We start from the raw sequence: 72,089 nt of genomic DNA on the forward strand, positions 1-72,089 counted from the left end.
ATTCTTGTTTAAGTAGGAGTCTAAAAGTCTATTTATTCCTCATGCATAAATGCATAAATCACATCACTTTTTAGTGCAATGCTTGTTATAGTAATATAATTCCACATTGTCTAATCATGAAATCATAACAACAGATAATGGCAATGAAGAACTGAAGACAGCAGGTTTTAAGTGCTTGAACATCATGATACCCAAAGACAGGAGCATGGCAGTAGCTCTGTGGAATGTCACAGTTTTACAAGAACAATACTGTATATTTAAAGGTTAACAGCACGTTTAGCATTCCAACAGTGTTGTCATTCAGCAAACATCATTTAAAAAAATATATGAGGAGAGGGGGGAAAAAGGAAAGGAATCTGAAACAGAAACAAGGAAAGGAAAAATCCCAGAAAACATCATAGTGAGCTATAGCCATCAAATCAGCACTATGTACAACCTTTGGAAAGAAAGATATCTAGAAAAAAATAATTACAAGTATCATTTTTGGAAAGCTGACAAACTACACAGGACAACATTTACAATGGGGCTGATATGTGCATGTGTGCAAACCTAGTAGATAAATACCATGATAAAAGCATGAATGTGCTGCCTTGTTGGACAGCATTAAAAGGAAATGCACTTCACTGCATTTAACCACTGCCCAGCATCTTTGTTGCACGCTGGTTGGCTTCATCAATCCTGGTTTTGTTGGAATCAGCCTAGGGAAACACAAAGGAAAGAAATAGATGAATACAGGGCAGAAAAAAAGAGCATTTACAGTGCTTTGTAGACACTACTCCAGTTTTGGCTAAGTCAGGAAAAAAAGAGGCTTGAAAATACTAGAGAGCTGTTTTTTATAGTGGTATTAAGGACCCAAAAGGAAATTACATATTTAATGGGTTTGTGACACTTCAGGTAGCCTTTGAGTAGAGCTTTGATGTTTGTATTCAGCTTCACTGAGCTCTTGTAAATGCTGTCCCAGATCCGTAGCTGGTGCTATTGATAGAGTGCTAGCAGGATTGGTGGTAATGGATGACAGGATGAGAACTGATCATGTGAATTTTACTGGTGAAAAGCTTCAGTGCTTTCTAAGATTCAGTGCACCTGGGTTCTGTTCTAATTTAGATCACCAGGCATGCAGTCAAAACTGAAGTTTTGGTCAGTGTAGACAGCCGCTGGAGCAGGGAAGCTAGATCATCTGATATAGGGAGTGCTCTACATGTGAAAGTGTCGTGGTTTAAGCCCAGGCCGTAAATTAGAACCACGCAGTCTACTTCCCCCCTCCATCCTTTCTTCCCGCCACTCCTGGAGGGATGGGAAGGAGAATCGAAAGAATGCAACTCCCACGGGTTGAGATAAGAACAGTTTAATAACTAAGGTATAATACAAATCACTACTGCTACCACCAATAATAATAATGATAAGGGAAATAACAAGGGAAGAGAATACAACACCTTGCCACCCGCCGACTGATAACTTGCCCCCACCCAGCAGTGATCCAGCCCTTTTGAGTAACTCCCAGTTACATCTCTGGGCATGACGTGCTGTGGTATGGAATACCTCTTTGGCTAGTTTGGATCGGGTGTCCTATCTCTGCTTCCTCCATGAGACTCACAAAGTCCTTGGTCAGAGTAAACATTCTGACCAGCAACTGAAAACATCGGTTTTATCAGTATTATCTCCAGGCCGAAAGTCAAAACCACAGCGCTGCACCAGCTACTAAGAAGGGGAAAAAGTGACTGCTGCTGCTGAACCCAGGACAGAAAGGCAAGGATGAGGTAGGAATTATGCCATAATTCCTTTCACTCAACAAAGTTCAGCAGTGTAGCTGTGAGACAGAGCAGCCTCTCTCATTGAGCAGCAGCATAAACAGGAATTAAAGAAATCATGCCAAGTGCAAGGTCCTACACCTGGGTCGGAGCAATCCCAGGCACAGCTACAGGCTGCGCAGAGAAGACATTCAGAGCAGCCCTGCAGAGAAGGACTTGGGGGTGTTGGGCAATGAGAAAATGAACATGAGCTGGCTTCAATGTGCGATCACAGCCCAGAAAGCAACCGTATCCTGGGCTGCATCAAGAGGAGTGTGACCAGCAGGTCGAAGGAGGTGATCCTGCCCCTCTACTCTGCTCTCGGGAGACCTCACTTGCAGCATTGTGTGCAGTTCTGGTGTCCTCAACATAAAAAGGACATGGAACTGTTGGAACAAGTCCAGAGGAGGCCACGAGGATGATCAGGGGACTGGAGCACCTCCCGTATGGAGACAGGCTGAGAAAGTTGGGGCTGTTCAGCCTGGAGAAGAGAAGGCTGCGTGGAGACCTCAGAGCAGCTTCCAGTATCTGAAGGGGGCCTACAAGGATGCTGGGGAGGGACTCTTCATCAGGGACTGTAGTGACAGGACAAGGGGTAACGGGTTCAAACTTAAACAGGGGAAGTTTAGATTGGATATAAGGAAGAAATTCTTTACTGTGAGGGTGGTGAGGCACTGGAATGGGTTGCCCAGGGAAGTTGTGAATGCTCCATCCCTGGTAGTGTTCAAGGCCAGGTTGGACAAAGCCTTGGGTGACATGGTTTAGTGTGAAGTGTCCCTGCCCATGGCAGGGGGTTGGAACTGGATGATCTTAAGGTCCTTTCCAACCCGAACTATTCTATGATTCTACGAAAGGCAGGGATCCTACCATTTTTTGAAGCAATCGAACTGGAATTTAGTCCAGCGTAGGTTGACCTGGTAACTTCATTGTTTTCCATGGAGTAAGACTTGCTGTGATTAAAAAAACTGTAGAATCACAGATAGGTTTGGAAAGGACCTTAAGATTATCTAGTTCTAACCCCTCTGTCATGGACAGGAAAAATGCTGTTGATAAAACAGCACCATTTGGGAGCTTCAGGAGTTCTCTTTGAGTGGGAAGACACTTTGGCCATGGTTTTCTGTAGCTCTGCAGGAGTTAGTTTTGAAAACTAAAGACTTTGTTTTAGCTGACAAAAACTGGCAAAGCTCCATTCAGGCCCATGTTGCCATATCAACTCAAGCTAGCAGAAGGACTACATAGAAAATGTTTTCAATGTTTTTAAATCAGACCTCTGGGAAAGGTGAGAGTTCTGTTACTGCTTTAAAAGCATGAACTCAAACAGCAAACTCTGTTTGTTTGATTATTCTCACATCTCTGCAGTGTATACAGATTGTACAGATTTATTTTGAATCTCCAATCTGCAAAGGCTGAATGGTGAAGCAACTGTCTCACATACATTTAAAAGTCCATTTCAAATGGCTATACAGATGTGCAATAAATCATTCTTAAATATCATGGGCTTTTCTCCATAATTGTTTTGGCAAATGCTATGTAAATGTGTATTTTTAGTACAGTAGCACGTGCCAGATCCTCAACAAGCATAAATCAGCATAACTACTCATTATAAATCACGTTATTTTAGCCGTGAGCTTGACCTTGTCTACCACAGTAGAGTTTTTGTGTGCTTTTTCCAGAAGACTACCTAAAATGTAACTTAATGGTTTTGGAAGCAGTTATGTTTGTCACGAATATTCATTGAATATTTATAAAACATAATGTTCCTAAGTAGGAATACTGAAGTCTAACTCTGGTGTGTGATGATGCATCAAATTCAGTAGGAGTCTTTGTGCAGGCCTTCCCATCTAGGTCAAGATAGAACACTTTAAGCCCTTCCTACTTCCCTCCCAACCTCCTATTTATGGCTTATTTTAGGGCCAGGGTCTTCTGGTGGTGATGTCTGGGACATTTGTTCATCATTTGAGGTTTTCTCTCTTTCTCTCTGATATGAGGGAAAGATAAAGTCTTTTATTCGTTGCTACCCTGATTCCTGTGGATAGATCAGATTACATCTCTGCATTATGAGATTACCCTGCTCTGGATGCATGCATCCAGTCTAACATAAACACTTTAGGAGCATCCAGGTTAGCTTTGTGATGTACCCTGGCTTCTGCAAAGTGTGCCAGGGTCTTTCGAATGGTCATAATTGATCAAAACCCCAGTGCTTCAGCTGGCCAGGAAAAGAAAATGACTCCAGCAATACTGCATGCCCACTACCAGTAGGGATGATGTTCTACTGGCATATTTCATTGCAAAATGGATGTGTACGCATTTGTGGTTTCAGTATTATCCAGCTAACTGCTATTTCTGTCTTTTATAGAGGCTTTTCCTGATATCTTGCTTTTCTTTTCTAGTATCTCATTACAGTCCTTACTCCGAGAAACCTGGCACATTTTATCTAAGACTGCCTTGGTTTTGTGTTGCTTTCATGACAACTCCTCTGCGTACCCTGCAAGTCCATCTTTCAGAAATGTGTCACTGTTCCTTAGCCAAGGGCTCTGCCTGACAAAGGCTGGATTTAATGAATCGCGTTAGCTTGCAGTGTAGTTTTCTACGCTGTATGAAATGCCTAACTCTGTAAGAAGACTGCATAGATGTGCAAGGCCAGCCCCTCAGTTAGCCAACTGCCCTCAGCATGCACTGCCTAGAGGTTGGGCCGATGTGCTTCAGGTGCATAAGGAGCCTGGTTAGTGTTTCCAAATCTAGCTATCTGCAGGCTTGAATTGATGGGAGAATTGTTAGGCTTGCAGTAGTTTGTGATAGCATCCTGCAGGCATGGATAGGATGCAGCTGATTTCCAATCCAAACCATTCTATGACGTCCATCCACAGGGCCACTATGTTATATCATGAGTAATGTAGTTTGTAACATGTAACAGTGCATGTCCTCATAATTGCTCTGAGAATACAACATTATGTCCTAAACTTCTCATTTAAAGGTAGTTATGAGGTAGCTGTATAATCTTCCAGTCCCTTCTCACAACGTAGATAGATGTGCTGCTTTCTAGTGCTTTTCATATGAATAACAACAATAAATCCTTCCCCTTCATGCTCCTATTTTTCCCAGGAATATGAAATGCTGCAGAATGGCATTACAGTAATACTGTGCTTTTCCAATGCAGTCAAACTAACAGATGCAACTTTATAAAACAAAACTTTTGACCAGTGCAAAGTCATAACTGTGTTATGTGACTGTCTCTATGTTGGAGACGAACTTCCCACCTTTAAGACAATGTATACTTCACCCGGTACTCTCTGGAATCAAATTCCAATAAGGAAAGCTATTGAGTGAATTCCTCATTGCAGTATTTACTGTAACTTTTTCACTAGGCTTGATGTAGTTAATGAACATGAAAATTAGGCATGGGTATCCTGCTTGTGTGAGAAGGCTTGCACGTGTAAGAAGGCTCAAGACTACAAGCTCTACCACTTAAGGTCAGAATTAACTCTAAGCAGCACATCTAAGTCCTTGGGTTAGATCCTCAGGTTGTGTAAATCTCAGTGGTGTATTGATTTTACACCAGATGAAGATCTAGCCTCTTATGTCACTTCAGCCTGGCTGTGCCTGTGCCTGGAGCTCTGCCAGTATGAATGCAGATGGCTTGCAGATCCTTGGGATCTGAGGATGGCAATGAGTTCCCAGATGGGTTTGGAGGGTGCTGGTATTTGCTTCAGCAACCTGCATTGCAGGTCTGGCACTGGAATGGTGCTCTCTGCTTTTTTAGATGGTGATTTTGAGATAGATATATATATAGATAGATAGGTATACACATACCAAGAGAGCTGGTAGATCTCTGTACCAATGTGGTTATAAGCAGGCAGCATGACAAGACTGGCTGTGCTGTCTCCATATGGCAAAGCCTTGCTTAATAATTCCGCATCCTCTTTTTTGGGACTAGACCTCCAAACAGGTCATCCAGTTCTTCTATGCTCATGGAGTTTCCGAGGGAAAGGAAAGTCCAGGAAGGTTTAAAACTTGCCAGGAGGCGCCAGGGCATTCAGACCCAAGCTCCATGTTTCTGGATAGCTCAGGGCACTTTTCCTTTCTCAAAGCTGTTGCAGAAAGAGCCTTGATTTATGCTGAGGGATCCCCTTGACAGCTGTTGTCTGGCAAACCCAACAGCATGGATTCCACCCAGCCTGCACTGTATGTTACTGAAGGTCCACAGCAGCGACCTCTGCTTTGGCCGAAGGAATCGGAAGGGGAAGAGAGAGCAGCTCTAACAGCTATTTCTATCCCTTTTCCTGAGCTGAAGAGAAACTGCAGCATGCACAGCCTGTGCTTGCAGAAGGGAAAACACAGCCCGTTTTGGTGCCCAGTTAGAAATGTCAGCTCCTACCTTCTCCATGATCCTGTCAATCTGGCGGTTCTGTGTGTCGATCTCATTGCCCATGTCCAGGGCCATGTGACGTAAGTTGCCAATGATGCCGCTGACCTGCTCAAGGTTCTCATCCATTTCATTTTCCCGGGCATCATTTGTTACCCTGGGAGCAAAGAAGCAATTATTTGAGGCAGAGATAGAGGAGGTTCCCCCTGAAGCTCTGATTCACCCAAAACCTCCCCTGCGTCCTCCTTCACTTATCACCTGAGGAGCATCCTGCTGTGCTCAGCTTTGAAGAAAAGGGATTAGTAAGTAGTTAGCCTGAAAATCATCACATCCTTATTTTTTGGATGCTGGGATTAATTGTCTGGGTTCATCACTGCTCCATTTATGCCGCTTGTGGCTGCTGCTCCTAGAAGTGCTGCTGTCGGAGCTTGCCTGTACCACATACTACACCTCTCTGCGCACAGGTATTTGGATGGTTCTTCTCAAGCAAAGAATGAAAGGGTGCTCTATTTGGACCTGTGTGTAGTCAGAGTACTTGGGAAATGCTGGAGGGTGGTGGAATTGAAGCTATACCAGCTCGCCTCCTTGAACTACACATAGCTAATGGATACTGCCCAGTCCTTGTACACTTGGGGTCATCTAAATATTGGAGAAGGGCTGCTTCAGCTTTGAAAATCCTAACCTAACATCCTATTTAATTCAACGTATTTCTGATAAAGAATAGAAGCAGCTTCTCTCAGATTTACTGGCTTAAGTAAAGGTCCTTTTTCTCTCATTCTTAGCACTGTCTTTCTCAGTTGCTTGCTTTTTAAGAGAAAAAAATCTGTGCTTGAGCCAAGGCCCAGTTCAACTCTCCAGTGACTGGACAGGCATGAAGTGACTGACACTAGGACAACCAAGGTCCATGGATGCCACTCAAAATCACTACTTTAAGCCTCTTGCTCAATTTCTGTTTATGTAAGTGCCAAAAGCGCACTGCAGGCTATTTGCGGAGCGACTATGGTGAAGCATACCTTCCTTCACTGCTATTCTGTTATCACGCCCCAGCCTTCGTTTTGGTGGGGCTGCCATCCAGAAACAATAGAAAAAAGTGAATGGCAGACCCAGCAAACTTAAATGGCAACTCCATCCCATGCTCCAGATTGTGTGACACCATTGTTTGCATCACGCCGATTTCCCTTTATCACAGCAGCCAAAAAAAATAAGTGGATAATAGTTTTTGGAAAGATAATTGCTTATTAATCCAGTGTCCTTAATCTTCAGAGATCAAAGCTTTGCCTACTGGTATGCCTTTATCCATTCAGCTGATAGCATTGTCATCTAAATACATCTCTATAAGCACTGTAATCAGTATGTACTTATTGCTGTGTCCCTATGGACTGCTGGAAGTTTGAAGCTGGGTTGCCATTAGTTAAGCTGTGTGTTTCAAACTGGCTTCATTTGAGTGCGCAGAGGTTGCCACTAAAACATCCATGTTTCTCCATGATTATGGCTTTACAGCAGCTGAAGAATGGGGCATCATTCCCCGTTCAGTGAGGTTTTCTGGATAGTTACAAGCAGGGAAGTGGTGAACCTCTAGTTAAAAGTGTGCTTCGAGTTCTGCACTTGGCTTGCTGCTCTGGCAGGGAGCCTGAGGCTTTTGTCTTTTAGAAAAGGAAGGAATGGGTGCTGGATGCTTTGGTACATCTTCTGGCAGGCACAGATAACGAGCAGTACATATCTTGAGACGTAATAACAATAAGGTGGTATTTATCTGACACTTCATTTCTGAGGTATTTGACAAGTGTCATAAATGAGACCCATAATAAGCCTCATAGGAAAACTGCATTGTTTGTGCCAGGGAGCTGGAGCTCAAAGGATGGTGCTGACTGGCTGTGACAGTCTGCAACCTCACATTGCTGCTGTGAAGTCAATAAATAGATATTATTTCTATTCCATTATTGCCCAAATCTAGGCAATCTCAAGGTTTAGGGCATGTTTTCAAGCATCCTCTGGTTCTCAGGGCTAAGATCCTTACTTCCAGGGTTTCCACCAACGTAACCATCCTTTTCACTAGCTCAGACAAGCACTCACAGGGCCAGGGGAAGTCACTGGACACAATAAGCCTTTAGTACCTGTCTTAATCGCTGTCAAGCTTAATCTGAGCACTTACCACTCCATGGCAAATGCTGGCTCCATCGCAATACCCAGCACTGCTGAAGGAGTTAATGAGCACCGCAGAATTCATGACCATATGGAAGAAATCTAAATATATCAGTGACCAGGAGAAGAGAGAGAAAACAGTGGATAAAAAGGCTCACCTGCGGATAAAGCCACCACTGATGGCCATCTGCTCCCGTTCATCTACAACACGTGCAGGCTGGCTGGCTACAACGCCATCCTGATTATTGCCCCAGGCTTTTTTGTAAGCATCACTTGATTTAAGCCTAGGCGAGAAAGATGATGAGTAACAAAGCATCAAGTGGACAAGGACAAACGCAAAACTCTTTACTTCTCCAAGCTAAAAGCTGAATCAAGCAAATGAGTTTTCAGATAGAGGGTCGTTGATTGTATACCGATATATCATGATCCTGAATAAAAGGAGGGGTTTGGATTTTGTTTCTTTTTACTTTACTGCCACAACAACTGTGTTGGTCAGAGGTTTTTGTTTCCAATAGGGTGAATTGCAATTATCAAGTCTACGACACTGCACACAGGTTTTTGGATGTTGACTTAGTTTCCAGAAAGAAGGAAGAAAAAAAGAAGGGAAAAAAGAAAAAAGGGAAAAAGAAAAGAAATACAGATAAGTAGAAAACATTGTTTCATTTCAGTGACACATACATTTTGACATCAAACACAGAGAACGTATTGGCAGACACACATAAAAACAGAACTGCCAAGTATAGTGTGTACATCACATCACAGCAACACACCCTCTTAGATAGAAACGGATTTGGCTAGAATTTAACATTTTACCATGCAGAAGATTGGGCTTCTGGTGTTATTTTTTAACATATATGTGGCATAATAGGCATTTAAAGCCACTGACCTTTCCCAAGGCAATTTAGGGTGATTTTATCATAAAATTCATAGGGATAGTTAGATTTTTCAAATAATATATCGGTACTTGAAAATAGTAATCATACATCGACCGTTGATGTACAAACCTTTGTCCACAGAGACAAAAAGTAAAATAGGCAGAAGTGAAATGAGTGCAGGAGAAAATAAAAGATAACGAGCAATCTAGCATCAGAAAGGGAAATCTTTCTACATTTTTCTTCATGCACCAGCTACAGGCATGAATAAGAAAGTGAAGCATTCTCACTAAGCACAGTTTCCCCACTAGTTCATCATACTCTTAATGCATCAGCAGTAACAGCCTTCACAATAAGCAAGACACAGGCAAAAATGGATCATCACTTCCTTCAGGAGCTTTAAACCAAAGGACTTCAAAATAGCCTAGCAACTTGTTATATTTGTGTTTATGACAATTACTTTATCTTTCAGAGCCATTTTTGACTGAGCTGCCGTGGATAGAAAATTAAAATCCAGGCATACCTTTAGTGGCAGAGTAGCATGTGCAGCATATATGGGATTGCTGTCATTGGGGTCATCAGATGAGATTGAACACTTTGACAGAAGAGTGTGAGGTTTTGGGGTCTGTAGGTTTAAGTTCTTGATTTTAGCATGGAAATAAAGCAGTTTCCAGCAAAGCTGTTGGGAACTGCAAATCTCCGTGGTGTCCCTGTTCTTCGGCCAGCTCCCATCAGTCACATAAACAGCCCCATGGCTTGGATTTCAGGGTAGAAACTGAACGTGCTTCTGGAGAATTTGGGAAAGGACACAACAAACCCATCTCTGGTGTTGTGTTCTCTCCATGCCCCCTGAAGCAGCTCAGCTTTTATTGAGCATCAACATAAGCATTGCATGCTCCAATGTAGCATTAAAATGTAGATGAAAAGAGGACCTTTCCTATTCGGCTGTTTTGTTGCTTATTTCCTCTTAAAGTTTATAAAGACTTAAAAAGATGATGGTTGGATTGTTTGTTCTTAGTTCTCTGAAAGTATACATCAGATTTGGTGTTCCTAAAAATGAGTGAAAGTTATTCTCTTGCTGCACATACATTTACAGGGTTTTGCCTGTTCTTTAGACCTGTGTGACTTAGAGAGTGAGACAGTGTGTGAGTTTGAGGTGAATGATTTTATACACCCAGGACTTAAATCTCTATTTTCTTGTGGACTTCCCGTTAAACAGGTGGAGTCTGGGTCTGCTCATGGTCAATAACAGTCATCCTCTTCAGTGCAGTCTGGTCAAAGTTTCAGTTCATGGGCATTTTGGGTCTCCTAAGAATGTAGGATGAAGCCTTACGTTTTGGTAAGGCTCACAGCGTGGTGGATCTAAGTATAGCTATGTGTGAAATGCTTAGTATTTTTAAAATACGTGCCATTAATCTACCACCAGCTAGAAGAGCATTAGGGGATCATGGTGATGCTGATACCCAGAACTGTAAGATTTCTCTCCCTCCTACACTCCACTTCCCAGAATACCATCTTGTTTGTACCAGTTTAGTCCTGGCATAGAGATTCAAAGAGCAGTCTTTAAAAGAATTGTTCATCTATACTCTTGTTCCTGAACGCATTAACTAACAACGCTAGTTTATGAAATCTGGCTGCAGACTGCAAAGGTCAGAAAACTGCCTTAAAGCAGGGAGGAGACAGCTTTAGAAATGAACATCCTCCACGTGCAGTATCCTCCTGTTCTTTCATCTATTGATTTCATGATACTGCAGTCATAGTGAAGTGATAAATGTTTTAAGGCCACGTCTCAGGTTCTAGCCCCATCCATGCTACAGCTCTGGCTGTCAGTTCTGAGCGGCCTTTCCTACAGTACAGAACGTTAAAGCTGCTCTAAAAAAATAATGATTCCTGCAAAATACATTGGAATTGTTTTGTACTTCAAGTGTGAACTTTTGATGTAGGCGTTATGCCAGGTTTCTCCAGGAGGAGCAATCTGGGACAGTGTTCCTCTTTAAGTTGCAACAGCTTTTACAGGGTGAGAGATGTAAAGTTTCTGCTGCATACCTGCATCTCTTCTGCACCGAGTCTTCTGGTGCAGAACAGCAGGGCTAAAGCCTACATCAGAGCTTGTAGTCCCACTGACAAAGGCTGTGTGTGTATAGCTCTTTCCATTCCTCCTTGCCTGTTTCCTATTATGCACACCAAGTCAATAGCACATGTATTCTGGGTAAAATGTTTACCCCAGCAAAATATTTGTGGCTTGGTACACAGGAGCAAAATTGATTTGTTTTAAAGCTGAGGCAGTATCTGCATTGTGTCCCAAGGGAATTAACTTCAAGATAAATGATGACTGATAAGGCAGAAACCCAGTCCTACCCTTCTGATGGCTGGCAAAATACCCACCAAACTCCATAAGAGCTGTTTTTCCTTTGGTCTTGGTAATCATGTTAAGATGAGGCCCTGGCTGTGAACAAAACACCTGTGCCACGTAGAATGGGAGTACAATACTACACAACCACTTCACTGTGCTTTGTTTCCTGTACGGTCTCTGGACAGCCCTTTATGAATGTTTTCACTGTAACCTGGTTGCATGCCTACTCACTACATGCTGAATTGGCCATTCCTCAAGGACTTCTTTGTCCTCAGTTTCCTACACCCACATAACCGCACATCACATTTTCATTTGGCATTGATAACAAGCTTTGCATTACTTGGAGGACGGTTTCGTTCAAGTGTAATGGCATGCAAGCAAATTCGATGCATTTCAACATTTCTGCTCAGTGTACGTGCTACCCAAACAGGAGAAATTTGGCATGTTCAGGTTTCCTCAAATTTGTTTCCTATGGCAGGATGAAAACCATTTCAAATTGGGTTCCAATTGGGAAACATGTTTATTTCAAGAACTTATTGGGGGCTGTGTCTGTTGAACAATGGAAGAAGGTGTGATTTTCATCCATGACTTGAAGCGATGCTTATTATGGCCTCTTCTGCATTTTTTTCAGCTGTTTTATTTCATTTGTTAAACTTGTTTGTCAAAATATGTTTCAAAATATAGGGTCTCCAGGAATAAGGTAGCCCCAGTGGTTTTGGTCACTGGAAAATGGAACCAGCCAGTACACTCTGTGTAAAATGTTGAAACGTTTACCATTAAAACGTGTTGACAGTGAAGCTTTCACTGCAGTATGCCTGATTTTAATGCATCTACAGTAATTCCCAGTCAGTTGTCTATGCTATGAGATGAATGCATTTGAACCAGAATCGTTCTTTCTGCATGCCACATGCTCATCCTGTCCATGTGCCTAGCAAGGATGAGCTTCACAAGGCCTTTGGAATCAGCCTTAAGTGCTCAAAGAGATGAGGCAGGCAGCACCTACTTGTTACATGGACAGACACAAAGACCACAGAATTTTCCTAGGTCCGTCAAATTCTTTTCTGCTTCTTTCATGTCCTTATTGATTTGGTCCATTCCCTCTTCGATGCGTTCCAGTTGTTCTGATTAAACACAAGTATTTTATCCCCACAGAATGAAGCAGATGGAAAAGGACAAAGAAAAAAAAGACAAAAAACTTCAGACATTCACTGTGACAAAAAAACTGGACACCACATAGCAGAGCCGGTACCCAGTACCTACTTGTTACAAGGACATATGAAAAGGCCACAGCATTTCCCTAAATCTTTTAAATTTTTCTCGGCCTCCTTCATGTCTTGGTTGATATGGTTCATGCCTTCTTCAACACGATCGAGTTGTTCTGGTCAGGACAAAGGGATGACAGTGTGGAATGAATAGTATTTTTGTTTGCTTGCTTTTGTCTTCAACAGAACATGAAAAATGACCATGTAGAACTGAATTAATCATGACATTACAATGCATTAATCTGAGCTGATGCATTGTTGATAGGATGTATGCCGCACTGGATGCTGAAGATGGGTTTTACTAATATGGGAAGAGTAAAACAAAGGAGGAATTTGAAATATATTCATTTAAACAAGATGTAATGATGTAGAAAGGAAGGGTTATAAAGTTCAAGGTCCAGAAACACAATACAATACATCCACTTACTAAGACACCAATGACATCCAAGAGAAAGAAAGATAGTGTTATTACTTTGCATTAATGTATGTTAATACAAGAGAAAAGGTGTCCTTCCATGGAAAATACTTCGGTTACTTACGCTTACAAATACCTTGGAATTAGGTGATTTTGAGTAGCATAATTGCTTTGGTTAGTGAGTGAGAAAGCTGGAAATAATGGTACCAGAGATGGAGCGAAACTGTTAAGAGCTGTATCCAAGTACTCCTTTTTCCAGAGTCTGAGGAAACTGAGACCTGCCACTTTGATTGACATTGGATCTTAATCTCTAATCCAAGTATGGCCTCAGGGCTGGTTTTCTTTCTGGTATGGATATAGCAAATCAGGAGTAAGCTCAGTGAACACAGAGCAGTTGCAACAACGCCAGGAGCCTGATGCTCACTGAAAGACAGCCACTGGCCATGACGTTGGTTGTCTTTGTGCCCAAGGGATCTTATGAAAACAAGCATTGGATGAAGACTTATATTTTCAGTGGGGTCACTTCTGCTTTGCTCTAGGGCAAGTTACAAAGCACCAATCCCAGTAACCAGCCATATATAGACACTGTCTCTCCGCTGGCATCAAACAGAATCTGGCTTGTTTCCACCTAAGGCTAATGAAGATGTAGAGTTTTCTTAGTGACTTGGTAGCTCAGAATAATTTCATGTCTTAATTTCTTCAGTATTAAAGCTTGGAAAAATGCCCTTGAGGAACAGAATGCCACAATGTAAAATTGTAGGAATGGATCCTCTGCTGATGTAAACAGATGTGGATCCGATGGGATCAGGGGTCTTATTCAGTAGTGACAGCATTTTATATGGGTGAAAAGCCTCACCATTTGTTTCATGAAAGATAAACCCAAGTAAGTATTGCCCGGGATGAGAAAATTACTGAGAGTGGCATTTCAATCCATTAAAAATTGTAATTGTACCTGAAGAGACAAAGTGAAACAATCCCAGTAAAACACAAATACTTCCCTATTCTCTCTATTGAATGAAAAAAAATGCAAACACAGAATTAGACTTGAGAGAAAAGGAACTGGGAGTGCACTGGTTGTAGGAAAAATGTAATGTCACCCCTGATGTTTACTGGGTCCTATCCAGAAGAAAAAAACCAGGCATTTTAGAAGAAAATCATGTGCATATTGACGTCATTACAAAGCTCCTCTTAACTTCTCTGGGAACATGACTAGGCCTAATTTCTTACTTGGATTTCTAATAACAACTGAGGTTTAGATTTTCAAAGCTTTCTGGGGGATCTGGATAGCCAATTCCCATTAAAATTAATTAAATAAGATAATAATTTTAATGGGAAACAGGCACCTCACCCCCAGAGGGCCTTGAAAATCCTGGCCTAAATTATTCAAGCTGAAATAATTCAAATATTGAACTTGTGCTGTTTGTTTCATTCTTGCATGATGCTGGGTTTTGAGAAGGAGAGGGGCCATATCACTATTGCAAACTCCATCTACTTTTCAGCTCTAAGCTGTCATTCTCCTCAGCTGGATGTGCCCATCTCCTGATACCATAGGAATTATCAATCCCAAATCCAGGGATACATTTAAGGGATCAGAGTTACCTGTCACTGTCCTCTAAAATGGGCACATATAATTTGAGCAAAGGATTGGGAAACTAATAAGGAAACCTGAGAGACAGAGTGCACAAAAATTCTGCCAGATAAAGTGCTGAGCCAAGAACCAGAAAGACAAGGTTGGATTATTTTCATGCACACTGTTATTTTACATTTCGGTTGGGAGACTTGAGCAGAAGCTTTGGCTCGTGGTTGTCGCCACAGATTGTCAATCTCATCAGAAATGTGAGTAGGTGGTAGAAGGTGATACTCCTCTAAGCGCTCCTGCTCCTCACTAACGCAGAGTCCCACATAGTTGGGCATCACTTGCTCTTGCTCTGGAGAGCAGCTGTGGGAGGGTCAGCTGGTTTTTATGCTGGTTCATGCAGCGTGATGGGAATTGCTAAATTTCTATGGCAGATTTCCCACCTCCTGCTTGTGAGAGATGTGTTTGCAAAGCCTGGCTGGTTCCAGCGCTCTCAGTTAAAAGGCGGCTATTTCCAAGTGTATATTTTGACACTGGGAGGATCAAGAGGTGCTGACTTTTCCTCCACTGATTTTGCTGCTAGTATTTCCCTAACCTTGGCTGGCCAGTAGAAAATGCCAGGTAAGACTGCAACGGATCAGCCCTAGATCTGGCAGCACTGGTGGCTTTCAGTCTAAGCATATTCTCTTGCTCAGATGCATGTTCTCTGAAGCCAGGTATCTAGTAGGGGCCTTTCAAACTTACTTTCCATTTCCTGTTCTGCTTGAATAGATAAGTGCTAATTGAAGAGTGTATTTGACAGGACTCAAAGACTTCCATTTAAATTATAGCTCTCTCCAGGAGCCTGACTTAATTCATTCTGCTTCAGGATTTGTGTGTGATGCTTATGCTATTTCTGAACAGAAAAGAGATCCACAACTAATTTATCTTCCACTAAAGGAAACCTCATCAGTGTAAAAAGTCCATGTCGTATCTGTAGCCCAGAAGTCTAGACAGCTGGCTGCTGGTTCTAAAACCAGTTGCTAGTTGTTAGTGTCGTGGGCTGGATTGTTAACTGGTTTAAGTCAGTGTAGTTATGCTGGCTTCATGGAGCAACACCAATTTGTACCTGACAAAGATCTGGTCCCACAGGCAAGGAAATAGATGCATGACTCTAGCCATGATTATTGAGGCATAAATATTATAGAGGAATTAACTTAATGGGGTCACTCTGGATTTGTTTTTGTAGAAGTGATATTAAAATCTGCCTAGAATGAATCACTGCTGGTAGGAAATCAGATGCCAACCAAGAGGTTAATTTAATATCTGTTTTTGGATATCTTCCCCTTCCAACTTTGCATATTGTATTAAAGGTTTTAGGGAAGGCATTCTGCTGGCATATACTGCCCTGATCTTATACAAATTCATGCCTACAAAAAATCATGTCCTTTACCTCTCTTTTAGAGAAGCACTTCAAGGTCAGAGTTTAAACATCTTTTGATAGTTCGTTTCAGTATTCTTTGAATATACTATATCTAAATATATGTTTATATATCACATATGATATGTATGAGATTGGTGTTGTCTTGAAGAATACACATCAGAAGTATGTTTCATTGGGATTTCCTTCCTTTTTTCTAGAAGCTCTGCTATTTGTTAGCCGGTTTTGCATACTGATACCCTTTTACATCTGACAATGTTACTTTAGTTCAAACAAAGTGGCCATATGGGTCAGTGGTGGTCTTGGCAGTGATGAGGAATGGTTGGACTTGATGATCTTAAAGGTCCTTTCCAACCTGGTTGATTCTGTGATTCTGTATCTTCTTCCAGACCTTACAGCAAACTAACAGCGTATCTCAGTATACAAACAAGAACATGTTTTACCTGTATCGTTATACTGATGAATTACTTCTGTATTAAAACCATAAGCAACTGAGGGACCGTAAGCTAGTCCTGTTAGTTTTACTGTAGCATTGTGGCCCTTTGCCAGCGGGTCTTTGCCAGGATCTTCTGTAACAGCCTGGCAAATCCTCACTCTGTGACTGATCAGGGAAGCGGCTGGGAGAGGGAAGCTGTAGCAAGGGCATCCCTCAGCTGCCTCTGTGGCCTCTTGAGCAAACATAGCTGCAAAAGCATCTTGCACAGCACTGGATGCAGGGCCAGGACAGGGCAAGTGTGATGTTGCTCCACCTTTGCATCCCCATCTGTAATTTATAACAAATGGTCCTTGAATAGTGTCCAGGATCTGGGGCCTGTGTTTAAATGTCAGTTAAATGCCTGTGGAAAAGGGAACTTGCTCCTTTGCCTGGAGTATTGTGCAATGAAGCAGTTTCCACCAATGACAATTTTCATTGGAGAAGAAAAAGTAATTAAAGGACATCTAAGAACACGCTGTAATCATAATTGCATACAAGAGGGCTGAATGTGAAAGAGATTAAGCAGATTTACTCTTTCCAATGGTATTCGGTGATCCCATTTTCCATAAAGGAGAATCATATCAAACAGCAGTGCATTTCTACGACAGCCTTTACAGAAATCCTGAGTCTTAACCTAGCTCCACTCTGAAAGGCACTGCTGAGCCCAGGTAGAATGGAAGAAAGCTGGCGGGGAATGCTACACTGCGAGCCCACGTGTAGCTGCACTAAAAAAAACAGTAGATGAGGCACAACCTGCTTTTGTGGAGGGTTTGTTTGTCTTTTGTTCTGCAGTACAATTGCAACAGAATTAACACCATTTTCCCTGTAGAATCTGGAAGAGTTGATAGTTACCTTTTTTTGTCACTAATTAGCAAACCATTTCTGTCTGAGATCAGCTCAGCTTATAGGTGCTGTTGGAGCGCCTCTGGCAAATCTGCTTTAGGTATCTTACTTTTCATGGTGGCTTTTCAACAGGAGGTGAAGTGGGGAAGGGGCCTGTGCAAGGGGCCATAATTTTGCTCTCTGGTGGAAAGCAATTGTAATTATCTTTGTATTTACTGCAGTTGTTTCTCCAGTGCTGTAGAAACAGGCCAGCCAAGCTCTCAACAAAACTATAAAACTCGTAACTCCAGCAAGAACAGTAGAGGTCAGCCAGCATGGGCACCGTCAGTGGTGCCAACACTTTTGCTCGTGGGATTACTCAGTTATTCCAAAGTTTTACCTCTATACTTCCACTTTATCTGGAGCAGAGCTCTGCTGGGTAGATTAAGCTGCTCCCCATGTTCATTGCCATTGCTGGTTGTGCATTTGCTGTTGCTGTGGTGCAGGGAGAAAGTTTCAATTGCATTGACATTTTCTATTTGGCTTATCAAAGTTGTGGTATTCTTCTGTCTTGTCTTGCATGAAAAGCGGCTATGCTGCTACTGTTGTTATTGGAAAAGCTTCTCCCCTCCATCCTGTTTGGTATACAAGGACAAAATTCTTTTGTAATAAACTGAATGAGGACACTGTGGCCTTGAAGGTCCAAATCTCTCTGCCTGCTGATGCTCTCATGTGATGGGATTTTCCTCTGGAGGAAGAGAGCTACCACTCTGGGACCTCCCCTCTGTCAGCAATTCAGGTTTATCTTTATATCCCCATTTTGCACTAACAGTTTCATTTCTATAGTCTGCTTTTACCAACACGCATCCAAATACTAACGTTTTTCTAAGTTAGCATGTTTCAGAAACATATTTAATGAAGCAGAGCAACTGCCACTGCTCATTAACCCTTCGCAGCACGACATTTTTAGTGTAAAATATAAATATTTTAGTTTAAGGCGTCATGGACATATTTATATTTAAATAATTAATTAAGGGAGCTTGAATCAAGGCCAGGTTTACAAAAATATCAGCGTTATGGATGCACATGGGGCTTGGAAAGACTTCCTCACTGATAGAGAAAATCTCAACAGGGAGACTCTAACCTCTTGGCTTCTTACTGTGGGCTGCCCAGGGGAAGAACTGCGTCCAACTGGTTTGGGTGACAATATGTGGCTCAAAAAATGGTTCTTCTTGGTATTGCAGAGGGACTATTCCAAGAGCCTACTCAGATTCCCAATGACATCAAAGGGCATTGGAGGTGGTTTCTAGTTTTCATGGCAGTCTCATTCTCTGTGAAACAGGAGTAATGAAAGCTCTTGTGAAGCTCCACATCTCTGTTGGGTCACAACAGACCAGTCACAACTGCTAGCTGTGCACAACAGGAGCAAGCCAGACCGCTCCTGTCAATACCTACTATTTTACAATAATTTTTCAATTAATTTTACAATAATTTTACAATTAATTTTACAATACCTACTATTGTAAAATTTTTACGATCCCAAAGACTTCTGCTTATTGGTGACAGAAAATCGGTTCTGCTTTGTGTCATTTCGATTGAGATCGGCTCGAAGTAGTTTTCCTTTTAAAGTCTATTTAACTTCAAAGCAAGCAATTCTGTAAGGAAACCTAGAAATAGAGCTTCGAGCAACTGCAGAGATTAGATATTCTGCTTGCCGCCCACTGGAAAGATCAATGTCATGTTTTTTTGTGTATTTAACACCTAATAATCTTAAGTGACTTGTGCAGTCATCTGAAAAGAGATCACATGGCAGTGTTAGCAAATTATTCCCTTAATCTGATAATCTGCTGAGACATCCGTGGGTTGCACACGCTGCACTAATTACAGAGGGCTCAAAGTCATCATTAGCGTGTTTTGCCCAAGAATGTAAGTCTTTCATCACTAAAATTAATAACCAGGAATTTTTACAGCTACATACGGCTAAAATGGACAAAACTTATCAAACATTTAGCATAGGACAGCGGATACAATATACCCAGGGTTTGTAGCATTGTTAGCCTGTTTTCCACGAGAAACCCATAGTGTAGAGTCACAAGCTAAATTTACTGAACCACTTAAGGCATGACCATAACTGATTTAAAGAGGCTTTTAAATTGTCTGATTCTTTCCTGTAAATATTGATTAACTGCATCTCTGGCCATACAATATACATTTCAGGTTTCACTGTCAATAAGAGTTTAATACTGAGTTCCCTGGACCCCAGAAAGGTCTATGGGTCCAGTCTCAGCTCCTTGGCTCACACAGACCATCCTCTCTAGTATGACTAGAGAGCTGGTTGGACAACTTCTGCATAGAGAGGTTTAGTAATAGTAGAGCGCCAAAGTAGAAGACAAAATTCAGGGTTAAAATCAAAATACCCCCCCTAGCAATCTGTGGAAAAAGCAGCAGTTAAAGAACAGAAACAATCTTCCCCAAAACTAAATGCAAAGGGAGTTATAGGAACCACAAAAGTTTCTGCTGATCTGCCTGTGAATTACATTGCAACACGTTCCTGGGTATTTACAGGCTTTCTTTGACAATATTCATGATTTATTTCAACTGTATAATTCACTCCTGAAACAAAACACATTATTTAGACAGGTGCCATATCTGTTTCAACACAAGCGATTTCTGGTTTCTTGCTTTCAGCGATAGTTCTTTTACTGCCGTTATTCAGGAATTCTTTTGAAGACAACCAAATAGTCTCTGTAATATTTCTCTTGTCAAGACAAATTGATGTGACAAAATTTGGTTGGGTTAAATTCCTTTTCCTAAAGGGGGGGGGGAAAGGCAATGAGATGTACATAAAAAAGGAAATAGGAGAAAATACTTCCTGGTTAGGTCCTGTTATTATTTCACATTAATTTTGGTGCCAGGGAGGCAGGGACATTACAGATGCAAAGGGCCTATCAGGTTTTGCAGGCAATTTCCTAACAGTGCTTATAGTCATTGCTTATGATCATTCTTTGGGCTTGATGGGTGATACAGCATTACTTCTGTAGGAAGCATTTTCTAATACAGTTTTGTACCATGCCACATAGAAAATAATAATAAGGACTTGGGGGGGGGTGCTGGTTTGATGCAGAGTAGCAGAAATCTATACTGTGGTGATTTAACTTCTCTTTGAGATGCTGTTTTGCTGGTGCTGTGGATCTGCAGCAAATGAAGACTTAGTTTGGTTGGGGGAGGGAGCTACCTACTTGTTTGCAGTATTATGAAGGGCAAAAATGTAATTTCCTGGAATGTATTGAATGTATCTGGCTCTGGCTTTGTCACTGTCATCCACAGACAGGGACTCATCTAAGCTTGAAAGCTCCTTTATGGTCAATTGTAATGAGCTGATCGTGTTATAGCTTTTAATGTGAAATTCCTGTTATCCTCACTGACATTTCTATACAACAAGCAACTGAAATTCACACAAACTAAGCTGTTTTACCTTCTCTTGGGATACATTTAATGCACACCTTTCACTTGCGGCTAAAAAAGTGAGAAAATTACGAAGCACCTGTGTAAATAATGTTGGATTTTACACTTATGGAGGCAAATCTTCTCATCGTGTAGCTGGATCTTGACCCAAAGCTTGCTGAAAATAAATGATGATTTGGATGAGTTCAGCCTGCAGCTCTCTTTGACATTAATGGGAAGCAGATCAAAAGAAGTACAGACTCTGATGCAGTTATTGTACGTTCCTCAGTCAGACAGCAAAGCTAAAGGCAAAGAGGTTTTGGGGTTTTCATGCACAACCACACGTATTTTATGGCCCTCGTTTTCAGGATTGCACACAGTTAGTACAGTACTTGGAGAACGGTTATACTTCCTTACTGAAGCAATCTGAACTTACCTCCTTGCTCATCCAACATAACCAAAGTCCTGATACCAGCATCTTTACTCTACATCCCAATAGTGGTAGCAAGGTAAGGAGAGAGAAGGGGAGAAGAAAGAGAGAGAGAGAAAGAGAGATCAGTGAGGGAACTCAGCCCTAGGTATGGGACATAGGAAGACAAAAGAAAAACAGTAAAAGGAATGACAAGATCATAAGGGGCTGGTGGCACAGTCCTAAGACCTTATGTGCCTGGATACTGTAAGTAACCAGGTACTTTCATTTGTATCATCAATCCTTCAGGATTCATTGGGATAATGAACTACTGCAGAAAACGCAAAGTCCTGGAGCTTGAGATTAAAACAATTGCATTACACAAGAGTAATTTCTGAAAAGAGAGGGTCCCTCTCCAGGTTCCCTGAAGCAGGAGAAGGGAAGAAGTGTTCATTGACATTGCGGGTGTCTGTTCATCCCAAGGGAGAAACTCCTAAGGAAAACAGATATGATACAAACATGCTTAAGAAGTAAGCATTGTGCTTTGTGCATGGTCTTGCAACACAGAAGTCAGAAAGCTAGCTTACTTAGGAAATCCCTTTTAAAGTAGGCTAATATTTAATAGGATTAAGCCATAATTTTTGGCTTGGAGATCTAATAGATATGAGTTTAAGCCAAGTTTTAATTCAGCAGACACCTTTAGCGTCAACAGACTTTGGATAGAGCTTGAGGGTAGGGTTCTTAAAACACCTGCATGCTGAATCTACCCTTGCTCCCACAGGTAGCGGGAGCCTTACCATCACCTTTGATGGATCCAGGGTTTGAGCAGAGCCAAACAGTTCAGAGCTCCCACCTGCTGAAGCCAGCAGCAGGGCACCTTTCACAAGTACAATTTCTGCCTGTGTTATCATCGCTCCGGGATGTGATCAGGAGTCTCGTGTTTCTGGGTGCTGTGATACAAAGCTATATCACAGATAAGATTAGCTCCTTTTTAATTACAAAGGGAAAACTAGCTCCATTCTGCTTGGAGCAGTGATAACATCTGTGAATAATTAATGGCCTGGATGATCTGACTGTTGCATGTCAATAGCAGATGAAGTAAGTCCTCTGCAGCCTGACAGCTTGCCAGCGGAGTCACCTGGGCCTGTGCAGCAGTAATTTAGCTGCTTCCATGAACATAAAGCCATGCATAGCCCTGTGAAGCACATAAAGTTGGTGGTGCTGATTTTGCAGAGGGCAGGGGAGATACCTGCAGTTGCACAGGAACATGAGGAACAGAAACCTGGAGTCCTGACTGTCCCTTTTGCTTTCTAGACCATCCTCCCCTTCTTTGAGGCAAATTAAGGACTTCATACCATCCTTCTTCCCAACAGCCCTGCTCATTGCCATGGCTCATCTCTTTCTGGGAGCAGTGAGGCCTCTTGCCCTCACCACACTGCCCACACTGGCTCAGATACAATCTGGACTCTGCCATACTCAAGGGCTGGTGCATCTGGTGCTTCTCTGCTTTGTTCCAAAAGGATCCTGCTTGGTTCAAGAGATGCCTCTTGTTGCACTGCCTCTCTCTGCACTCCCATTCTTGTCTTTTATGTCTACATCACTGTAGAAACTGGGAAAAACATCAGATGCAGCTTGGTTTGCTGCTGCTTTTTAAACCCTCCCTGTGTGAGTTTCCAGGTGGAGAGAAAAAAGCCTCCTGCCTCTCATCGTGCTCTGCTGTGCCCGCTGCCCTTGGGTCAGCTGTCTACCAGATACCCACTGCTGCTTTTTCTTCCTTCAAGCACATACAGCTTGAATCCCATCCAGCTTTTATTTTTAATTCAGAAACTTAGGGCCCAAGGTTTGTCTTAAATTTATCTATTTAAAGTAAGGAAACTGCCTTTAATTATCTCACATTTTCCGTGTTGTGATCTCTTAAGCCCTGGATGTGCAATAGCTGTTTATTGTGCTCTTTTCCTGCTTTTGGTACCCAGGGATGTCTAACCCCAAAAGATTTATATGCATTTTAAAAACAGTATAAGGCTGCTTGAGTTCTGAGTCATCTTGTGTTTGAGTAAATACAGTGCAGTCTGACATGAGATCCTTCTAAATATTGGACTCGGAAACCTGCAATTGGTGGTGTGATAGTTGCTGGCTTTCAGTGAGCCAAATATAGTCAGGCCGAGAAACATTTACTGCTCCTTAACCCTCTGCCCTTATTTTCCTGCTGGCTTCAACATCTTTATGCAGCTAAGATGTACAGTGACCTGAATAAAACCTATGCTGAGAGACAAACTCAGCAACTGGACCTCATGGTTTGTATTTCATATTAAGTCCTTGCGCAGAGTGGACGAGGTACGATTTTCTTTTACTTACCTGACCATCAGTGCCATTTAATTTTATCAGGCAATAGTGTATCTCTGAAGAGTAGCCTGCCACAGCATTAACACTAATGTGAAAATATTAAAGGGTGTGCATTGAGTGTACTTCTCTGCATCTGAGGTCTAATCCAAAGCATATTGAAGCTAATAAGAAAATGCCAGCTGACAAAGATGAGAGGTGATTCAGACATCAAGTGACAATCTCCTCCTGTTCCAAGCTTCTACTAAGCATTAATTTTCAGCTTTTTCACAAAAAAATAACTGTGTAAAACCAATTAAAAAAAAAAAGAAATCACATTTGTGCACTGAAACAGATTCAGACTTTCCTAAAAGTTCAGCATTTCCATTGTGACTGATCTTCTAGATAGCTAGAAACCAAACATGTCTGTATGATGGAATGATTCTAAAAATGTGCTCATCATCCAGATGTCTGAGCAGGAGAGAAACACCCAGTAACTGACCCTCAACAGTGACAACAGACTGAGGCATCTCTGGAAACTACAAAACCTCTTCCTTTAAAGGATTATAGAGGATGAAATGTGCTAAAGAAGTGTTTTCGGGGCCCAAACACAGGCAATGTTGGTGTTTTCTGCACTGAAAGATCGCAGAAACTGCCCTTGGTCTCAGCGGGAGCAGCTGTCAGCAAACACACTCACAATGAGGAGGTGAAGAAAGATGTGTTTGCAAAGTTCCAACCCAGAAAACATGTTTTACAGTGACTCATCATAAAATAACAAGCTCCCAGAAGAGCCACTGCAGGGCAATGGCCTGGTGACCATGCTTCGATTTGTCTGGTCCTGAGGGCTCAGGAAGGGTTCCCACCCACATCCAATGCTCACCAACATCAGTGAGATCCTATATGGGAAGCCATGAGTGGGTAGAACTAGAGAGGTCCATCTTGTCATGAAAATGTCTGCTAAATGTACACTTCCCTCAGGATTAAAGTCTTTCTTTCTTCCTGTGCAATAGAGGAATTTCTTAAGACCTTGCACAGGCAATCCTCTGTTTAGTTTGTGGCAAAATAAGGATCCTCAAAAAATGGGGTGTTTAAAAAATGGGTGGTTTAGGCCAGAGAGAAGAAAAATACATCTTTTGTATGATCCTACAAAGTCCATAGAGCACACGCCATTTTAATCCAACTCAAATCTGTAACAGCCTTCTCTCTCCAGAGTTACTTCCGACTCTCCTTGTCCTCTTGTTGCACTTGAGAAGAGAATTGGGAAAGCTGGATTTTGCCATGGTGCAGCAAACACCTCACATCCTTGTCCTTCAGAAGAAAATGGCACAGCATGAGTTGCTTTTGTTGAGGCATTAAAATGGCACCTCTGGAGTTCCTCTGTTTATCCATAGAGCAGGTATACTCCAGATGGTAAAATGTATAATCTTTCCCAGCTCCCGAACATTACTCAGCCCTGACTCTAGGATGAGCAGGCCGACTAGTGTGTCCTCCCAGATTGATTTCCATGGAGACTGCTGCAAGTTGCCAACCATTTGTCTGCAAAGATGTGCCCAATTTTGCACACAAGATGACCCCTCAGAACAGGACTTAAAAATTAATCACATTGGGTCAAACATCATCATGAATACAGATCCCATGAAGTTTGTGGAAGTCGATGTCCTTCAACCTTCCAGTAGTACTGAGTCCTAGTGTTTAGTTAAAAGCAAACCAACAAGGAGTACTGGTTTGGGTTCAACGTGCTTTCTATAAAGCACATGTCCAGGTTCTCCAGTGGACCACTGGCTAAGATGCTGATCAGAAAGCCGGAATATATGATTTTAAAACTCTGGGTTTAACGCAGCTCTTAGATACCTAAGATACCTGTCAATACTTCAGTGAAGCGGTTGAACAACATAACTGGGAACCCTTTTGGAGGCTTAAATATACATTAGCCCCAATCTTCTCTAACAGCTTTTTATACCTGTCTTGTATGACAGTCTCACTCAGAACAAGTCAGCAACAAAATATTCACTGAAAGTTGCCCAGCACTCTGGAGGGACAATGCGTTGCTGTATCATTTAGTATTGCTGTTTTGTCACTTAATTTCCCAAGGTAGGAATAAAACTAGGAAGAGAATTAGGATGACTTCTCAAAGGGCCCATCAATCCCTCCAGGAACACAGTGTGTTGTATCTTATCCAGGCAGCTACTCTCAACTTTGGTTTAGCCTGAGGCGTGATTTTCCTAACAGTGTAAGGGAATGATATATCGGATAGAAAATCCAAATTCCATAAATTGTTTTATCAGCATTTTAGGAGATACCTTGAAAAACAGTCACTGCTTCAATGTCTCTTTGTGCCTGATTAAAGAGCCATGTTACTTCTGAGCCCATTAACTCACCCTGTGGTTCAGAACCTCAGCTGATATGAATCTGTGACCCCACTCCTAAATCCCATGTGCCTGGTTCATCTACTACAATAACTCTGACTCCAGTGGTAACCCGCTGGTTTACATAGATAAAGGGGCCTAATCCTGCATAGGAAAGACAGAGATCAGAATTATGGATCCCATCCCCCTGTGACAGATGTGTATCTTTTTGGAATTACACAGATTAAATCAATTTTCTGAGTAGAACTCTTCCAATAGCTAATGGTGTCAAAGAGATTTTCAAGTTAGCTTTGACAAGCTTTGGACCAAGCTCTAAATATATAGAATATTTTCCTCTTTTATTCTTCAAACTAAGGAACATTTGACTATGATAATGTCAGGAAAACTCACTTTCCAATCACAAATGAAGGAAGTTAGTGAAATGGCATATTGTGTGCTTGGTGTCCTGAGAAGCATCACGAGGTTATCAAACATATATAGTTTACAGTTTCAGCTTTGATATGTCAGTAACCTTGACCCTAACCCCCATGATATGAGAGGAGAAGATAGTCCTGTCTGGATTTAAATGTACAAATCAGTCCTTTTGTCTGTATGTGCTCCTAAAAGTGCTTTCGTGCTGAGCTTCCAGCAGTACTGATCTTGTTGCTGTTTCTTCCCTTTCTGCATCTTAGGTAGAAACCATCTCTTTTATCCACCCTACAATGATTGATTTTCTTTAAAGGCCATGGTGGTTCCACTGGAAGATGGTAGTGGACTCACAGCTTTCCCCCTTGCATGTGTTATTTTGTGTTTCATAATGTTGGCTCAGATGTAAAAAGCTTGAACAAGAAAATAGGAAGGTCAGCCAGAAACTGTGTATTTAGTCTCACTTCTTCTGCCTCAGTTCATTTTTATGTTTTGGCACAAACATTGCACAGCATCATCATCAAATACAGGTATTTACAGCACTGAGTAGCTGAGAAGCTCAAATGAGCATTGGTCAGCATAGACGTAGCTGTGTTGCAAGGGTATGCTGGGTACCACAGAGCAAACTGATTTTTGTAATCTGCCGTCCCAATACATAGCTGCCCTGGGGCAAAGCAGTGACTACTTTGCAACAGCCACACACCACTTCTTTCTTCTCCTGTTGTGCTAGGACTGAAAAGAATCAGCTTCTTGCAAAGCTGGGTTATAAAAATAAGAAGCGGTAACAGATTTGGTTTTCCTTACCAACATTCCCTGGGATCAGCACCAGGGCTTAATCTCCAAACTCAACGTAGTCTTCTTGAGCAAGGAGAGCTTGGTCATTTTGAGACATCAATTTTGCTCCCCATACTATGACCTACATATGCGCATTAAGGAATCCTGTACTGCTACAGGGCTTCCCTGGGTGGGCAACATTCTTCTGCCTCTACAGTGAAGCCAAGTCAGTCTGTTTATTCTTTATTTCCGTAGTATTTAACAGAGCAGAGCCAACCATGACAAGACTCCATACAGACATACATAGTAATAATGCTTAAACATGGAGGCATCCTTTTCCTAAGTAAAGCATACCACATTTGCTGTATCCAGAGAATAGAGTAAAAAGCATCCTTTCGCAGAGAAAGAATATGTTCTATCTCTACTCACTAGACAGGTTCTTCTAAGCAAGGGAGCCTAATTGGCTCTTTGGGGTCTAGTAAATCAAGGGAGTGTGAGTTCCCTTTCAAAACCACCTGCCATTTGTCTTTTCAGTATAATGTCTCTCGCTCCCTAAATGCTGCATTCTCTTAAAAGTACCTAGGAAATGGGACCAGAGTAATCAACCAGCTGTTTAGACCACAGAGGAATTTTAAAGGTCTTTTGTAGTCACATTAGTGAGAATAATATTCAGCTCATTTAGAATAATTCCCTTGACTACTCAGAGCTACTTTTGGACAGGATGATATTGTAGCATCTGAGTAAAAGGCAAGTCCAGAGAGATGCCAAGCTCTTCCAAGAAGCACTAGAGTCCTACGTAAATTCACTGGTAAATTCAGCAGTCCCAGTTCTCCTCCTACTTTGCCATTTGCCATGATTTAAAGCTGAAATTCCAGTGGCATTCACAATATGCTGGTTCAATATGTTAGGAAGACTCAAGCAGTGCATAGGTCACACAAATACGGCTCAGGAGAGACAGGGCTGATATTTACTGATGGCTTGGCCCTCAGCAAATCACTTCCCTTTTACTGCGCCTCTCTTTCTTCCCACTCATCATCTGCCTTGTCTGTTTAGATCACAGGCATTGGGGGCAGCAGGCTTTCCTGCCTTGTGTTCATGGAGGTACCCATATGAGACTCTCTTCCATGTTGTTGAATTGACAACAGCAAGAGCCGCATCCAGCACAGAGCTGACAGAAAGTGATGGTTAGAAACGACATGTCCAGGGAATTGAGCAGCAAAAGGGGACAGATTGCTCGTGAGACAAGAGCATGTTTCAGCTGCAAGGGGCCCCGATCTGAAGTGTCTGTGGAGGAGAAGCGATGCTGACTGTGCTCAATGACCCATCTATCTGCCTATCTGTCCATGGAAATTTAATCCTGTCTCCACTGGACTCCATTGATCTCCACAGTCATGATTGATTTCAAGGCCACGGAGCCTACAGCTGGGCTTGTGCTTGCTCCTGAAAGTGGGACCTGATGCAATTTTCTTCCCGTTGTCTCTGCTGGAGACTCCTCTGGATGTCAGGAGCAGTGGGGCTGTCAGTGCTGATGACCCTGATTAAAAATGTCACCAGCTCCAGAGCCAAGGCGTGCGTGGTGTCTGAAAACAATATGTCCTGTCAGGTGGGAGCAAAGTTTTCCACCACCTGATGGCTGAACACTCTGAACTGAGTTTGGGGATTTCCAGCTTTTAAACCCCTTTGCTATGAAGAGGGTGATATGAAGCCTGTCTGAATTGCTTTTTCCCTTCTGGAAGTGACACCTCTAGGCAGCTATTAGCTGTGAGGACTGAGCCCCTTCCTTTGCACTGCAGAAAATCAGAGAACTTCCCTTTCCAAAGCTGTCAATCCGAGACATCTCAAGAACCTTGACATTTCAGAGATACGTGAAGAAGTGGCATTTAAAGGCTGTGGTGACCAGTGCTCTATAAATAGCTATGAGTGTTTATGGAGAGGGAGGTATAGACAACAGGGCAAACAGACTGAGGGCATTTCTCACCTTCCCCACTTGCAGTGTTATGGCAAGGACGTCAGAGAGGTGCTGGCACGAGGCTCCAGGAGCTCTGCAGCAAACTCAGCCACTCGTCCCTGACCCCAGGTCACCTTCAAAGGCTGTTTCCTAGGTTTATCTCAAGTAGCCTGTCTCAGTGGATGCTCAGGTATGGGCAAAACAGTGTCTCAGCAGCTGGTCTGCAGTGTGACACTTGGCAACTAGGGCACAGTATCTTGAACGACACTCATAAGGGATAAGGAGAGATGGAGCAGCACATAAAGCCATGGCCCTGCCCTAGCAATGCGAGTTAAAAACGCTTCCAGTGTTGCACTCTCCATCACTTTTGCTCACAATAGAGGTGCAAATAAAATGCAAGTCCTTACCTCTTCAACAAGCTGCAGCATTCGACGGGTGCTCTCAAGGGACTGAAAGAAACAGAGGGAAAAACACTCAGCTTTGGCAAGATACACTTTCCAACACTAATGTGCAGGCTCATGCTGACAGTATGTTTCTCCTATGCTCTTTGCCTTCCCTCAAAATCAGGCCATCAGCAGGGTACTGGTGATCTCTTCCTCTCCAGCTCTCCGTTACACTCACTAATGCAGCTCCCACTGCATCTCAAGGCAGCTGCAGTCTCTAAGGCTCAGGCTCCCCTTGCTCGTGCATTGCGGTGGAAATGCTTGGAACAGCTGGTGTTCCACTTTGAAAACGAAGTCTGTGGTTTGCAGCTAAGACTTTTCAGAGACCTAATTGGTGACTTTGAACATTTAATGGGTTTGGCGAACTAAAGGAACCCTCAGAAAATATTAAATTGCTGCTTTTTCGCTCTGAGGCCGGTCAGCTTGATGCAGACTCTAATACCTAAACCAAACTCACAATCTATAAATGCCTTAATCTAGACTAAACATGGCACTCAATTTTACCCCGGCTCATCTAATTTCCAATTCTGCTTTCAGTGTAAAGCTGACAGAAAACAGCATCATCTCTAGAAATCCTGTGCCGGCTCAGCTCCTGTTTCTGGATGTGTCCCTCACACCAAAGGCAACCCCAGGTTTCCTGTTTAGCTCTCACTTCATCAGCCAGCTGGTCAGCACGCCGCTGCATTTCTTCCAACTCATTGCGCATATCGGCATCTTCTGCCATTTTAGCTGTAGGTGTGTTTGTGGAAGCTGCAGATCAAGGATTTGTACTCAGCTGCTTGTGAGCCTGGAAGACAGAAAGGGAGAAGGAACAGTGTGGTTAAGCCCTGACTCACTGAATTGTGCTTAAATGTCAGCCCCACAAAAGGGCTCTTATTACATGAGTGCCCTCACCAAAACGCTTCCGCTGTGGATAGCAATTCCTACATAGTAGTGAGCACAGAGGATCGTTCAAGGTGGTGCTTTTTGCCTGTATTATTAATCACTCTCGAAGAACAAGGATGTATCCTTGTCATGTTCTTTGAGGAAAACCCTTACTTCTTTCTTAACCTTTCAAATGCTATTCACATCAAAGCTGGAGACTCAGGAGGTGTTATTCACCATCAGAAACAGTCTCGAGACACATTAATTCTCCTCTAGAATTAAAAGCCTAACATGAAGGAGGTGTCCTGGGTTCAGCAGTAGCAGTCAGTTTTTCTCCTTCTTAGTAGCTGTTGCAGCACTGTGTTTTTGACTTTCAGCCTGGGAACAGAGCTGATAACACCGATGTTTAGACTGACCAAGGACTTTGTGAGTCTCATGCTCTGCCAGGGAGGAGGAGAAGCCGGGAGGAAGTGGGGACAGGACACCTGACCCAAACTAGCCAAAGAGGTATTCCATACCACAGCATGTCATGCCCGGGGATGTAACTGGGAGCTACCCGGAAGGGCACGTTCTCTTTTCTGTCGGGCTCTTTTCCGGCAGGCGGTATCGTATTCTCTTTCCTTGTTATCTCCCTTATCATTATTATTATTGGTGGTAGCAATAGTGATTTGTGTTATACCTTAGTTACTGGACTGTTTTTATCTCAGCCCGTGGGAGTTACATTCTTTCGATTCTCCTCCCCATCCCTCTGGGTGGGGTGGGGGGGGGGGAAGTAGACTGCGTGGTTCTAATTTACAGCCGGAGCTTAAACCACGACAGAGGTCAAGGTCAAGCCTATGCACCTTATGTCCTGTGCTCCAGCTGCATCTCTTGGAAGGCTGCACGCTCAGCTAATACATTTGCAATGAAATTAAAGACAATGACACTTTGCAGATTTTTATCATCTGATCACTTGTCCCCCATGCTATAGTTCAGACTCTGAAATAATATTTACAGCTAGACTGGAGAAGTTGTTTACCTGTGTGAATCCTTCATTACAGCAGAAGGCACAGCAGGACCTAACTTGTACTTTCAGCTTCTCCCCAGTGTGGGTCAGATTCTGCTCTTGGTTATCCCTTTCAATAGAGAACGACACCACTGAGCTCATCCTAACCAGAGATGAGGATGCAGCCCATTAATCCTCATTTGGGTAAGGTTTCTTTTTTGGTATAAAATCGAGCTAGCTCTGATTACTGAGCATGACTTGATTAAGAAAGGCGGGTCCTCCTACCATCTGTCAGGTCTTTGTAACAACAACACTGGCTTATTTCTTCGCTTGATTCAAGCATGGCACATTGCAAATTAATGCTAGGTTTGTTTGTAGCAGGAAAACCTAATCCCAGGTGCAGAGGAGGTGGGGAAGTTGGGGGGCACTGCAAATAAACAGCCATAAAGCACATTCCATCATGCTCAATTACAGAGAGAGGACAAAAGCAGCCCGTTTAAGCAAAGCTGCTCTAAGAAGGTGAAATCCCAGGGGCTATTTTCTGTCCTGTCTTTGTAATGCATGCAGCCTTTATGAAGCAAGATAAGTCAGGGCACAGCTTGGCTTTAGAATTTTAACAATAAGAAGTCTGTTTAAACGGAAGTTATCTATTGGAGGTGAATCCGTTCCTCACTTTGACAGTGCTTGCAATCAGGACATCAGGAGTATGGGCTGAACAGGTACAGCTGGGTGGCAGGATATTTCCTGGATCACACCCTCTTTGCTTAGAAATACATAAGGAAAGCAAACACCTCCTTACATTTGCTCTGCAGCTTCAGCAACAGATTTGCTGTTTTTTCTTATCTAAGAGGGAACATGTGACCTTCATGCTTTTGCATTAGCTGTGCCCTCATTCATGGTTGCTTTTCCTCTTTGAAGCTGCACCAGGAAGAAATCTATCTCAGAGTCTGCCCTGCAGCTACTGGCACAGCATCCTATGCTCATCACTGAGCACATCCCCGCATCCTTGTCAGAGGGAGGCTGACATTGTGTGATGGGTCACACAATGTTTAGGAGCCCAAATAGACGCTGGTGAAGAAGCCCACCCAGTTCTGCCAGCTGCATGGCCACAGCATTGCAAAGGACCAAGCTTAAGCAACTCATCTGCGGTCTCAGCTGATGCAAACACAGAGCTTAATTTCACGGCTAGAATTCAGACTGATATTGGACACTTCAGGGATGCTCACAAACAGCTTTACAAGCAATGAGGTTTAGGAGGAAAAGATGACAAACCGGTCTCCTCCTGAAGGGCATTGAAAGTGTGGGAATACTCTCAAGGCCACCCCAACATTCCCACCATGATGCTGCATTCGTGCTACTCTTTGTGGCACATCACACAGCTCTGGGAAGACACTGCTCTTAATCAGCAAATGGAACACGCTCAGCTGGGCTAAAAAGATGTTATTTTGGTAAAGAACTGCTTTCCAAACTCCTGTCCCACTTGGCACAGGCTGGCAGAAGCACTGGCCACTGCTTCACAAATTGTGTTTTTTCCCTGATTGAGGCAAAACTTAGTATCTAAATATTTCTGGCACAGCCTCTGTTCCAGAGTACCAGCATTAAATCTGTGCACCTAGTTTTGGAATGTCTACTTAAAATATTCACCTCCCCTAGATCCTTCCATATGCTTGTGCTGGCAGAATAGCAGCACTGAGCTTTAGCAAACACTAGGGCAATTTAGACATGATGTTGGGACTGGTCTAATTGGTGTATACATACAGCTGTGAGGGGCAGAAAACTGGTTCTGTGTTACGTCTGTCTGGTGGTATCTTGCTAGCTGTAAAGTGGGAGGAGATACTAACAGGGAAATTGGTTCAGTCTTTAAACATATCCAGTGTGAGTTGAATGATTACAGACCTGTAAGGGAGTGAAGGTGAGATGAGTGCTTCTACCCACAACAGCGAATAATAACACTGTCAGTCACTGCATACAATACGAATTGCATGGAAAATTCACTTCTCAAGTAGATTCCAGCCTGACTTTTGATCTTTTGCTTATCAATTATTGATCATAGAATCATATAATAGGGTTGGAAAGGACCTTAAGATCATCCAGTTCCAATCTCCTGCCATGGGCAGGGACACCTCACACTAAACCATGCCACCCAAGGCTCTGTCCAACCTGGCCTTGAACACCGCCAGGGATGGAGCATTCACAACTCCCTTGGGCAACCCATTCCAGTGCCTCACCACCCTTACAGTAAAGAATTTCTTCCTTATATCACGAGCCAGTGGTGCTGTTGGGTAGTGCAAAAAAGAAACAAAGCGGAGAAACTTTGTGATTTTTTATTAGAGTTATCCTCCTTGGTTAGTTAGAACCATCAGTTGGTGCCTTAGTGACAGACACATCCTATTTTGCATAGTGCTAAAAAAAGCCCGTCAGAGCTTGTAACCAGAGATGTTTCGTAGCATATGATCGAACTTGACAGGATTATTGAGATTGTTTGGTATTTGTAAAGCTCTTACAATGGATTGAGAAACAGCAAAAAGCATTCTCCCAGACAAGTCATTTTACATCCAGTTTTAGTCATAAACAGAAGTGCCCCACAGCAGTACTGGTCTAACTTTATTTAATAGAAAGCCGTGCACAAGAATCAATAAAGATTACTGATTTGCACACAGTGTGATAAACTACATATGTTTTGCAGATGGCTGGGAATGAGTTTAATTTTTTTTTTCATATTTTGAAGTTTAAACATGGAATAGGACATATTAGAGATAGGATTTTCCTTGAAGAGTCCCATTTCAGCTTAAATTCCATTCCAGTGTCATGAATTTCCAACAACAAACCCTGTTATCAATAAAATCCTGTAGAGAGCAGATTTATGTTTAAAGGGAATTATACTTTGTCCCTATCCATGGCAGGGGATTGAAACTGGATGATCTTTAAGGTCCTTTCCAACCCAAAACATTCTGTGATTCTATGATTCTATTTCTCTCAGTACAATTTATCAGGTTTTCCTCTATGGTGTCTGTTAGGAACTCCTGTATGTAGTTCTCTTGATGTATTAAAACATTGAAACTGAAACATTACAGGAATGGCCAAGAAAAAGAAACCTGCAATGGTTTGGTCTCACTTATTATGGGACAGACTTTCAAAAGCATAAAGTATTCATCTGTCTTGGGCCCACCGAAACCTGCTCTTGTTTTAGTAGAATGGGAACAGGCCTATGATACTATTGAGGAGTTTGGGTAATAAATTCCTTGTTCAATAGCTAATATTTTGCATTCTGTTGTCATTTAAGCTGATTCAAACCAAAAATCAAAATCCTATAGTGGCTTACAAATCTTGACTATAAGGAAATAAACTTTCCAAAAACTACTCAGTACTTTAAACATAAACTCCAATTTATTATGTCTATAGGCACTGCAGAGATGACAGAGCAGAAATCCAAAGTTGTGATATAATACGTTAAGCTCTTTAGATCTAAAACTTTGATTAAAAAACCCAAGTTGCTACAGAAGTTACAGCCACTTGCACACAGTCAATTTGTGTTTATACTGGCAATAACTATACATATATAAATCCAATCTCAGATTTTCACAAGGACCTTGGGTTTTTCATTTCAACAAAGGGGAAGGAAATCCTCTAGGTTCACACACAAATATACATGGTGCTCTTTTAAAAAGAGACAAAAGTCCAAGCATTGCTCAAAAAAACTATGTACATAATGTACTAAGTTGTGTTCTGTGTCTTCCAGACAACACGAGTGACTTCAGGGATTTGGGTGACTTACATCAAATTCTCTGTGAGCCAGCCTTATACGTTATGCCAGTGCTCGCACAGAAGCACAACAGATGGAAGGTTAAAGAAAAATACGAAGAGAGACTGGCTAATGGAAAAGCATTGCCTATTATACTTTGAATTCTGCATCTGCTATTTTAGTAGTGCTCAGATGCAATAAACAGTCCCATAGCGACAACATTATATATCCTCAGTTATACTGAAGTCTAAGAGAGACCTACATATATCCCCAGAGGAAGAGAGATACAATGAGTGACCTTTGAAAGCAAATATTTGCTTCACAGTGATGTAAACACTTCAATGCAATAAATACAGGAAAATGAAAATGCTGCAATTTACTGTGGTGAAGACAACACTGCAATAAAATGTTCTTTTTTTAAGCACTCTCCCTGTTATTAAAGGACACAGCTATTCTTCCTGTGGATATCTGTAGCCAGGGGATGACTGCATTGGCGTATTCTACTAAGGGAGTTAGAGTCGGTCAATACCACAGTTTATGCTTCTTTCTTGAAGGATGGAAAGAGCTTTCGTGCAGTGGTGTGGCATTAGTAGAGCCACTGAAAACCTAAAGAGAGACTTTGCATCAAACATTTCAAGATGGATATTGAGCTTTTTAAAGCTGGAGTTAGACTGTAGCTATTCTTCTTTCATTTTTAATCTGGTTGTTGGTAGAAGAAACACACGTCAATGGGGGAGGGATGAAGCTCGGCTACAGATGAAGGAGGTCATCCTTGCTCTTCAGTGCTGCCTTTCAGCCTTGCCCAAGTGCTGTGCAAGGCATGTTCAGCCACCATAGGGCCAGGCATAAGGCAGTTCTGCGGCTGTATGGGATCTTCCTGTCAAGGTGCACGTACTTTTCCCTGCTGCACCTCCCCAACAGCTACTACTGCCCAGCAGGGAGCTACCCAGAGCTCAGCAGCCCAGCGTGTTGACCATGTCTTTCACAACCTTCACCAGCCTTCCCTAGATGGGCTTTTTGTGTCTGGGTTCCAAAAAGTGCACTGGTATTAACCCCAAATCTCAGTCTAGAACAGAAACTGCCTTCTAACACCAGTAGGAAATGAGATGACATCAAAAGTGAGAACCTGCTGCAAAAGGATGCTTAGATGCCAATACCTGTGTGTTGCTGACAGCAGCAGATTCTCTCTGAAACTGTGAAGATGCAGTGTTCAAAGGCAGATCCCAACAGAAAGCCAAGAAAGACGTATGTGTGCTGCTCACGGTCAGATGGGAGCATAGTTATTACAGATCATAGACTCTCAGCAATAGCCCTCACAAGCTCTAACTCTTCTGGGTTTTGACTTCTGTCATCTCCATTTCACCCAGAGCTCACCACAATTAATACCACCTACGACAGAAACATTTCCTGCTTTTGCTCTTATTGTGTCTAATTGATCTGAAAGCACTTGGAGAACAAATCGGATGATTTTGTAATGAAAAATCCTATTTAAAGATCATATGCTATTACATAAAATGTAACAATGAAAAAATACTCAAATTTGTGCTTTAGATTTAAATTTTAAATACCTCTGAAATAAAAACTTGAGAAAAGTCTGCTTTTTCTATGAATTCTGCAGCACAGCCTATTGCCTGGATGTGATTTATTCACAAGATCTTCAGCAAAGTTCTCATTTCCAAAGAAGCATCTTTGTTATGGTTGTGTTACTGATTATGCCAGAAAGCTACCTCTTTTTCCATAGGGTATGTTAGCATTAACCTGCGGCACAGGCACCTCATTTCTCCTCTGTTGGTGTCTCACAGAATGTTGCTTTCAAGTGTTTGGGCCCAGCTCCACAGCCCAGGCTGACAGAATACAGCTATAACTGATTTCACTGATTTTTGCTTGATATTCAGTAGAGAATAATGCCTACTGGTGGGAGCTTGTCAGGGAGTGACTTTGGAAAAGGCAGGCACTGAGATCTTGCAGATATGAATTCAGGAGAAGCAGACAATTCCTAGTTTGTCAATGTCTTCCTGCAACACCTTAGACAGCTTATTTTACTCTTAGGGCTTGCTTGCGTTGGCTGAAGATAGGTCTCTAGAGCTATGTAAGTTGCTGTAGGTATTTGGTTTCCTGCTGCTGGCTCTATCTGTCAGTGTCATGCAGATGTCTTGGATACCCTCTGATGAGCCTGCTTGCCCATGTTTAACAACAGAATCTGTCTCCCATCTACAAAGTACAGATAAAAATCTTATTTTTCTTCCTGTCTTGTATTTTTTTCTTTCCTTTACTGAAATTGTGGGTATTTCAGGGCATGGTCTGGCACTCGGGTTGGGGATATATGTGCTGAAGGACAACAGAGGCTTTTGGATAAATGCTAGTGAGCACAACATCATATTCTCACGCTGCATCTTTGTGTCAGAACCCATGCCTAGCTGGAACAAGAAGTCTCCAGTCAGAGGCCAAAATGAAGATGTTGAAGTATAATTAGACAAAATTATGACTCCTGATTATTTGCTTAAAGCATTGGAAAAAATAATTGGAAAGTGTTTTTCCTATGGGCTTGTGCTGCTTATAACGACAAAAAGCTCAATAAGATGATTTTTTAGTGTGAATGCAATTGTGCAACATAAATGTTCTACCAGGGAAATTACTTCTTGTAAATGTGGGCATCTCTACCCCTGATGAATCCCTGATCATTAGTGGGTAGATGAGTGTCATTGTGAGCATACACAGTTGCAGTGCAGCAGCCAAGTTGCGTTGACACAACTGCTCCTGTTTCTGCAAGTGCAGGGACTGTAGTGATAGGACAAGGAGTAATGGGTTCAAACTTAAACACGGGAAATTCAGGTTGGATATAAGGAAGAAGTTCTTTATTGTGAGGGTGATGAGGCACTGGCACAGGCTGCCAAAAGAAGTGGTAAATGCTCCATCCCTGGCAGTGTTCAAGGTCAGGTTGGACAGAGCCTTGGGTGACATGGTTTAGTGTGAGGTGTCCCTGCCCATGGCAGGGGGTTGGAACTGGATGATCTTAAGGTCCTTTCCAACCCAAACCATTCTATGATTCTATGATTCAAAGCAGGGAACAACATGTCCTATGCTTCCCCCCAGGTGCTGCAGCCGGGGGCAATGGCAGGTGGAAAAAGTTGCTGTTGAGAGCTCAGAGAACAACAAACAGTCATAAAACAACTGCCTGGAGCCACCCTCTCCCAGTACAGAGGAAGTCATTGTTGTCGTGCCAGCTGTCAGACCGCGCTGCTGTTTTAGGAGGCTCCACCATGTACATGTTGCTTTATCAACCTCCTGCACTGAAAATAATGAAAGCACAGAGCAGCCATTTCATAACAATTTCACTTTAGAGTGATAACAACTTGACTTTCTAACCGTGTTACTGCTAACAAAACCGCTTTGGAAAATAAACCTTTCAACGTGTTATCTCTCAGCAGTCATTTCTACAGCTACGAACCCACACGTTTTTCCTCTTTTGGTTTTTCTCTTCTTTCCCTTTCTGACAACAACAGAAATACATCACAGGCAAAAATGTTTGGTTTGTCCATGTGGGAGAACAACCAGCCACAGTGCTGGAGGGTGAAGTTAAACCCTTGTACCAGGAGTGAGCACCTCGCCTGGAGTGAGCTAAGGGCCCTGAACAGAGTGAACAGAGACCTGGACTAAGCAGGCTGCTCTCGGTCTAATTCCCTGTTGTTACAGGTAGCTGCCTCATACAGCTTCGTTTATAATTTAGCAAGCTATATCCTATGGTTCCCAAAGTTTGCTTTGTTCCCACTAGTTCTGAGGGCAAAGCTCCACTTCTCCAATATCCAGAAAATACTTCCCTTCTAGCACAAATTAATTCACAGCTAGAAAATAGCAGCTTGTTCCTGCGCTGGTCTTGTCCTGTGGCTTAAATAGTTTCTCTCCTTTCCTGCTCTCTCCTTCTCTCTCTGGGTTTATAAACAGCAGTAATAACCTTTCTCAGCATTTGTTATGACATGAAACATGGCACTCTGTTAGTCCTTTCTTGGTAAATGGACTGTTTGCTGCACTGATCATCATAGCAGCTGTGGTTATGCTGGTTTCAGTTGGATTTAGTCTTCTCTGGAAAAGGGTGGCTGACATTTCACAGGGCATTTTAAATGAGGGTATAGGCTTTGCTCGGAGGGCTTAATGCTTCCCCATCTCTCCAGGAGATACCTGCTTCAAAATCATAGAATCGTAGAATCATAGAACAGTTAGGGTTGGAAAGGACCTTAAGATCATCCAGTTCCAACCCCCCTGCCATGGGCAGGGACACCTGACACTAAACCATGTCACCCAAGACTCCATCCAGCCTGGCCTCAAACACCGCCGGGGTGGAGCATTCACAGCTTCCCTGGGCAACCCATTCCAGTGCCTCACCACCCTCACTTGCCATTTGCATGGCTGGATCTTGGTGTCTCAGGATAAGAAATCCAGGTCTTAGTAGAGCGGATTAAAGAAAATGTCTTGACTTGTGATAAAGCTATTTACATTCTGTGGCCAGCAGCTGGGAGGAAAACAAAAGGCATCGGCTTAGCTGGAGGATGAGATTTCTGACTGGCACAATTTATGGTGAAACACACCCTGAATTCATTCAGGTCTCCTCCAAAACATTCACTCACTACCACTGCAGCAGTGACAAGCAGTCAGCCTCTCTTCTCTTTGTTTATATTCCAACCTGGGTTTCTTTATGCAGCTCCTAAGCCACTAAATCTGATTAACAGACAATTTTAGAAGGCTGGGGTGAAAGTCACGCCCCATCTCAAGTTGGAGGAAGTTTTGCACTGCCAGTAGAAGGGTCAGGCTTGAAGGTGGGACTACCAGCCAGCAACGTGCTGGTAGATGGGGCAGTGTGTGGAGGGTGAACAACGGAATGTGGTGGCTGTCTGTACGCAAACATAAAACAGGAGTGCTTGGCATCTTAAATGATCCTGTGCCAGGTTTTCCTGTGGCTCTACCTGTCCCCTTCTGTTTCTTTTAAATGAATCGATCAATATATAGAGAGATGTGGGGTGTCCCTGCCCATGGCACAGGGGTTGGAACTAGATGATCTCAAGGTCCTTTCCAACCCTAACTATTCTATGATTCTATGATTCTATATAGATATAGGTGATAGAGATATAGATATAAAAATAAGTAAAAAATAATAGAAAAATAAATACAAAGTGGAATTATTGCAAGACATTTATTGAGAGATTTAAGAAACAGCGAGGAATAAGAAAGCTGCATGGCAGCAGATTTTCCTAACAGCATAAAGGGCATTCCCACCAAGCTGCATGAGACCTGTTGGGCTTGTTGTTCATAGGTTTGTAGAAGGAAACTCTTCCCTCTGCACAGTCTTTCAAGAGTGCACAGAGGCCCTGGTCCTACCTCCATATACACACCCAAGCCTCTTCCATATCTCCTGGTTTGTTAATCATCCCTCTGAAGAACATCCCAAGCCAAAATGATCTTTCAGGATAAGGACAGGATTCAAACCTGGGCAGTGACACGGAAACCAGTGTGGGGCAAGGGCATGCACAGATTCCCCAGAAAGCCAAGTGGGACCTGCATTCGCCATGGGCTCATAGCACCAAAGGTGTTGAACACCCATCTGCACCAAAGCATTATCGCTCCTTATCTTCACTGTTTAAGAGTTGCCCATGGACCACGAGTGCAAAGTGCTGAGGTTTTGCAGGGTGTATGAGACACCTGCTTTAAGTGGGCTCCAGGAAAGAGGTTGGTCTTAGTCTGGGAAGTCAGTGGGCAGCAAGCAGCAGCCTGTGTCATAGAATCACAGAATGGTTTGGGTTGGAAAGGACCTTAAGATCATCCAGTTCCAACCCCCCACCATGGGCAGGGACACCTCACACTAAACCATGCCACCCAAGGCTCTGTCCAACCTGGCCTTGAACACCGCCAAGGATGGAGCATTCACAACCTCCCTGGGCAACCCATTCCAGTGCCTCACCACCCTCACAGTAAAGAATTTCTTCCTTATATCCAATCTAAACTTCCCCTGTTTCAGTTTGAACCCGTTACCCCTTGTCCTGTCACTACACTCCCTGATGAATAGTCCCTCCCCAGCATCCTTGTAGGCCCCCTTCAGATACTGGAAGGCTGCTCTGAGGTCTCCACACAGCCTTCTCTTCTTGAGGCTGTTTACTGACATGTCTCACTCAGAGGCTGGATCAATCTGATTCAACCTTGTAAAGTCACTGTAATACAGAAGATGAACTGTGTCTGTGCCTATTAATTGTCCCCTGGTGCTGCAGTTAGTGTCTGTGAGTCAGGAGCACTTCAACTAAGTAGCAGGTAACACAGCATGAGAAAACTACGGTAACTCAGCCCTGTCTGCTCATTCTTTTGCTCTTAGTCCTGCCAATAGGGATGTCTTATACACCTGTGTGGTGGCAACCAACTGGCTGCTGTTGGTTTGTGTTTGTGGATGAAGGGTCTCCCTCTGTATTTCCATAAATCAAGAGGAGCAGACCCGGTGGCAATGGAGAAAGTGAGCTGAGCTTCTGCAGGAGAGCATTAAACATGAGGAGTTGTTCAAAAGGCCTCACTCCACATTGCCTCAACCCTTTCTAAGTCTTCTGTGCCTTTGCAAAGTCAGTGCAAAATGCCATCATGTCAGAAGAGCTACACATACGTACACTACATGCAGATCAAATCAATGGCAGAAAATGCAAGGCGCCAGAAATAGAGATTATCCTCAAATGTCTTATAACGATCCGAGAAAGCACAGAGACAACTGAAGAAAGACTTTTTTAGGCTAAATGGATGATTAAAGGGAAACCCACAAAGCGAAGAAAGAGATTTTTTTTAGGCTAAATGGGTGATATAAAGGAAACCCATGAGTATTACAGGAAGAGAAGAGCACATTTGCATTGGCCTCTGCCACAAAGCAGAGCTGATTTCTGCTGCATTTTGTGGAAGTCACAAGTCAGGGGGAAATTCTGTGGTAACTTTATTTAATTTGAAATTATTTTTTAAAATTAATTTAATGGAGCAGTGAATAACATTAAAACAGCCACAAAATTCTCTATTTGATGTTAGAAATTGGTGCTATCCCTTCTTTATTAATCCTGGTGCTTTCAGGACTGGATGAGACAGCTGTGACTGTAACTAGTGCTTTGACAAGCTTAGTATGGAATGGCTGGGGGTTTAGGAAAACTGGAAAATGTGGAAAAAGGTTTTGTGGTGAAATAACTATAACTCAATATTACAGTTCGAGAGATTGGCAGTGACATAGTTAACACCATCGGCATCAAAATTGTCATAGCTTTGATTTCAAAGTGATTGACAGCAACAAGGAGCTCCCCCGATGGGGTTTGTTACAGGCTGTCAGCACGCTCAGGCAAACAACACTTCCTTTCTTTCTGCCTGGTTCTTATTTGCAAGATTTCTTTGCATTTCAAGACTCACACCTACCCCTGCCCTGAGCTACATTAGACCAGGAAGGACTCACTTTTCTTATTGTAGTGATAGGACAAGGGGTGATGGGTTCAAACTGAAACAGGGGAAATTCAGGTTAGATATAAGGAAGAAGTTCTTTACTGTGAGGGAGGTGAGGCACTGGAACAGGTTGCCCAAAGAAGTGGTAAATGCTCCATCCCTGGCAGTGCTCGAGGCCAAGCTGGTCAAAGCCTTGGGCGACATGGTCTAGAGTAAGGCATCCCTACCCCTGGGGACTTGATGATGTTAAGGTCTCTTCCAAACCTAACTAATCTATGATTATGTGATTCTGTGCTGAACAAAGCCCCACTCCTTTACTCCTTCCCAACATTCTTAGTTTTATGTTCTTTCTACTCTCCCAATGCCCCTAACACCTTGTAAGTGCACTATTCTGGCTTAAGCAGCTCTGACCTTAACTTTGACAGAAGTGAGTGAAAGACAACTAACGCAACTTTGGTTACGTATGAACATTTTATAGGGGAGCAAAATTCTATACGCTGAGATCAGCAGGATATTACAAATGTAAAGAGACAGCTTTCTCCTATTGACAAGTATTTGTGGTAAACAAAGCACTTGATTACATTTACAAGATTCATCCTTTCCTTTCATTCCTGCCTGATGGTAAAACTGTGGCCATATTTCAACCAATGGACCGATATATTTTTAGCAGAAATCTTCTTTATCTAAATCACCAAAGGCAAATCAGCAGCTGACAAAATATAAGCATTACGAAACTGGGATGATGGCATCATTTGTAGAATGGGATTTTTAACTGAAGAAGGGAGACTTTTTTCAACTGTGATGGACATCAAAAAAGATGTCAAAGATCTCATTGTCTTTGAGAGTCTTCCTTATCACTGGTTATTCATGGTCTTTTATTTTTCAGATTAAAGAGCTTTATCTTTAAAGAAACAATTTTATTACCCACATAACAACCTGTCTGTCCATCCTTCTGTTCATTGTATCATACAGCATTTGAATCGAGTAGCAAGAAGGAAGGGAGCTTGCCAACTCAAGGTTTTTGCCTTGTTCATGAAGCCATTTGTGGTGAGGGCACTGTCATGTGGAAATGCAACACCGTAAGTAAAACAGTAAAGGCACGATAGATTATAGGCCTGAGTCAAAGCCCCGTCACCTCAAGGAACTGCTATCCAAACTGTATCTGAAAGGAGTTCAAGAGACCAAAATGTGTCTGAAAGAGGTTCAGGAGTCCATCTGCACCTCCCACTAACGCCAACAGCGCTTTCATAATGGACAACAAAAAAACAAATAAGGTTGGCCTTTCCAAGGGTGCTCTGAGTTACCCCTGAGGATGTCTTGTGCTTTACAGATCAACAGCCATGCTCTTGGCTCAGGGCTCACTTCCTATCAGATCCAGGGCAGCCCAGCCTTACCGCTACCTCCACTCTCCTCTACTTCATACTGAAGTCTCCGTTGGGAACTTGAACTCTGAAAGTAAGAGTTAAAGGTGAAGAAAGCCCATGAGCTTTGAAAAACTTACTTTCCTTCAGGAAAGAAAAAGAAATAGCTACAGGCACGTTGTAAAAAGAAAGGGCCTGCTTAGTTTTTAACTACCCTCACTCTCTGTCTGTATATAGGTGATAGGCAGATAGACACGTGAGTACGTAAAATGCAGCTGGCACAATATAAGGACACGACAAAGTATCTTTCTAAATGCAGTTTAAATGGCAAAAAGGTCTGGAATGTAATTTTAAACCAATAAACCTTTTACAGATCTAAATTTTATCATTTCAGGGCTCTTTTATAGAGTCACAATGACAAAAAATTCTGCCTCTATTAAACAGCTCATCTCCCTGAAGTGAAGCTGGACCATTGACCAGCCCAGAACCACTCCCAGGAACCTCTAGTATCACAGATGCTGTCCAGACAAGGCAGTGGATCTGGATACTCCCTTCACTGGGAACAACTGGGAGATTAAATGGGGACATCCTAGTGTCACATCCACTCTTCATTACTGGTGAATATTTATACCAAAACCAATAAATTGGGAGCGACTGTTTAAGATGCATACTTACAATGCACTTACAGCTGTACAAGTCAAATATTGAAAGCATCTGACATTTCTAGGCTAAGTAACAAATTACATTAGCCACAGGAATGCATAATAGCACCCCACGGATATGCAAAACTTACTCACTCGCTTTCGAAGGCCACTGCTGCTTTCTGATTCACACCTACAACTAATTCCTGGCTGCTACTCATTTCCCAGAAATCAGTAATACAAATCTGCAGAGGCCAATGGCCAATGTCACACATGCACACTGGTGCAGGGTATGAGAACTCCTCATTATTTATTACAGGCTCACGAGGCTGATTTAGAAACCTCTCTTCTGAAGTCCATTTCAGCCTTCACAGGCTGATGAAAGAAAACACAGCATGCTCCGCCAGTGAAGATTACCCAGACTGAGGCAAGGATTTAGCTGTACTAATACAAGAGCACAACTTCTATTCTCTATTTTTTTTCTCCTTTCCTTTTTTGTTGACCAATCAATTCCACAACAGGCCACACAGTGCCTCAAGGGCATCGCTTCCAGCCACATGATCAGCAGATTAACAGAGAGGCTGCAAAATCCTTTCCGCTCAAACTGTTTTAACAGAGGATCAAAACCTTTCTCTCTGCGTGGGGATTTTTATTTAGCTAGTTCTTGTTATTCGGCTTGCACATGCTTGTGAAGGAATTAAGGCCTGCAAGGGCATGTAAAATGGCCTGGTTTGGCTTTTGACCTTTTCCTTTCAATCTGTGTTTGGGAGTAGAAAGTTTTCCAGTTCTTTGTGGGAAGGTTACCCCTTCCTTGGGTCTTACAGTTGCATTGTTACTGATTAAATTTCATCAGCCCATAGGCGATGGATCTGAAAGATCAGAATTAAGACGTTTTGCAAAAGCTCCTCCTTTTCCCTTCTGCAGTTCACACTCTTGGGTCGGAGCAATCCCAGGCACAGCTACAGGCTGGGCAGAGAAGAGATTCAGAGCAGCCCTGCAGAGAAGGACTTGGGGGTGTTGGTGGATCAGAAAATGAACATGAGCCGGCTTCAGTGTGCGCTCACAGCCCAGAAAGCAACCGTATCCTGGGCTGCATCAAAAGGAGCGTGACCAGCAGGTCAAAGGAGGTGATCCTGCCCCTCTACTCTGCTCTCGTAAGACCTCACTTGCAGCATTGTGTGCAGTTCTGGTGTCCTCAACATAAAAAGGACATGGAACTGTTGGAACAAGTCCAGAGGAGGCCACGAGGACGATCAGGGGACTGGAGCACCTCCTGTATGAAGAAAGGCTGAGAAATGCAGGTACGACTGCTGCTGACAGCAAGAGGGCATGTTCACTGTTGTAGCAGTGTTTTTACAGGAGAAAACAGGACTCAAAAAAAACCCAACCCAGAACAAAGCAGAAAAACAGAGTACCTTATAGTCAGCTAAGGCACAAAAGCACACCTGGAGCTACATAGATTGAGGATCACATGTGAAGGCTACAAGCAGCATGGCCAAGAGGCTTCTTAGCTACAGCATGCGTTAAAACAAAACTAACCTGCTCACTCCACTGCTGGATGATGAACCACAGCAGTGAGATGGGACGAGAGCAATTCACATACTACAACTGTACTTTGATATTCCCCGTGTCACTGTCAATGTCCCAGAGCTCCAGATTTCAAGCTGGGAAGCAGAGGGATTTTGCCTCACTACTTGGCAATGAAAACTCCAATTCTTTTTCATTTAAATCCCTAAACCTTTTTCTGCCATCACTGGGACCTACATGAAGTGACTTTGGCCCTTTAAGACCAGAGGCTTTATAAAGAGCCATGCTAAAATGAAGGAATAAAATATTCCTTGCAGTAGATGAATAGTGACAGCCAATCTGACTCTTCTAAACACTAAAATGGTGCTTGTTTAACATCAGAAAAGCAGGACTTGCCTTCCAACCCCTACCTTCATCAAACTCTGATTTATATAGTTACATCTGCATTCATCCACCTGAGCATAAATCCAGAGATGTTCTGGGTTTCAGCTGACACAATCTGCATTTCCAGTCCTCTATATGAGAGCGCAGCTTGTCCCAAGGACAAGTGACTATTGCAGTGCTGCTTCCAGAGCGTTGCAGAGATGACTCACCCGCATTCAGCCCCCAGCAGACCATGAGCAAGAGGCACCATGTTTATGAAGCTGCAGTATAACAAGGACCACAGGGTAAAGCCCGTGATGAGACCAAGCTGGGGGTGTACAACTCATAGCACTGAGCATATCTGACCCCTGTGACACAGAGGAGATGCCTGAATGAGAGGGATGCAGCAGATGCCCTCCCAGAAGGCACATTCAGCAGTGGTAGGTGGCTTCTGATGATGTCCCCAGTGGGGAGCTAGGAGTTAGTACATTGTGAAGTGTGGTGAGCCACTGGAACAGGTTTCCCAGAGAAGCTGTGGATGGGGATCCCTGGTAGTCTTCAACCTTCAGGTTGAAGGGAGCTTGGAGCAGCCTGGTCTAGGGGAAGATGTCCCTGCCCATGGAACTAGATGATATTCAAGGCCCCTTCCAACCAAACTACACTGTAATTCTATGATTGAGCCTGTGAGTTCAGCTACAAAATAAGGAAACTCTACCCCACAAGGTGCTTTTACACTTTAAAGTGGCAAGCCATCAGTGTTTAAGGCTGGGTGTTTCAAGCAGATGGTGTACCCAAGGGTTTTGCTAGAGTTGTTCAGGAAACAGTAACTGTGTCTTTTCTCTGAGATTCACCAATAGGGAGCCATCTTTCCCTGTTTTGGTAGAAATGCTCTGGTCCTTCAATATCAGCCCAAACCCCTTTATTTTTCCAGCTGGTTTTAGTTTGGAGAGCTCTCCCTTCACTTCTATCCCTCTTGCAAATGTTTGTTGAGGGGTTTTAGAAATGGGAATGTTTTGAAGATGAGAACAATACTTGCTAATGAAGTCATTTGTTAGTAAAATAAGTTCCAGTCAAGAATATTGATGTGCTTTACTATATATTTAAAAATACCACTCCTGTAAGCAAAGACAGCAGGATGGGGCATGGACTTCGTTTGAATGTAAGCCAATTTAAATCTAAAGCAATCACTGGGTTTTCTGCATTTTATGTAATCTAAATTCCTGGATAAAGAAACAACAAACCTTAATTCTTGACCGAAGAATAATGTAGGAATAATTCTATGATACAGAATTTGTTTTCTGTAAGCAACATCGCCCAGTTCAGATATTTCAGTATTCACGGCACTGACACTCAATAAGTGAATAAAAAGAAGGAGAGGACTCCTTCCCCCATGAAATCCCAGTGATACGTACAGCAGAAAATCCATGCCATGCATGAGATCTTGTAGAGCAGCTGCTGCCTTCACACTTAACCCAAGGGTAAATTGAAGACCACAGATTTAGACAAAGTTACCCTCTTAAGCTTTGAAAACGCATTTAAAGGGTACACCTTGATGACATACAGCCTGGACCCATCTGGTAGACTAAAAGCCCCTTGTTCAAGCAAATAAAAACCCCCAGCCATTGTTGAAGAAGAAAAGGAATATTTATGTCACTTAAATCAGCTAATGGCTTAAGAGAGCTTTGTAACTGTATTTCAGCCACTGTAAGCACAGTGACTGACAGCCAGACTCTTGTCTGAAATGCCCCAGGCTTTGCCCAGATACAACGTAGGATGGGCAAAGACAGCAAGCACCTCTGTGGTCACAGCCCTCAGGCTGTCTGGTCTCCTCCCTCATGCGATGAAATAGCTACTGGAAAAGCTGCACTTCCAGGTGACCTTGAGCTGAAGAGAACAGGGGCAAGAGGTTTATTTAAGGAGCCTGTGGGAGGAGCAGGCTCTATTTTTAAAGAAAAATAATCCATTTTGAGGTTTATTACGCTTTGGACCTGGGTGGCTGCGGAGAAACAGGAGCACATTCCTCCTCAGAGGGATATATTGCAAACCCACCGTGAGCCTTCATGTTTTCTGCAGCACCTGCCTGTCCTCACTGAGCTCTTGAGCTCTGGAGCAGCCCCATCAGCAGTGGGGTACTCTTCCCCTGCTCCTACCACTTGCAGCTGGACCCACAAATCCTTTTTTCCCTCCTTGCCCTCATCAACATTCCCTGGTTCATGCAAACCAGAGGGCACTGCAGCCTCTGCAGTGAGTGACTCTGCTGCAAGTGCTGCTTCCAAAGATGTAGAAGGAGGCTTTCTGGGCATTAAATTCAGACAGGAGTAGAGCAGGGAGGACATGCCGTAGTATCCATTCCAATATTTGATGCAATGAAGCCCAGGATTTGCTGTCAGCTGCAGGATCCAGTGCTGGAGCCCTGCAGGAACCAAACCCAAGGCATGTCCTGGGGCAGAGGGTGTAGTATGTGGTAGGCAAGGAGAGGGCTCAGGTTCAGCAGGCAGAGGGACCCTTAGTGAGGCTTTGTGCTCTGTCCTGGTGAAAGGAGGCTCAACAACAAGCTGACAAGTTCTTTATTTTCTTCCCTTTTCCCTACATTCCCCATTTCTTACCATGAGGCTGCCTTCAATCCAGGACATGCAGTAATGCAGGAGAGCAGAGTCACAAAACCCCCTACTTTTACTTCCCCAGGTTTCATTAGGCATTGAAGGTAGTCACTATCTGAAACTTCAACCAGGCCTTGGATGAACATGAACCATCATCAGTGCCCAGCATTTAGCTGGCAGCAGTCTGTGAAGAAAACATAGCTTCAAACTGAATTTCAAGCAACCCAAAAATACAGGCCATGATTGCAAACATTGTCCTGGCATATGGAAATAACTGTAGCTGTGGCTTAAACTGGAAAATGTGGAAAATTCATTCTAATTTAATTCTGTATTTAAGGAAAAAATGCCAGCTTGTGAGGAAGGGCTCTGCATGCCTCTTTTTCTTCACTGCTGAAAAGTGCCTTGGGCTGGGTGAACTAATCAATCGCTGGGTTCGTTGAGGGAAGGATATAAATTCTGTCTCTTCTGAGGACTCGGCCTAAGAACCTGGAACAGGTCACTCTCTTTAATGAAACACTACATAGGTCCTTCTCCCTGTCCAGCTAAGGTGAGAAAGAAACTGCATCATTTTTCTTAGAGCACTTCATCTCACTTCTACTGAAGCAATGAAGATGGGGCTGTTCAGCCTGGAGAAGAGAAGGCTGCATGGAGACCTTATAGGGAGACCTTATAGCAGCCTTCCAGTATCTGAAGGGGGCCTACGAGGATGGGCTATTCATTAGGGACTGTAGTGACAGGACAAGGGGTAACGGGTTCAAACTTAAACAGGGGAAGTTTAGATTGGATGCAAGGAAGAAATTCTTTAACTGTGAGGGTGGTGAGGCACTGGAATGGGTTGCCCAGGGAGGTTGTGAATGCTCCATCCTTGGCGGTGTTCAAGGCCAGGTTGGATGAGGCCTTGGGTGACATGGTTTAGTGTGGGGTGTCGCTGCCCATGGCAGGGGGGTTGGAACTGGATGATCTTAGGGTCCTTTCCAATCCTAACGATTCTATGATTCCTTACAAACCTAGTGGTAGCAAATGTTAGCTTATAAGGCTAATGTCCTAGTAGCAAATATTGACTGCCTTGACTAACTATAGATGCTTATTCATAATGAGTAATCAATATTTATTCATATTCAATTATTGTTCCTTGAATGCAGAGATTTCCACTGCTTATCATCAATATCCCCCTTTGGTAAAAGAAATTTCTTTGCTACCTAAGCATGGCACTTCCTATGCTGCAGCAGAACTTGATGAGTCCACTCAATCCAGTCATCTGTCCCCATAACCTTGTGTGCCATCTTCTTCTGAGGAATATATAAAATTCCCTGAGATAGAAAACAATAGATCAACCCATAAGTCCTCAGTTAGAAGTTGATTAATGTCAGGAGTGATCATCCAGTAGGAAATTTGTCCTAGTTACTTTATGTGTCTAAGCCAACTTAATGAAACTCTTTGTGACAGAGGAACCCTAGTTCTTTGGCAAGCTTTGCTGCTTCAAACCCCCTTCTGACTTACAACAGGAACAAGTATTAAAAAATATACCCCAAAGCTTAATGAGGTTATTGTGTTTCCAGGATATTTCAATAGGCCGTCAGCTAAGCACTAACGCAAGCTCACAGCTAATACAGGCACAGCAAATGCGATGTTTTATGGCACAGATATGGAGAACAGAAGAGAAGCCACATTTCTTCACCTCTTTATGTCTCAGTGTAGCAATAAAATTCACATGAAAGCTCGTTCCTAGAATTAATAAACACATTGAACTGCAGTGCTGGGAGCATTAGGTCAGGAGCAAATTAATGTCATTAAGCCAGCGAAGCTTGACTAGGTAAGGCATGTGCCATGTTTGAGCTGCAGAGAAGGCTCCTTTGTTCCACTGCGGATTAACACTTGCCCTTGACCAGCAGATGTAGTAATGGTAAGATGTGAAGACAGCCTTTCAAGAAAGTCTGCCTCTTGAGCCAGCCCATGAAATTGTTAGCAGAGCCTTTAGTGGTCCCTGCCCAAAAAGTTACCAAATCCAGAACAAAATCGTGTCACTTATACCCATTTAAGAGTAAAAACAATGAGTCATTAATTATAATCTCCCCTTCTCCCTACCTTGGAGTAGAGGTTTGACCACTAAGATTTACTGCCTCAGCTCTTCTGGACATAAAGACCGCAACCATTGAGAAGTGGCATCAGTCACACACTAAAGGTCTGCAGGCACATATCCTGAAGTTCATGGCATGAGCAACTGCTCACAGAGACCCAGGAATGAAAGTGGCTACCTGTCCTCTGACCTTCAATAGTTATCCACTCCCAGGGTAAGGGCAATCTCTAAACATGGTCAATTCAAAAGCTACATGGAAGGAGATCACAAGAGCCTTTAGGGTATCCCCGAACATCACCGCCCAGTAAATGCCTTGGCAATCTTCTGTGACTGACAGGTAGCCTCAGACCCTTGGTGGCCCTATCCAGGGCCATTGAGGCCCAATGCTTATCAACTTGATTTCTTTTAAGACACACTGAAGCTCACAAGCAGAGGAGGCACAGAGCGTGTGGAAAGCCAGGGAAAGAACTGCGTTAAGTTTTTCCAGCTGTTGTGGAGGGTGATTTTGTCCCAGAAGAGCCTAAGCAGGTGCCCAGGAGGGCCCAGTGTATGCTGCGGCATAAGTAAAGTGTAGAATTCAGTATTAAAATATGATTTCTCCTGCCACCTAGGGTTTTTTGTAAAGGTACTTCTTTCTGTAGCACTGCACAGCATTTGCTATTCCAAACAATATAAGCTTCAAGGCCATACGTTTTATGCTTAATGCTATTTCCAGAAGACACAGGAATCTGCATTAGAAGCTGCCAACCACAGCCTCCATATTATCCCAGACATCTGATGCATCGTCTCCAGAAATGGCTCAGCCATGGGAAGCCCAATCAGGCTTCATCTGCTTCATCTCATCCAAAAACGAGATGTAAATATCTCCCAATTTCACTACATTTCTGTCGCCAAAGTTAGGAGGCTAAAAAGGCTTTTTTACCATCTCTAAAGCACAAACAAAAAAACTTTGTCCCCTTCTCTCTCCAATTCTGATTGTATATCAGTATTTCTTGGCTCTGAAGTCTATAATCAGTCTAAATGTGTTAGGGGGTTTTGGACTAAACAACAGTACAAATGTCATTCATCAGTGTAGACTCTTTGGCAGGAGTTGAACTAAACTCGTGCCAGACACACAGATAGACACAAGTAAGCATAGAAACAGAAAAAAGTTTGTCATTTCATTAGAAATGTGCAGTATATTGATGTTATAATAAATAATGATCAAAAAGCTTACTAAGAAGATAAAAACTCCTCGTTTCTTATGTAAATGGAAGCTTAGAAGAAAATCAAGAAAGTGCAAGTATTTATTTCTAACAATATCATTCTTTTCAAAGCTTTGGCAAAAATGATTCCTTTTCTTTCTGCTAGCGAATCAATGGTCCATTTTCACTGCCTAGGGATTTGACCATCTTATCACACATTCTGTACCCATACTTAGACAACCAGCTGCTAAAAAAAAATGCAATAGGCTGTGGTTCTTCTGGATGGAAATACTGCTCTCTTTGATATTGGGCTAGGTAGAAAATGGATAAAATTCCTTATTTAAAATACTGATTTTCCCCCAATATTTCACACTCTAAGCTTTCAGATTTTACCACATAATTAAAATGTCCTCGGGTGAGAAACACTAAGTAGTTTAAGCTGTAATTGAGATATTTATACAGAGTGAGGTGGTTAAATTCTGCAATAAATTAATTTCAATAGCACTGATTAACCAATGTTTCTATATTCTTTGCTAGTCTGATTTATTAAACAGTTTGTCTCTCAGTGGCCCATAGTTAACACCTATACCAGGATATGAATCAACAGGACACAGCAACAGCACAGGTGAATAAACTTTGCTGGTAGTATACTCAAAATTCTAAGTCATCACAAACAATAATAATTGTACCCACTACAACAACTATTTACACTTTTACATGCACAAAACTGGCAATATTGGTTTTAACAGTGACAACAAACTGTTGCAACTCTTCAATTTCTCTTTTTTATTGAGTACTACAGAACCTCATCCTTTGACAACTTACATCCCTAGTTCACCGTTAACCTCTATAACGTTAATTCTTCACATGGTTGTACAGTATCCTTCCCATGAAAATGTACTTGTCCTTTGCTTTTTCATGAGTTCTAGGCAGAAAACTTCAAGAAAAGTTGGAGCTGTTTGCAGTAATGGCCAGTTAAGCTGTTGTCTGACCTAGAAGTGGAACTTCTTGAATCACAAGCACAAGTGAATGGTTTAATTTCCTGTGACATCTGCAGTTGCATCTGGACATTTTCCTTTGGTCCATCTGTATTTGGCAGTCCTGCAGTGTGTGTAATTTGCTCAAAGCATGCCAGATTGCTGCTGAACCTTAAGAGTCCACGTGCATACATCTTCTCTTCCTTTGAAGAGAGACGGGTCTTGGCAAGTTCTGTTAAGTGATTTTAAATAGTGGATGATGTCTGTCTCTCAACTCAAAGTAATTCACCCCTGGCTTGAGATGGACACTTTTTTGACCCCATGCATCTTGTTTGCTGTGTCCCATCTCAGAGTGACCATTTGTGAAAATGAGATTGTCACCTAAGCCACCAAACCTTCTTACACCTCACTAGTTCAAAGCCAGTTTAACGGCTCTGCCCAGTATCACAATAGCACAGAAAGGGATTCTCTAGAATTCAGGTCGAATGCTCTCATTCCATCATTCCCTGCAGCTTGCTTAGATTTTTTCATGTAACTGCATCATACTATATTGCTATATGTTCCTCTATTTTTCTCATGTCAGACAAGAATAGCCTGTCGTCTTCCTCTAGGAGGCCTTTTAACAACGTTAAAGCAGCTATGAGGAACGTTATAATCCAGACAAGCTAAATCACTGTCCTAGATTTTTTCTTTGCTCAATGTGATTCTCTGTGGGCTGCATCTCTTGTGACTGTTGCTAGTTGACAGCTGCTATTTCTGCAGAGGTGAATATGATAGCTCAGCTGAGAAAATGTGACCAACATTTATCCAGCTGCAATTCTGCATTTTAATAGCATCCTTCTGATGCCTCAAAACAATATTATTCCGTATGCCTCTGTTAAGATTCCTATGTAAAATCTTGTGGATGAAATTGATGGAAATAATGCTTGCCAAAGCATCACTTTTTGAAATGTTTAGCTAAAAATATTCATAAAGTGGAAATTCTGGATTTGAAACACAAGCTTTTCACTCTTCCCACTTCTGTATACTTTCCACACTCAGTGAAGGAGCAGAAAGCCCTCTGTACAAGAGGGAAGGAATGCAGCATAAGTGGAGCTTTAATATGTGCAATGAGCAGTCTGAAGACCTAGATAATTCTTTTCAAAGGAAAGATTGATCAAACGATTGCAGATGATGATAAAGTCAAGGAAAAACAAAATTTGTGGTGAGCATTCCCAAAAATACAGAAAAAGGATGAGGATTTTGCTATATAATTGATTTGCTGCAAATTGTTCTCTTGCTTCATTGTACCTTGAGAGAATCTCAGCCATGTGATTACTAAGGTGCTTATGGGCCACTTTTCTCAGCCTTGTCTCTGCTTTGGACTTGAACTAATTCAGTAGAGGTGAGTCAGTTCTGCTTTGCCATGTTGGAGAGAAGATGCAGCCAAGTTCTCCTTTAGATGTATGATGATTCATAGCAAAATTCCTATTGCACTTGACTGATTTTATAGCATAGCCTATGTTCCTGCCTGGCGTAAACCACTGTATGTTTGCATATATGTAACTTTTGCCTAGTTTCTCACTCAGTCAGTTCAATTATTATTAACCCAGAGACTGAGGCAGAGGTTGTGCTGTTGGTTCTTTGTGGCATTTCCTTAGGGCACATGAGGAATGACATTCAATGCTTCCTGAGCCTCCATCCTGCATTGTACGCTCCAGTTGCATGCTGCATTGCCCTTGGAAAGGGGGGGCAGCTCCACAGCTTGTCTTCTGCATAATGCACCTATGCATTATTGAAGTGTTTGCACTTAAGACATTTGCTTTCTGTATAGGCTCCTTTGTTACTGTGTCCAGAGAGTTAAAAAGTGCTTAATTACTGTCACACAGACCTTCCTCTTCCTATTGAAGTGTGGTTTTAAGTCAGTTGCTGTCAGGGTCTCCACATGGTGCCTATCAAGTTTGCTCTTCTGATTGCCAAGGCACTGTACTGATTAACCTCAGCTAAGCACCTGGGACTAAATATTCAGTTCAAATGGGAAGTATCCAGCCACCGAAACAACTTTCTTTTCTTTTGTTCCGGTTATTTCAGCTCTGGTATCTATTATTCTGGTTATTTCAGCTCTGTAGGATGGTATGTCAGTTGGAGAAGGGTTATATCTGCTGGTAGGATGGCAGGTTCTCAGCCATCCTGTTGCTAATAGAATCATAGAATCAACAAAGTCAGAAAAGACCTCTGAGGTCATCAAGTCCAACTATTACCCCAGGACTTCCAAGACCATCGCTAAACCATATCACTGAGGGCCTCATCTACACAGTTTTTGAACACTTCCAGGGACGGTGATTCCACCATTTCCGCATTTCAATACCTGATTACCTTCTCTGTGAAGAATTCTTTCCTAATATCCAGTCTAAACCTCCCCTGGCACGGCTTAAGGCTGTTATCTCTTATCCTATCGCTTGTTACTTGGGAGAAGAGGCCGATCTCCACTTCATCACAACCTCCTCTCATGCAGTTGTAGGGAGCACTAAGGTCCCACCTTGAGCCTTCCCCAGGCTAAACAACCCCAGTTCCCTCAGCCATTCCTCATCAGACTTGTTCTCCAGACCCTTCACCAGCTTTGCTGCCCTTCTCTGGACCCACTCCATGAGTGTTTCTGGCACATACCTATAGGCTTTTATGTGTCAGGACACCCCTAGTCCAAGTGTTGGCTTAAAAGACTTTGCAAAAATGTTCCTACTTGGGTTTGGGGGATGTCCCATTTTTGCTGAGGATTTGGTATTTGAAGATTTTTCTATAATTCCTCCTCATTTTTTTTTCCTTGCCCTATTCAAAATCACCAAAAGTGGTTTTTTACTTTCTCTTTACCCAGTGAAAGTGGGGATGAGATGGGAAGAGACATCCTTCCTACCGAAGTGAAATAACTGATTTTTGGAGGTTTTTTAGTACCTATATTTAAAGAATTGCTTTCTTAAGGTAAGAACTGCCATTTTTCAGTAATAATACTCTTAAACCTGGAATTTTTCTGACAAAGCTCCTGTTCTGGAAGCCAGACCAGTCAGTGTTGACCCAGTTAGTGCTGTCCTAGCTCAACAGCCTGTGGTGGGCTGACCCAGGCTGGATGCCAGGTGCCCAGCACAGCTGCTCTGTCACTGCCCTCCTCAGATGGACAGGGGAGAGAAAATATAACTAAAGGGGTTGAGATAAGGATGGGGAGATCACTCAGCAATTACTGTCATGGGCAAAACAGACTTGACTTGGGAGATTAGTTTAAGTTATTAGCAATCAAATCAGAGTAGGGTAATGAGAAAATAAACCCCAAATCTTGAAACACCTTCCATTCACCCTCTCTTCTTCCCAGGCTTAATTTTACTCCTGATTTTCTCTATCTCCTGTCCCCCAGCAGTGCAGGGAGATGGCAAACGGGGGTTGTGGACAAGTCATCACACGTTGTCTCTACTGCTCCTTCCTACTCAGGGGAGGAGGACTCCTCACACTCTTCCCCTCCTCCAGCATGGGGTCCCTCCCATAGGAGACGGTCCTCCATGGACTTCTCCAATGTGAGTCCTTCCCATGGGCTGCAGGTGGAGATCTGCTCCACCACGGACCTCCATGGGCTGCAGGTGGAGATCTGCTCCACCATGGACCTCCATGGGCTGCAGGGGCACAGCTGCCTCATCATGGGCTGCACCACAGGCTGAGGGGAATCTCTGCTCCAGTGCCTGGAACACCTCCTCCCTCCTCCTTCACTGACCTTGGTGTCTGCAGAGCTGCTGCTCTCTCACACATTGTCACTTCTCTTTGGCTGCAGTTGCACAGGGGGTTTTCCCCTTCTTCAATATGTTATCCCAGAGGCACTACCATTGCTGATGGGACTGTCCTTGACCAGTGGAAAGTCTGTCCTGGAGCCAGGTGGCATTGGCTGTATTGGACATGGGGGAAGTTTCTAGCAACTTCTCACAAGAGCGACCTGGAAGCCCCCCTGCTCTGTTACCAGAACCTTGCCACACAAACCCAGTACACAGCCACATTCATTTGACTGCTCTGATGAGCTCCCCTATCCCGGCAGTAGCTTGTGCTGCTGGACAGTTTGTCCTTGTCCTAAGCAGAGCAGCAAACTGTGAGACATGATCTTCAAAAGGACTCTGACCTTTCTCCTTTCTCTCCCTTGCTCTGTCCCATAAAAGCATTCATCTGAGCAACTGCTTACAAGCATAAGCGCAGTGTTCACAGATCCCACCTCGCAGTGGGATCTCATCACTTCTGGTGATACCCTTTTTATAGTCTATCACTTTCATTCTGTCTCATGTCTTCAGCTGTGAGGCAGTAATTTAACCCCCCATCTGGCGCTATTAATTTGCGCTGATAACTTCATGTCTCTTCTAAAATAGGCTTCTATTCCTAACACACTTGAAAAGTGTGCTTTTTTTAGGCTTTCTTGCTAAAAGAAAAAATTCTGGGCTCTACCTTGTGATAGCGCTGGTTTGCAGCGCTGCAGAGCAAGTGCGTGCCTCAAATACCGCAGTGAGTATATAGCAGCGGTTAGCATTTTGCTCAGCTATTTGTCTCTGAAACACTGACTATAGGGGACCAGCTCTCACAAATGTTGCCGTCCTGGTGTCTGAGGGTCTGTATATCCACCTATAGGACTTCAGTATGCTGAAACTCTGGCTGGGTCTTAATTTGCCCTTTTTCTGCATGGGTTGGTTCATAATTTCCCCCTTTTCTATTGACTTGCTGCAACCCTTAAGAGTAGCATAGCTTGAGTACATGAAGAACACATATTGCCTGCATGTTCTCTAGACAATGTTGTCATCATAGAATCATAGAACCAGCTAGGCTGGAAAAGATCATCCAGTCCAACCATTACCCCAGCACTGCCAACACTAAACCCATGTCACTGAGGGCTTCATCTACATCATTTGTGAACGCTTCCAGGGATGGTGACTCCACCTCTGCCCTGGGCAGCCTGCTCCAATGCCTGAGCACCCTTTTGGGCAGGAATTGTTCCTAATATCCAATTCAAACCTCCCCTGGTGCAGCTCAAGGCCATTTCCTCTTGTCCTATCACCTGTTACTTAGGAGCACAGACCAGCCCCCTCCTGGCTCCATCCTCCTGTCAGGCACTTGTAGAGAGCTTGTAGAGACAAGGTCCCCCCCTGAGCTGCCCCTAGAGATCATGCCAAGTTGTAGGCCTGCATGTGAGTGCCACCCTTCTGATTCCCTCCCCAGGGTCTGCTCTTCCTCTGTTTGGCAGCAGGACAGAGGAAGAAGAGGAAGACACCCTGCAGCCAGGTCTTTGGCTTCCCTGTCTTTGCCTTTGGTTTTTGGTTGGTTTAAGTTTTGTTTTGGTTGGTTGGTTGGTTTGTTTCTTTTATTTTCTTTTCATTCTCCTAGTTATTTTCTTCTCATTTTTATTTTCTTGTCCCCTTCTTCAGCCTTATTTACACAGTGGATCATTGGTTATGATACAAGTAACTTGCCTAAGCTCAGGATTTGACCTACCATGTTTGACAATAGTGAAGAGCCTGGTTAAGTTTTGAAGTGTCTCACTTCTCTACTGTGGGAAGCAGATTGATTTGAGGAATAGGCTGCAGGTATGAATGGAAGAGCTCTTTGTCTGGAGAACAGCTGAGTGGTCAACACATCTCCCAGACATGTCACCACAGAAACAAGCTAGACCACAAAAAAGAAGGGATAGAAACTGAAACCTGTAAACAGCTCTGGAGCCTCACCTTCTGTGCTTGAAGGTCTAACCTCCAGCACCAGGGAGTATGTCCTGGCCATTGGATCAGTGTTTTATGTCTTCACTTCTCAGGGTGGGGAATCGTTTAAGTTTTGTGAGTAATCTCCAAAGTGCAAGAAAAGGTTTTCTGGGGGCAAGGAAAGAACAGAAATGTGAAGCTATCCTGACTGGGAAAGAAGGGAGCTCTCAAGAATACGAATGTTAAAGAGGAAAGCAAGTGCTACTCCATAAAGGAACTGGGGTAACCATGGGAAAACCACAGCTACTGCAGATGAGTAGCAGAGCTGCTCATCAATGTGAGGAGCAGTTTAATAACTTTGCAGATAAGTGGTTGCATCCACAGTAAAAAAAAATATTGGATTTCAATTAAAACCCATATATTGCCACATTCTCCACCAGGGACAATTTCTGAAGTCAAAACTGGATAATTTTACTGCTGGAGAAGCAGAAATATGGAGAAGTCCTATCTTCTGTGGGATGTTCTGTTCTATAGTGGGTTCAGCTGTTGGTGGGTAACCCCTTCTGGCCTCGTACTTAGTGAACCACTTAAAGGGGAGGGAAGCGCTGGGGTCCTTGCAGCTGAGGGTGTTTATGTAGCCAGGAGCTAAGAGGTATCTCTTCTTCTTTACCTGCACTGTGTCCCTGTCTTCCCACTCTTTCCCTGCTTGTCCCTTTGTGTTCTCGGTGTCCCACTGCCTCTAATGCCTTCTTTGTCCACACCATCACACTGAGGCCCCTGTCCTGAATGGGGCTGAAAGGAGTCTTTCCTTACCTCTCCCTCTCTTGGGAACACGGTTTCCCTCAGAGCATCTGGGGAATAAGAGGAGAGCAGAGAGCTGAGGCTGGGTAAGGTGAGGTGGGGCTGGGAGGAGATCCCAGATGCAAAGAAGCAAAAAGGCAGCATAGTTACTGAGGTCTTCAGAGGACAAGAGGTGCTGCTAGGCTGTCCTGACCCATGCTACTATCTATCAGTCTGTTTAATGCTGTAGCATTAAGTGCCCTGGGCACTAATCTGGGGATTGGGTACTACAGTAGCTAACGTTTTTCTTTGTGATGTCAACCTGCTAGAAATGCACACCAGTTCTTGTTTATGAGGCTTAGAAAATGATCTCCATTACCTAAAAGTTGCTCCAGGAGAAGCTATTTTGTACTATTTAGAAGAGTTAATTAAGAAAAAGGCAACTAGGATGCGATGATTTAAAAATGCCTTGCTAATACTGACAACCTGAGGCCTGCAGATGGCCCTACTGTTGCATTACAAAAGTGGTCTAGAGCATTTTCAATTATATTCAGTGCATTCCTGGTGCCTCGAGGGGTTTTTCCACTGTCTCTTTCTTGACGTGCTCATCTCTAAAATGAACTGAACTGACAGGCCCCCACCACAGCAGAGAGCCGGCCAGGCCTTTTTTATCCCTCCTCTTTCCTTTTTGTTACATAGGAAAAACCTCTTAGGAAAATCAGACTCGAAGAGACTTGCTGCCTTATCAGATCTAGTCTCTTGTGGCCACCAACAGCTACGTCATATAATTCCCTTTATGAATTCACCAAGCGCCATCTTAAAACCCTTTCTTGTATAATAAAAGCCATATATTTTCAGAAATTGCAAAACCAGGCACCATATCCCAAGAAAGTGGTTTTAACGTCAAAAAACCTGTAGAAAATCCCCCAAAAGGCTAGGCAAGCAATTTGTCTCTCCATACAGCTGAGCAAATAAAACAAATGCTTCTCTAGGGAGATCGGCTGTTAGAAGTCAGCGGTGAATTCCAGTTTAATTGGGTTTGCATAGCTTAGTTTGTTTCTTGAGGGCTTTTCACGTGCTCAAGTGTCACTTAGGTGAATACTCTTCAGAAAAACAAATGTTTGGCTGAAATACTCAAATATTCACAAATGTATTGGGGTTGTATATTCAGCTGTCACATTACAGGTTTGGAACCGGTGCTGCTCAAGAGATAGGGTTCAGTCCCACTCTCTCTCTGCAGCTTAATGCAGCTCTGGCAAAACCCACAGCTCTGGCAAACTGCTTGTCTTCTGTTATGCCTGGCCACGAAAGCATGATCAAATGTGTGAATGTTTCATCTACCTTCTGGTCTGAGATCGTTTTCTTCCTTGCTGTCATGAATGTAATACTAATAATCTGGGTTTATATAATACACCTTCCAGCCAAGCGCTTTACAAACCTAAAGGGAACAGTTATGTGTAACCTCCCATTGGATGCAAAGTAAATGATAATCACCTGTGTTGGGAGAATGTTGCGGTTTTGGGGTACCTTTTTTTAGGTCACCAAGCCCAGGCAGTGGAGACTGCTATGCCCTGATATACATAAAAACCTCTTTCCAAAGGTACAGGATACTTGTCCTACGTGAAAAGCTGAGAAGGTGTTTTAGTCTCAGTTCTTCCTTTTATGGATGGAGGTAATTGAGGCTTTTGACATAGGTTACATTTATTTATTTACTTGCATCTGAATCCAGATACTCTGGGTGCAACCCCTGTGCTTTAATCACTAACCCACAGTATCTGAAGCTAAAGTGACTGTTACTGAACATCTCTAGCCCAATAAACTGTAATAGCTTTCTTACTCTTTCCTGCAGGAACAAATTATTCCTGAGAGATGTCTGTGCCTAATAAATAAAGAACAGAGATTTCTCTCCTAGCAATATCGGTCACCCACAGGGTCAGCGCTGTTCAGCACAGGCAGCCCTGGGCTCAGAGAGGTATGTGTCCCTGTGGGCACACACAGTACGGAGATGTACCAGGCAGGATAGCTGGATCAAACAGCAATCCCCTGATGCCTGCAGAAATGCAAGCTGGTCTAAAGCCTTTGGAGGTAAATTGTGAGGTATCCAAGGAGGTAAATGAGGACCAGACTGAACCAAAATATACTAATGCAGGAGGGAGAAAGAAAACTTGCATTTTAAGCATGGAGAAGCTAATTTTAGTTCCTTTTCTTTCAAAAGATGCTTAAATATGCACAGAAGACTTCTGTTCCTGTTCTAAAAAAATTCAGTGAATGGTAACACTATTTTGACAGATCAGCTCTTGTGAAGAAGTATACTTTTGTTTTGTGACGTGTTTTAGAGTAGCTGGAGGAAATACATTTACCTCTGTAGGGCAGATCAGTGAGCTGGCAGCTGCACAGCTCCACTGTGAGCTATAATTTCCAGGAGAGGGGAAGGAACCAAAGGAACGGTTGGGACAATTTCCAACTATCTGGGTTATATGAAAGAATAATAAATTAAATAAAGAAGGAATAATAAATTACTGTTTCTGGCACAACCGTGTTGCAGTCCAGAAACAGGATTCCTCTTCTTCAGGTGGAAAGTAATTATAACAAGTAAATGCATCATGACAAAGACGTGATGTGATCGGAGCCTTTGGTTTTTAAGCCGCTCCACACTAGTCTCTTGGTCTCTTTGACAGGCTAATGACTGTGAAAGCCTTTGGAGATTTACTGCCTGGGATTTATAGGGGTACGCTACTGAGCAAATATGGGAAATGGAAGAGATCCTCATAAAATTACAAACGTGCCCTCCCAAGCACTCTGCAATGCCTTTGTATATGCACCTCACTATTATTTGGTAGCTTTTGAGTAAGATATTGCAAATCTTACATTAATTTCCAAAATCACCTACCTGAAGCATCCTTTTGTAATGTCTAGTGTATAAATTTTCATTGTTAGCACTGACACGGGCTATGATAACTACCAGTTTGCTCATGGATTCTACCAGTAAACTCTGGCACAATAACTTTGTCGTATTAAAAATGACAGTCATTATAGTCATTAAAAATGACCATAATTCTAGTAAAAATGTATAAGAACAGTTCCCGCCTTTCTGTTTTAGAAATGTGTACAGTTAGAGTTGACTTTGACCTTTGATACTTCTTCTCTACCTATAATCAGCCTGAGGAGTCAAACATTCAAAATACTTCCTTGAAAAACTTGGTGGAAGAAGCAAAATTTTCCTGTGGAAAATTTTATTTTTGGAATGCAGGGAAACTTCCCACTACTTCCCAGTTTGGAAGAAAAACGAATGGCTACTGCTAGCAAATGCAGTCTGTGAAATCAAAGTGCTCCTGCAAGTGCAGGTTTCATTTTGTTCTCCATCTGTTTGAACAGTTCTGACTTTTTCTGCACACAAATGTTTGTCTAGGAAAAACTCAGCTGTGTCCTGGGCTTTACACCATCTAAAAAGTTCTGCTGGTGTTATGTACCAGCAGAGAGCAGCAGAACCCAACCTGAAATGCAGCCATAACGTGCGGTAGTCCTCCTCCGCTGCTTCATCATCGCTTTCTGTCACCATTTCTCAGGCAGACCAACTGCGTGAACCTGAGCTGTGTGAATCTGTGACACTGAAACAAGGCTGGTAAAAAAATAGCGTTTGGGAAGGGGGGTGTTTCAACTTCCATTTATAGAAAAACCTGCTCCTCCAGCAAGTAAACCTGTTTCTGTTTTAAAAATGATGAGCCCCAGCTCCGAAGCTTATCAGCCTGTAGTGTAGCACAGCACTCAGTTATGCAAAATCACACCAATTGACAATGTGGCTCAGTAATAAGTTAAATCCCATGTAAAAAGCAAAATAGAGCATCCTTAACTATTAAAATAAATAAATGGATAGATAGATAGATAGATAGATAGAGATAGATAGATAGATAGATAGATCGATAGATAGATAGGGTCCTTTTCTTTTCAATAACCAGACAGAACACAGATTGGTCAGCATTAACTTTCAGCTTTCAAAGCCAAAAACAGCCATGATTAATTACTTAGTATTTCCTTCTTCTCTTCCTTGTTCTTGTTTTAAAATTCAGCTTTCTCCAGTGGGTCAGATAGGAGACTATATCTCTCATTATTAAAAAAAAAAAGGTTATAATGCAATGATTGAATTCTCTTTAGAATCACAGCGTGCCAGTATATTTCAGAGGCAACACGTACGCAGCACTTGTTTCCCTTTGAAAAACCTAAACTGCTGAATGTTCTCTGAGTTACAAGTCCCACAGAATTACATGCATGCTTTCCTCTTGGACTGCAGAGCTGATCAACTCACACCCATTGCTGGGAATAGAAAGCTTTCCATTTCTAGCAGTACACAGCCTAGCTTGTGAGCTTATTCGGAGCCTCATGCAAAGTCTACCTCAGCAGTGGAAGAGTTTTCCTTGATTTCATCTGACTTTAGATTAGACTCCATGGAATAATCAAAACCAGAAAGCCACACTCATCACCCTTCACATTATGGTCCTAATGCTTTGCCCAAGTTCGTGTATCTTTTATCATGGTGCTTTTTAGCAGTAGTCAGAAGAGGAATGCAGGTGAGCATGAAGATGAGGAACCAGCAAGTGAAAGCAATGAAAGATGTAAACACAAAGCTAAATTTCCTTCAAAAATAAGAGGGTGAGTGGTCTCTCAGCATCAGACATAGGGCCAAAATAAACCAGGAAAAACTAGTTTTGAGCCAATGGAATTGACTTGTCTTTGTGTTTGGTGAAAGGAAAGTCCTAGAAAATTCAGTGGGATGTGGGACAGCATATTGAAAACTGTGATCTGATGAGAGGCAGATTTTGCTGGTGGGAGTGTGTATCTAAGTAGTTGTGGAGGGAGTAACAAAAGGGTGGTAGACAAGAACCAGGAATATATCTTGTGTGTTTTGGAGAAATGCTCATTGAAATATGATGCAGCAAGCTAAATCTGCAAGGTCAGTAGGGAAGAAAGCCAAAGCTTACTGAAGCTAAGGGCAAAGATATCATTTAAAGCTCAAAAATAATGAGCTAAAAAGAAATAAACTATTCTTTGACAACTGATGGCCTTGACAAACTGTATCCAGCACTCCCAGAAGTAGATATGTGAGCCCTTCTGCCTGCTCCAAAGTCTAGTTTCCTAGAGGTAATCATGATCTGTCCGAGATTTGCATCCTGCTGCAACTCTTAAGCAATGCATCATTCTTCTCTCTCTTAGATGCTCTCAAATGCTTGAACAAATCTATTGTTACTGACTGCCTGGCACTCACCCAGCCCAAATGTGACTGCATTGGCAGTGCTGGATGAAACTTCACAGAGAGGAAAACTCACTCTTCCCAATGAAGGCTGCGCAGTCAGTCTACATTTGTTGTGGTTTTACCTGACCTATAACCCTAGAAGTCTCTGAAATATGTATGTATAAATATGTGCTGAGGAAAGTACTGGGCTTATATTATAAAGATTTATGGCAGAGATTCAGGAAAAAATATAAGAAAAGAGTAGTTGTGTGACAAGCCAAGGCAAAGGTAAACCAGTGTCTTCTCTTCCTTGGCTTCCCTACATTCCTGAGAGAAGAAACCAGTAGTGAGGTGAGCCCTATTCTGTGCTGTACACTTCCCATTTAACCCTGTGCGTTGCTACATATGCGGAAGCTGTAACCTTGCTGCACATGAACATGAAAATTGATGAAGTTGTTCATACAGATAGGAAAGTACTCGGTTTTGTTACCTTGCTGAGTTAAAGCAGCACAAGCAGTAAGTAGAGACTGTGCTTTATTTGCCTTAGCACTTTAATCTTGCTGTTTGTTGCCATATCTAAAGCATACAGAGACAAATGAAAAGCTTTTCATTGACTCAAGAAGCGGCTCCCACTTCCAGTGCAGTAAATCTGAAATTGGAACTGTGTCTCATTAGATGTATTTTGAGGGCTCGGTATGGACTGGATTTTGCTGTTATTTCTTTCACTGCCCCCATGAACTCAATGGACACAGAGCCTGATCCTGAGTGCTCTTGGAAATGCCACTCTAATTTTTTAGCTAGTTGTAGTAAGAAAGTTAAACTGTATTTACATTTAGTGGGGGGTTGCTGCTGAGCTGCATTTTGTTTCGTAACAGCCTGAGTTTCTGCAACTCTTGACTTCAGAGGCAGCCTCAAGCACTTGCTTTTGCAAATCAGACCTCTGTTGTCTTTTTGGCACTCATCCTAGCTATCACACTCTTCAGTGGTCACCTTCTGGCTGACCCTTTTTGCCCTACGCAGTAGCAACAGAAAACCACTGCTGCTTTTTCCTATCCTGGCACCTATGAAAATGATGCAGGGACATGCAGGGAGATGGGAGCCAGGGAGCAAGTCTCTTCCCCAGCTGTGTCCCAGGGGCACTCGTCTCCAGCTGGCCTCATACCTTGCCTTGCAACCTCCAGGGATGGCAGCCCTGCACCATCCTCGTGTTGCCACGGTCGATGGGAGAGTGGCTCCACGCCCGGAGTTAGGATGGGGTGGGCGATGCGGGACAGGCATGTCCTTGCGGATGCTGCAGCCACGGCTGGCAGCAACCAGGTGCAGATTGTGGGGCTGCTCCGCCACCCCCGGGCTGTGCCGCAGACAGCACCCCCTTTTCTTCACACACACACACACACCCTTTCAGCTGGGAACGAAACCAGCAGCAATTACTCAAGCTGAGCACGTAAATCTGGCAGATCCCGCGGCCCGGGTTTGACGCAGCTTAGCAGTGCAGTGTCCGGACGCACAGCCCGATCCCCTCTTCTCCCCGTGTTTATTTACCCCGCAGAGAAGTTATCAACTTCACCGGCCATGAGCAGCGCCGAGGGGCTGCGGGAGATTGGGGTGCGGGGCGCAGAAACGGCGACCGGGATATGGAGGACGGACTGCCAGCGCCGGGTCAGCCGGGGCCGAGAGTGCGGGCGGCTGTGCCGGGGCAGCCCGGGCTGCGCGTTACATAAGGAGCCGGGCTCTGCATCGCTCCGCACCGCAGTTGCACCGCAGGGCTCAGCCCCCCCCATCTCACTGCTTGAGAAGCCCCCGGGCTCGCCGAGACACCGGAGCACGCGTGCCCGGGCCGCCTTGGGGTGCAGCGGCGCTGCTCTGCGCGAAGCGGAAGGCTCGGAGCGCCCCGAGCTCGGAGCCCACGCGGGCGCGGGGAAGCCCCGGGGGGCTGCGCTGGTCCCCGCGGGCAATGCTCGGTCGCGGAGGGACCCCGAGGGTTGGGCGTTATGTAACGAACGCCTCGTTTCCCTCTTCAGCGTAGGAGAGAGGCCAGAGTGCTCAATGTGCAGATTCACTTCGGGATCAGAAGCCATTTGCCCTTTTGTTTTGTTTTGCTTTGTTTTGATCGCACTCCGAGCTGTCGCGGGACCTCGTGAAACCACAACTGCTTCTGCCTGCGGGCTGTCCCGAAACGAGTCAGCACGGCAGCTCTCCCGCCGGGAACGGCGCATCCCATGCGCTATGGCGGGGGCTCGGGCAGCCGGGGAAGGGGGGGAGCGGAGCCGCAGGGCGCTGCAGCACGTCCACGGCCGCGGAGGGGGGCACCGCGGCGCTGTCCGCGGTGCTGAACCCCGCCCCGCAGTGCCGAGCCGCCGAGCACTGTCCGCGGTGCTGATACAGCCCCCGTCCGCCGCCGCCACCTCTGTCCGCGGTGCTTAAGCGCCGCCGCAGCCCGGCGCGGGAAGGGCGCTGCAGTGCCCCGGGCGGCAGCAGCCCGGTCCGGCCGAGCAGGGCAGAGCGGCCGCAGAGCCTTCTTCTAGCTCCCGGGGTGAATGGAGCTGGGTTCCCTTCTCCTCCGACCTTCCCCTGGCTTTCCTTCTCCTTCGGCCTCGGGCAACTGGCAAGCGAGCCTGGCACGGCGGAGAGGCAGAGCCGAGCTCCCATTCCGGACTGCAGCCGGCGATGAGGCTATCAGCGAGATTACCCCCCTCTCCCTGCTTCCCTCCATCCCCGCAGCAGCCAAGGGGCCGCAGACAAAAAACCGACCAGGTCCTTCTTTAAATATATCCTTTTTTCCATTTCATTTTCGTTAATATCCCCCCTTCCCTGCTGCACAGCCGGTCCCCCCGGTAGTATCCCACCCGTACCTCGGCTTGTGGAGCTCTACGCCGGGCCGCGGCTGCGAGGTCGGTGGGTCGGTGCCGCAGATGGGAGGCAAGGACAGCCGCTGCTGACCTCCCCGGGTCTCCTTCTTCAATGGATCGGGAGCCGTGCCCTCATCAAAGATGGCCGTCCGTTCCTACGTCAGCAGCTTTTAATAGCCCTCCCCAGCGGGGGGGAGGGGGGGGGGAGGGAGGGAGGGAGGCGGGAGCAGGAGGGAAACGGAGCGGGGCCGGGCGGGCTTGAGTCATCGCCGCCGCCGCACCGCTCCGCGCGTCGCGCACCGCCGCCGGGGCCGCCCCTCCGCCGGGTCCCTCGGTGCGGAGCAGGGCTCAGGGGCTGGGGGCTGAGCGCGGCTGCGGGTGAACCGCCTGGGGAGGGGGGAAGTGGGCCTCCTGCAGCAGCAATTTCCTCCGCCAAAGGGGTGGTCCGAAGAGGGTATCCCTCTGAAGTCCCTGGTACTCCATATATGGCTAATCTACGTGAGCTTCTATTTTTATGTGTGATTTCTTCATTCTCTCCCTCTTTTTATTTCGCAGAACACGCTGCCAGGGGTCTGGGTGTGTTAATCTGATTATTCCCCCTCTCCTCCCTCCCTCTAAGTGAGAGCAGCCAAGCACAAGGAAATTCACGGTTAAGGACATGTGTTGTAACTGATCATTTGAGGGATGGGCTCGAAAATGAAAGCGAGGGAGAAACTGAAAACAAACAAAAGCCTGGGCACGTACACACAGCAGTGAGCACATCACACTGCTGCTGAGGAGGGAAACAGTACCTCTGTTCCAGGAAAGAGCCCAGCTTATTTATAATGGATTAATTAAAATATTCATTCAGAGCGTACCTAATTTGGAGCAAATGGAGCTGTCTCCTGTGTGATTTCCAGTGCGGAGGAAATCCTTTCATTTCATACAAAAAGTATTTTTGTCAAATTTATCTCTTAATGGGGATTTTAATGAGAGATGGGGATTGCATCTGGAATACGACGCTGTCTTTCATAACCTCAGTCATCCCTTCCCTTCCTTTTCATTCCACAAGCCTTCGTGCGTTCATTTATGGAACCATCCAGACCTACAGACAAGTGGCGATGTCTCCCTCTACCCTGTCTGCACCTCTCTTGTGAGCAATAACTGAGCACTGGCTACGTTTAACTCTGACACCGCACGTACAGGCTTTTCTAAATAGTCTGCAGATGACACAGAGTCAAAACATCAGTCCCACATTAGCAGTAATTCTACCCTCATCGTATTCCTCCCCCTTTTTTGCTATGGCAAGGAAAACCGGAAGAGAGGGAAGGCTATGCAGCTGTATTTTGGAGCGTGTTCGTCTTGTGTTATGGTTGTATGGGGGTGTGGGAGGGAAAGGGAGGGGAGAGAAGGCGCGGGGGAGAAGAAGAGAGAACTGCGGGTGATTCCTCCTCCCCTGCTCTGTAGTTCCCCACAGAAAAACGTGACTGTAGATCGTGCTTTGTGATTCTCACCCTCTCCTACAAGAATATGTCCTTCAGTTTCATTTGGAAGGAAGCAGCCAAAAGTTTGCTAAATATACGATAAAGGAATTCTCAGGCAAGGGGGGCTCCCTGCTGCATTAGAGTATCTAATGAGCTGTGCACATGAAAACAGCAAGGAGGGAGAGATCCTGTCAGGTTTAAGGGCTGTAAATACAGACTCACAGAGTAAGCTTAACACTGTGCAGACACCCCTTACCCCCTAGGTGAGGGATCTGGAACAGCAGCCTGATTAGGAAACAGATTGAGCATCATAAACGTCAGTTTGGGAAAGCAAACCTTCCCTGGGCAGGGGTTAACAGTAGGGGTTAACAGTAGCCAGCACTTCAGTTCGGTATGCACTGCAGATGGCAAGAGGAATCCCAGAGTGAGTCTCGGTCTGAAAGCCAGGCTGTCCATGCACACGCAGTGTGCTGTGCAAGTTCCTAGCACACATAGAAGTTAAAAAGATATTTTCAGTCAGACGGCTTGTCTGGTTTGAAATGAAGCATGGTTTCCAAGAGAGCAATGCTAGTACTTATTTATAATTCATATTAACGGTGGATAAGGGAAGCAAAAGAGAAATTATAAATTGTTGTTTTGACTAAGCCACAAGCACTGCGAAATTCTGGCTGGGTTTGGATTCAGCCCAATAACGCCTCTGAGAAGAATTTCAGTCCATTGGATACCAGCAGGGATGAATTTGGCTCCTTGCAGCAAAAGCCAGGGAGGAAAACGCAGTGAAGGCAAAGTAAAATGCAGCATAACTTGGGGAAAGAGGGATGGTAAAAGGAAGAGAGGGGAGGGAGGGTGTGGGAGGAGGATGAAAGGTTTCCAGTGAGAAAACTGGGCTCCAGTTAAAATTCATTTTCAAGCTCTGCTGCAGCAGAAATCACATATTTTAATTGAACAACATAGGGCAGAACCATTAAATAGATCACAAACACTGCCCATTAAGCTTAATAGGAACAACTACCTTTCTTACAGTTGTTCTTAAAACAAATGAGGGAAGGGATATATTCTGTGTTACTCAGGAATGTGGATGCCTCTACCCAGGAGATAGGGAGGATGCAGTCTTTTGCATTGCAGCCCTAGGATTTCTGTTGCAATAAGTGCTACTAGGCAATTTTAACTGATTCTCTAGCATCTTTTGAAGATTATTTTTAGGGGAAAAAGAGGAAATGGGGAATTTATTGACTCTATCTGATAGTATTTGAACACTCATTTCACACTGTGTACAGGACAGCTGTGAGAAGTGAAGCCTAAAAATGAAGTAGGAGGAGAGAGAAAACCGGAATTTGGTCTAAGAATGATTCAGCTCCCTCCTAATTACTCAGGCAAGTATTCAGCAAGCTGAACAACCAGTACCTGTGGGCACAGCCCATGAATAACAAGGCAGGGAACATGCTTTCCTGTGTGTGAGTGGCATGATTTGGGTTCCCATGTTACCAGCCAGGAGCTGGCAAAGGGCAGGGCAGGCAGAGCCTGCAGCACGTTAGCAGGGAGGAAACAACAGCCCTTGTTTTGTCCATTATTCGATGTCTGATCACCAGCAGTGGAAGCTTTCAGGCTGCTCACAGAATCACCTTCAGCCTCCAACACTGCATGCTGCAGAGCTGGGCTGGGAGGCAGCTAAGCAAGTGAAACACCAAAATGCTGAGCAGTGCCACTGGCTATTCATCCCTGGGCTCTCCTGGAGCCAGTTGTAACACAAAGACCACCTCAATACCCTCCACCTTCCTCAGACATTTCCAGGTTGGGTTTTTTTTCAGCAGAGAGGGAAATATCTCGTTTACCAAAGTGCTGCTTGTCTATGCCTCAAGTATATGGCTGGGAAATGAATTGAACTAGGGCAGAGAACGAAAAAGAGAGAGGGAAAATGTACCTGCTTTGGCACTGAACATTTCACAGACTCTCTGGTTTCTGTGTTTCCCCAGGCTGAGATGCCAAGGTATGCCCCAGTCTGTTGAGGGCTGTGCAGTCAGAACTATTTGAGGATCGAGCCCTTTATGCCAAACTCCTAATTACTTTATGTCATTCACTGCTGTTTATGTAACTACTGAATTTTGACCGTCAGTGGCACTCGCATGGCTGTGCCCCAGGCTGCTTCTGATTAAATTTGAGGGAATAGCTAGGCCTAAGTTTCATTTTTTCCTTGAATTTCAGGATCTCTACATATACAGTTAAGCTGTGGGCTGTTTTAAGGACCTGTCTATGACAAGGTGCTCCAATTCAAGCCAAGTCAAGATTCCTCTGAGGCTTATGTTCAGAAATGGAGAGATTTAAAATACGATTTTTACATAAACCATCAGAGATGAGTCCCCACTGATTACCTGATTATTCTCTTGGTTGTGCAGAGTCAGATCCCCAAAGGTGTTTTGGTACCTGATTCCTTAAAGAGCAACTAGGACTTACATGTTCAGTGGATCGGGGTCTCCACTGCTGATCCCACCTCCCCCTGCCCTAGCTTATTCCTACTGCTACACAGGCTGGTTTGACTGTGTCATTTCCAGCAATGCCAGACTTCAACATCTATTGTCTGATGTGCAAAGGAGAATTAGTCACAACATAATCAAATCTCTAGGTATCATAATCTGATATGGAGGTGGGACTGATCTGAGGTCTCCAGGTGCCTCGCCAATGGGAGTTTTTGGCCAAGCTCAACTGCTAGATAAAGAAGGCTCTGTAAAAGTC

General features: G+C 43.7%; 1 protein-coding gene across 2 annotated transcripts; it reads right to left on the reverse strand.

Moving 5' to 3' along the window:
• Positions 1-629: 629 nt before the first annotated feature.
• On the reverse strand, positions 630-30,319 carry SNAP25 (synaptosome associated protein 25; the record flags this gene model as incomplete). 2 transcript variants are annotated; one of them, XM_080615525.1, is made up of 7 exons in its annotated part: positions 630-698; positions 6,163-6,307; positions 8,451-8,576; positions 12,521-12,638; positions 21,368-21,416; positions 29,560-29,601; positions 30,248-30,319. In XM_080615525.1, the coding sequence occupies 7 exons, from the start codon at positions 30,317-30,319 to the stop codon at positions 630-632; spliced, it is 621 nt and encodes a 206-aa protein (XP_080471651.1). The 2 variants fall into 2 exon arrangements, with proteins under 2 accessions (XP_080471651.1, XP_080471652.1); XM_080615526.1 differs by lacking the exon at positions 12,521-12,638 and adding an exon at positions 12,778-12,895.
• Between the last annotated feature and the right edge of the window lie 41,770 nt (positions 30,320-72,089).

Source organism: Psittacula echo (genome assembly GCF_963264785.1).
Source record: "Psittacula echo genome assembly, chromosome: 4".
Lineage (NCBI taxonomy): Eukaryota > Metazoa > Chordata > Aves > Psittaciformes > Psittacidae > Psittacula > Psittacula echo.